This window comes from Manduca sexta, chromosome 7 (assembly GCF_014839805.1).
Source record: "Manduca sexta isolate Smith_Timp_Sample1 chromosome 7, JHU_Msex_v1.0, whole genome shotgun sequence".
NCBI lineage: Eukaryota > Metazoa > Arthropoda > Insecta > Lepidoptera > Sphingidae > Manduca > Manduca sexta.
This window is the reverse complement of record NC_051121.1, coordinates 11,751,575-11,823,663: the sequence shown is the minus strand read 5'-3', so window position 1 is coordinate 11,823,663 and position 72,089 is coordinate 11,751,575. Positions and strand designations below refer to the sequence as shown.

Sequence of the window (72,089 nt, the reverse complement as noted above, 5' to 3'; positions counted from 1 at the left end):
ATCATTAAGGGTGAAACGTGCGTGGGTACTACAGTTATATACAGCAGGCCATGTTTGATTTTAAAATAGACTTCTCGTGATGTCTATCGTGATTGTCATTGCCTATTTCTATAGCTAAACAGTGATGCGATTTGTTAAATAGTATCCATAATTACTATATCACTCTATAGGAATTTTGAGAGTGTGTGATGTCTAGGCCATGGTACAAAGGCCTGGATCCCTCTCAGTAGTAGAGGCCCGTGCCCGACAGTGGGACAGTATATAATACAGGGCTGATATTATTTATATGACATTTCTAAATGACGAAGGCATAGTGCATGCATTTAAAATTCCGAGACTTGTTGCTGCATAAAGGAAATCTTTACCATAAAGCGAGTAAAGCTAGTGTCGTCAACAGTTGCATATAAAAGGCCATTAGTTGCGGTGTACTCACGCAAATAATATGAACACTCACTCCATAACGATCCCTGTATAGCCCTGGAGCTTGTGGTTGGATGTATTTTATATCCGCCCGGATAGCGACCGTACACCTAATTTTTAAATAGTAGGTGATGCTAGTGTCGTATAGATAGTGCTGTGAATCCCTACAATGCGTTAGGGATCTTTGTGACAGGAAAAGCTTTTCATGCGGGCAAAGTCGCGTGCAACACCTAACAAAAAATAATAAGAGGCCATTAATTGCTTGGTACTCACACAAATAACATGAACACTCACTCCATAACGATCCCTGTATAGCCCTGGAGCTTGTGGTTGGATGTATTTTATATCCGCCCGGATAGCGACCGTACACCTAATTTTTAAATAGTAGGTGATGCTAGTGTCGTATAGATAGTGCTGTGAATCCCTACAATGCGTTAGGGATCTTTGTGACAGGAAAAGCTTTTCATGCGGGCAAAGTCGCGTGCAACACCTAACAAAAAATAATAAGAGGCCATTAATTGCTTGGTACTCACACAAATAACATGAACACTCACTCCATAACGATCTCTGTATAGCCCTGGAGCTTGTGGTTGGATGTATTTTATATCCGCGCCGATAGCGACCGAACACAAGGTGTTAAAACCCGCCATAGTGGCCCAAGTAAGTGTGTCGCGTTCCGGGATCAGTCAGTGTATATCCGGTTCCAACAGGCCGGCATAATTATGTCGACTGCTAGACATTCGACATTCTATTAAACCCCACTCCACTTACTATCAGATACGGTGGGGTCACTTTGACGTGTCCGCATTAAAAAATAAATATTTTTGGAAATTAATACCTAAGAAACATAAGTAATCTATAATATAGTCAACTCTAATTATAGTCACGAATTAAAGAAATGGTACTAATAATTAAATTCACACTATTTGAAGGCACAAACAGTGTAACGTCCATAAAATTAACCACTAGAAAGAGATAAAGCGACTGTGCGGTCATTACGTATTTATAGAACCGGCCTGTCTTAGTTCTAACCGCCATTTTCAATAATCGATCCTTATAGCTTTTTTCGTTCTAACTCAGAAATGGACCAATCAGAACAAAGTTTTATTTACATGATTACAAATGAGTTTAGATTGGTTCATTCTCGGAATGGGATTGAAGATTGGGATTGCGATCGTTTATTGAAAACGGCTGTTAGTCTACGGCCGCACGATCTCTCACGTTTTCTGTTCATATTCATTAGTGTAGCGACTCTGAAAATATACAATTTTATTACACATGTGGCGAGGTTTATCGATATTCCCCAAATTATAGGCCGTAGATAAGGAAAGTCGCCGCGAACAAAATTCTCAATAATTTAAAAGTTAAATAAAGCGTAAGTGGTTGTTAAGTTTATTTTCCTTTTTGTTAATATACCTGCAAGTGACTTTTAGCAGAGGTCTCAGTCTTATTACTAGTTTTTACTCGTCCGGCTCCACCCGTTAGGTTTCCAGGATAAAACTACCGCTATATATTTTACCGGGACACAAAGTAGCCTATATCTTCCGGGGCTCAAACTATCTTCATACCGAATTTTGAAACCCGTTCTGTAGTTTTTGGGTTTGTTACGTTCAGACAGACGCTGCGGGGGACTTTGTCTTATGTATAGTTTGTGAAGACAGCATATACAGTAAATGGTTTATTCATTTTATACACACTTAATTAATAATGATAGTTGATTAATTAAAAAGAGATGAGATTTGTTAAACCCTTAGCTACTTCACAGTACAATAATAGAAATATTTTACGAATACCTGTTCTTTGTAGGTCCTAAAATAGCTTTTAGAAAACATTGTATTATTTCACGATCTGAACAACTTGTTATTTAAAGACCTTTATACATTTACAATAGATTTTGACCCGTAAACGAGATCTATAACAATAACAAAGTATGTAAAGTAACTAAAAATAAATTTCTAAGATACCCTTTGTTTATTTTTAAGAGATATATTTTTCTATAGCAAAATTAGATCTATTGCAGTACGTATAGTCCACAATGGGAATAATACAGTCAATTAATAGAACACAAAGTCAATGCTTCCCAGGATTTCCTCCATTACTTATATTAACTAACTAATCCCAAAACCAAATATAGTCCACTGCCAGAAAAATGTTCATTCCTATGTGGGCAAATATGGTTTTAAACATTTTCATAATTATTATTACATTCCCTATATTTAAACAGGAGCATATAAAGCTAATTAAAAACGTTGTACCAACATTTGCACGGTACGTGTATTTGATCTTTCCAATCCGTATTTCGTTCGTCAAATAACGTATGAATACGTATATCAATACAATGAAAGGGACTAAGACGTGAGGTAAAATAATGGACGTGTAATAACGTATGTGTAATAGGATAACAAGACAGTTTTTGTTATAGTTCTGTAATAAGACATTTTTGTTACGACCTTACACTGTACAAGAAAATATTAAATGTTATACAATAGTAGCTTCTGATAGTTACACAAATGGTTTGAGAGTATGGATATATTCATGTAACTTTTAAGTTTTCACATGCTTTCTTCAACTTTAAAAATGCTAGTCAAATCACACTTCGCTAAATGTTTTCAGTTTTAAAGAATGATTATATTAGTAAATTACCGGGTAAATAGCAAAGGCAGTCATGGCTATTTATCTAGAGAGAAACTCTTTCCGAATTTAGTATAAAAAATCAGTGACAATAAATTTCACTATAGACGACGTGGCTATCAAACTATAATATGCAACACAAGCTGTGCAGCGGCCGGACGTCAAACGCATCAATTCGTATGAAGAGTGATAACTTACGGCATCGGATCTCCGGTGACGGACGTGTGATGGCGTTCATATAAAATGCATACATATATTTCCTGACAGCATACTGCGTTGTTGCAAAAATTATGTTGCTTAATCTTTATTAGTGATGTATCTTTAGAATTAGTAATCTTTAGAAATTATTAGACCAAAATGAGAGTTTTAATTTCTTTTTTCAAGCAGAATTTATCTAGATTATTTGACAGTTAAAAAGCGACGATAGCCTAGTTGGGTGTGGAACGGACTGCCGAGACGAATGTCTGCAGGTTCAAATCAAGGGCACACACCTCTGACTTTTCTAAAAAATCATGTGTGTATTCTTTGTGAATTTATCGTTCGCTTTAACGGTGAAGGAAAACATCGTGAGGAAACCTGCACATCTGAGAAGTTCTCTATAGGAATTTCGAAGGTGTGTGAAGTCTACCAATCCGCACTAGGCCAGCGTGGTGGACTAAGGCCTAATCCCTCTCTGTAGTAGAGGAGGCCCGTGCTCAGCAGTGGGCAAGTATATAATACAGGGCTGATATTATTATTATTATTTGACAGTTGACTGGAACTTACCGAAACATTCTGTAAGGCTATTAAAATTTTGGACTAAAAAAACTCTATTATAATCGCGCCAAAGATTCATACATAAGACGTTTTATCAGGTCTCAAAATGTCGGGTAAGAACTACTACAATGTACCAGTCCAGTCCTATTGTAATTGTTTGTTTCATTAATTTTATGGAGTTGATGGTTTACATTTTATTTAGCAATTAATTTTCTTCCCCTGCCTGTGTAGTCTGTTTTAAGACCCATAATGCTCAGCGATGTAGAAGTTACTGCTTTGGGGTTCATTTTCAATCCAAGGAGACGCGTGTCTACGCGTGACCTATGATAGTGATTCATTGCTCTGTAATTATGAAGAGGAATGTATTCTTCTTTATCATATAGGGCATTTTTAAGCCATTGGTTGAACTATATCGAAATCATTTATAATGAAGGATTCTAAAAATGTTTAGCTGATTTTGATAAATAAAACACATTACACCTTTATCCTTGTAGGAGGTAGGCAGCAGTGCTACCAGGACATCTACTTTTTGCCACGTTTGTTTCGTCCCATGATATGATTAGAGCGAGCCTATCGCTATATGAGGCACAGACTCCGGGCTGATACTGAGTGAAAAGCCAATATCACCTTGCTTGATTGGGAATCGAACCCGGCATCTTAGAACGTTAATCCTACCGCGCACGCAATACAGCTACGCCACTGAGGCAGTCTTGTTTTTGTTAAAATTAATTAAATGTAACTAACAAATCAATTGAGTTTTTAAAACTTCGCACAAAAATATAACTTCATTTCAATATAAAATAACAATATAAACCTAAAATATATCACATCGATTTTCAACACATATAAAGTGAAGTAAATTTTGCTTCGAGCATTTAAAAGAACTTTTAAATTATACGCCGCTGGCGTGGCGTGGTGTTCGCCACGTTTTCCAGTCTATGAATAACCTAGTAACTCCTCTAATTAGATATTTAACAACTTTCATAAAGAAAAAAAACACACTTTACTAACACATTATATCTTCCCTTTCTGATGGTAGGATTTTTGTGCCCGCTCGTATAGTGACCACCGTACACAAGGTATGAAACCTCCATAGTAGTCACGCAAGTCCCGTTTTGGCTTTAGCCGATGTCTTACTTTCGAACAGGCCGGCATAATTGGGACAATATCTGATCACCATTACACTTACACATGGTGCGGTGCAGTGCAGTAGAAAGTACTTCCAATTTGAATAGTTTCAAATATTAAATTCTTATTATAGCAACTTCATTTTCATGCAAGAGTTATAACAAGGAATTACAAGTTACACATTTCTGATAACGGCCAACCAAGGAAGGGTTTTAAGGTTTCATAAAATTAAAATAAAGTTGAAATAAGAACCCTTAAAAAGACATATCCGTTATGTCCCTCTCGCCCTTCAATTTAATACCGTTTAGCATCGTGTGAAGTCGTATAAAGTAATGACAGCTGGTCCAAGAACCTCTTTATACATTAAATAATTCACGAACTTGTATAACAGTACGACAACTTTGCTGAGGTCTCGGGTTCGATCCCTGGCTGGGAAAGTGTGTGATATGGCGATAGGCTCGGACACTATCACATCATAGAACGGAATACATACAGTAAAAAATAATAAATGGCGTGAGTGCGTGTGTAAATCACGATACATGCATAAGAATTATAATTAAAGATCCATAATTATTATTACTTTAATATTTTTCATACAAATAAATAAGATCTTCTGCTTTATACTAAGTGTTAAATGTGCGCACAAACAATGGCAACAGTTTCATATTAAAAAACCTGCGCACGGGCATTACTGACATCACAGTATTTTCATGGTAATGCACTACCACCCACTCAGAAACTAAGTAACAATACTATAATGTTTGTATGACTGTGTTTTTATACAGAGACAGCGGTAGTCAACCCAGACTTGCAAACGATAATCGTAATAATTTTGATATTTATTTAAACTTTGCATCTCATTTGATAACATATAATTAGTTTTATTAATTATTATTACTGTGTATATAGCCTCACAATTATATCATTCTCCGTGTTTCCCAAAACATCCATAAACTATAGGTTATCTACAAAGGTCGACAAATTGCTTGTAATATTCCAGTCTTCCGGCTCATTATTATTACATGTTGATTAAACGCCCCGAAACAATTCTTATGCACTCGGTCTCCACAAATGCACGCCCATGCACGGAGGGAAATTTGACGGGGCCCTAGGCACACAGTTAAGTGGTATACCTCATGATTGCCAATTCACATTAAGGCCTACAAGGGATCGCTTTCTTGGCCTTCTCCTTTCCTTCCATCCTAAGAGGATTCTCTATCCTTTCTCCACACTTCCTTCCCAGCTATTCCCTCCCAACTTTCTTCCAGAGTCCTGCTGTCGCTAAGCCAGGGGATTCCAGTATCTCATTGGCAGGATTACCCCGGTGCTGACCGCGGGTTCCGATACAAAAAAAAGTTAATTCAAAACGCTATTTCTGTATACTCCAGGACGTCAAAAATTGCGAAAATACAGGATAAGAATATTCGGCTAAATCTGCTTTGTTCTATTTTTGTACCGTGGATCAAGCGCGACGTTTTTAAGGTAATTTAATTGTATAATTCATGAGGAACATTATTTTTGCTCGATGAATATTCTTTATTATCCGTGACGAACTTTCCTTGAAGCATTTGCACGTTTATTTTGAGGGATCATTGACCTCGCAACAGCTGTTTACTAAGCCAAGTAACGAGTGTAGAGAAGCATGTAAAAATGTACATATTTTAGCTGTCTTACAATACTTATTCTGAGGGATAAGTTTTGAGAATAAATTTAAAGTATGGCCTTCTTTGTGATGACATATATTTAACTGGAAATATAAACCACTTAGAAGATTAGTTTACACAAATTACTAAACCTTCGTAGCTCTAAACGTGATGAGTCCACTGTAAAACAAGAGTTTTCAAATCTCTACCCCGAAAATGTATCGTCCGCAAATTTGGATGTTGATTCTGAATTTTGATTTGATGTAGTAAATAAAAAGACCGCTGAACGCATTCTGATAAAATTAAACATGGAAATAGACCATATCTTTGATGAATATTTACGCTTCTTCTTTCCTGAAACAGTGGGATTTTCCCTGGCATTTTGTTAGTCAAAGTATTTCACGAGCCATGATGAAACCTCGTTACTAAGACTAAGTCCTGTCAGCTTATATCTTGTCACCAGATATTCCTGTATATCAAATCCAGCTGTTTGTAGCCTACAAATAGGTCACCGACTCCATTATAATGTTCGGCCTTGTAGAAAATCCAGTTTTTGGGAAAACACACGTGAATGCCAAACACTATGCTAATTTATTGTGACAGTATATTAATATGTTAATTTTACTACTAGTAGCCATATTCGTGCTTTATTTATAATTTGAGTAGTATTTGTTAGTGGGATTAAGAAATACTTTTTATCTGTGTTGTATACAGGCGATATTTACGCCATTCAAAAATGTTAGATAAATCTATCGGACATAAACTATATTTTCCTTCGAAGTACTTCAAACTATCCTGGGCCTATACAAAATTAGTCTTTAAATTCAAGGAAAAAGGTCTAACATCTAATTACATTACGTCTATGTAGCAACGAATGTAAATTGTCATCCCAAAAATCTAGTTTATTTTGGGACATCAAGGGCTCCGCGGGCTCGGTGCAAAAATTAAATTAATAACCACATTTTTACGTATAGCTCTCTAACCCTTTGTTCGCTGTGACCTCTTTTGGACGTTTCCACGGGCTCATATTTATAATTGTCAATAGTTTCATTACACAAATTTCTGAACTTTACGGTAATTACGATTTCCGACTACTGGGAATTTTTAATGATTATTGAATATGTCCAATGGGTCGATCTGGAACCTTTGGGAGTGGCCCATGTTCAGCTCTGAACATAGTAGATGATGAAGTGATGTGTTGCGTTGTATTAATATTGATTTCAATAGAATTGATCCGAAGTAAATAAGTGTTATTTTTATGACGCTGAGGATTTTTGGTTACAACATAGAAATGCAATTTATAGTAAAAGGAAATCGAATACAAATAGATTAATTTTGTTTACGCATTAGGCAAATTCAAAAAACAAACATACCTCACGCCATAATCCTTCAGGGGGTAGGCACAGGTGCAACTAGGACACCCACTTTTCGCCGTTTCATGGGATAGGACATGAGAATATCGCCATATCGCCATATATTCCAGACACTGGGCTGATAGTGAGTAGAAAAACTTATACCACATTTTATAATATCAAACTTATAGTATTCCTTAAGAAATTTAGTCTATTACTTCACCGGAGAATGAGAGATGAAAAAAAGGATAGCTACAATTATTATATTATCAAAAGACCCTTAAAAAAAATGTAGAATAGCAAAAAAAAAACTCACAAAACTCTAGTTTAATTAATAAGAAATCCATCTAGTAAAAAATAATTCGCCAATATTTACATTGTTTGTATTGTATTATAAGGTGTTTATTTAGGGCATTGTTTAGGGGCCCATTGTCCCATTGTTGGACTTCAGGTGAAGGCACGTTGTGTTAAGGCGTGGGCGTGCTTACGGGCCGATACACAAAACCACAAGAGTAGCTGAAATATTGTTTCCTAGAAGCTGTGGTCGATATTTCCAGAATAAAACAATCATAAGAAAGAATACATAAAGCGAATGTAAATTGCCAAGATAGATGCCACACAGTTTTAATTGAGTCGTGGTGTTACTGTTTATTGGTACTCGTGTTGCCTACCACTAGGCGAGCGGGATACTCGTCCCGTCATTCATTTTCACAATCCAATCGACTTTTGGAAACAAAAAATGGATCGGAACGGTCCAGTAGTTAGAGAACTACGATATCAATTTCTTATGTTTAAGCGAATGTTAGACTTTAAATGATCAGTCCCCCCGTGACCATGAAGGCTGTAAAGCCTTCGAAACGTCGAGAGAAAACTGAAATATAAAAAACCGCAATAAATCCGAAAAATAGTTTAACTACGATATCACTGAAAGTCACAGTCAATACAAAGACACGGCTGTTTTATAACACCCTTCTTCTTGCATCAGGGCTTATTTTTTTCTAGAATCGTTTAAATATGTAATTCTAAATATAGTATATGTTCAAGGCCGCGGTGTATTTTGTCTAAACTTTTTATCAGTAGTAAATCGATCTCATTATCTTGAAGGTCAATATCGCCCACTGACAGTTCTGTAGACAACTGTTTTTGTATTACCATAACTAACACTTGCGGCCTTGGCGATATATTAGCAGCGTTCGTAAATCATATTGTAGAAACGCTAGCAAGTTTAAAAATAATGCTTTCAGTGTACTATTGTCGCAGTTTCGTCGTCCAAAACTTGTTTGAGTAAGGATTTTTATCGAGAAGACGTATTTTTAATGTTATCCCAATAGTTTTTGTATTTAAGGTTGACTCAATCAAGTTATATTCGACATAATAATATAACTACTCTTCTGCCTCCTTTACTACTGAGAAGGATTAAGCCTTAGTCCAATACGCTGGCCTAAATATTCAGCGTAATTGTACAAAAAAAACAATGTTGTCATCTTTTACCCCATCTAAATCTATACTAATAAAAGAGGAACAGTTAATGGGTTTGTAGTAGGTAACATGTGGAACTACAGAATACATTTTGAAAATCTCTCACTAATAAGTACCTTTTCACGCGGGTAGAGCCCCGGGTAAAAGCTAGTCTATCACAAAATAATACGATTTTTTTTATTTATAAAACATTATTTAAATTTCCAATATTCACACAACACACTAAATTAGAATAAAAAGTAATACCATTACATATATCTTGAATCGTCTTCCAAAACTCTCAGAAAGTAAAGAAGACCAGCTCAAACTCGCTAGATTTATCCCGGACTTGGATGAAACTATGCCTCAGGAGTCGACCTCGTTGGGCAAATTTACACGTGATCCGCTCACAAATACCCTGGCAACATCCACGTGGGAGCGTGAATTTAGTGGTTTGACGTGGGACATGGGCCCCGCAATCAGTCGGAGAAAAATCACAAGTGCAAAATAGCCGCTTAATAAAGAATTTAATAGCGCATTTAAACATTTCAAATTGATATAAATTGATTGATTGATAAAGATTATTATCCTTGCTTAACTTCTTAATTACATACATGTAAATAAACTACAATCTTTGACGTTGTTTTTTGTAAGCCAAGTCGACGACCCATCGGAAGGCGAGGCATTATGATCGATCAAGAACACCTGTAATGAGGCATTGACCGGTTGATACCTGTTTCGTATAATCCTTTTAATCTATTTGCTTGTAGCTTTGCGAAAGGTAACAATTAATATAGAAATTTACATGAACAATTTATTTATTCATTTAGGGGGTCAACCCACAAAGTAGTACACTGAATCCTGTCCTGCACTTAGACATTCAACTTGGAGTCTATGTTAGAGTAACTAAGTTGAGATAGTTGCGAGCCGGTATCTTCAGGGCAACACTTTCAGTGTATGGTCAGAAGTGAGCTGAAGTGAAGTCAGTGGAACTTGGGCTTGAATACCAATGTAACTTGTATGTTATGTTAGGTGAACTTGTTGGGTTGACTGTTATTATACTGTTTACTAATTGTGTGGATTGTTTTGTTTGAAAAACTTAATTATCGTACATGTTAATTAATTACACATTTGATTGGCATTATCAAAACATTGTTAAACAATTTGTAAACATGACCTTACATATATTGGGATTTCAATATAAAAGCTAGCTGGTTGATATGATTTTGCATATGCAAGGGTCATTTAATTTCACATATTATAACACAAAGTCTCCTTTTCAGTCTGTCAGTATGCGATTGATTTTCTCCAAATCTACTCAATGGATTTTTATGAAATTTGCTATAGAGATAGTTTAAGACCCTGGAAAGGTTTATAGGCTAATTTCTATCCCGGAAAACTCCTTCACGCGGACGAAGCCACGAGCAAAGGCTAGTCTAGAATATACACATAAAGACTATCGTTTGTTGGTGAGACGACGAAACGTGAGTAGCCTAGTTGGGTGTGGAACGGACTGCCGAGACGGATGTCCGCAGGTTCAAATCCCAAGGGCACACACCTCTGACTTTTCTAAAAAAACATTGTGTGTATTCTTTGTGAATTTATCGTTCGCGTTAACGGTGAAGGAAAACATCGTGAGGAAACCTGCACATCCGAGAAGTTCTCTATAGGAATTTCGAAGATGTGTGAAGTCTACCAATCCGCACTAGGCCAGCGTGGTGGACTAAGGCCTAATCCCTCTCGGTAGTAGAGGAGGCCCGTGCTCAGCAGTGGGCAAGTATATAATACAGGGCTGATATTATTATTATTATTATTGTTGGTGAGACAGACGTTATAGCCAATGCACATATACGCCTTTATTTCCCGAAGGGATAGGCACAGTCGCAACTGATGCACTCACCTTCCCTCATGTCTATTTTGTACCATGATGGGGGCGAGCCTGTCGCCATATCGGGTACAAATTCCAGACTCCAGGCGCATACTGAGCAGAAAACATATCACTGCCCGAGCCGAGGATCGAACCCGAAACCTCAGCTCTGTAGTCGTACCATAACACAACAACGCCACCGAGGCAGTCAATACAATTCCTTGAAAAAATTGACAGCACTGAAGTAAGAAGACCTTTCAACATTAGTACATCAAGGAGACTACATCCACAAAATATAACTAAGTTTAACCAGTCAAAAAATACTCTCGATTGAACCATTTTACTGAACGAATTAATTGTGCTTGAAAGAACAATAACTTGCGAAATTAGACTACAGATAAGGAGAGCTAGTTCTCGTATAAGAGAACCGTACGACGCGTGGAAATATCTGAAGTTCCAAAAGGTGTTACGAAGAGCTGTGTTGTAGTACTGACTGCTCACTTACTAAAGTCGGAATTGTTACTTTCGTAGATAATCATATTATTACAGAAAATTAAGATTAAAGGTTTATTTGGATACTGGGAATAATAAGATTTTAATGTAATTAATGTATAAATTATGCGATACCTTTGCGAAGAAAACACATTAGAAATTCAATTATGATAATCATATTTTATTTCAATGAATTCTAATAGAAAATTAAAGTGAAATAACTTAATATTTCCGACTTCGTATAAAAATGCTAGCGGACTATTTACTAGGTATATTAAATCATCAGCAGCGTATCAAGTTTTTTTAAATAGACAAGTGATTTATCTAATAGTATCACGGCTCTCCCTGACTATAAACAATTGTAACAAAATTAAAACTATCCAATTATAAAGTATTGCTGGGTTCAAATGCTATAGGATACGTTTTTATTCTGAATCAGACTTTAAATACAGGAGTGGAGATTCAAGCAAGACAGGTAGCAGTAATAAGAACCAGTAAAATTGATAAAGGAGTACGAGCAAGTATCACGCCTTTATCCCAGAAGATTTAGGCAGAGGAGCCAGCAGGGCACCTACTTGTCGCCATGTTTCGTTATATGTCATGATAGGGGCGAACCGTGTTGTCATTTCACCACAAATTCTAGCATCCAGGGTGATACTACGGAAAAAGCCAATATAATTTTCCTGAACCAGGATCTTAGAGCGGTATCGTATGTAATACAACTACGCCATCAAAGCACCGTCAAAATTAAAAAATCATTAAAATTTCCTCCTTACGGCAAATGAACCCCAACTTTTAAGACGCCTATACAATTTCATCCCTCTCAATACGAAGCAGTCAAGTTCGGCAGAGTGTGTCGAGTATCACGGTATCATATCAGCACTCAGTCACGGAGGCTGGAGAGCCCTCAGATATGAATGAGATAGGAAGATAAGGGCCTCTTAATAAGAAACCCACTTAGATAGGTCGTGCCCCTAATAAAAAAAAATTAGGGCCAGATGAGTTGAGTTATTTGTTTTTAAATAGGTTATTTTTTATACGATGCTGCTAAATTAGCCAGAGAGCAGTCGTCAGCTTGTGGGTGCCCTCCTTTGGCTATTTTATTATTTTAAGCACTGTTGAAATAAGCACACACCACGAATTATGTTTGGGCCAGTGTTGATGTCGCATTTGTTTCTTAATGAGAATTAGGTACCATCAAGATCACCATTCATAAACATCCGAAAGTCTGAGGGTTTATGAACTTTGGATATCATTTAACACGGCGACTCATTCGGTTGCCGACATATTTAAAAGAAAAAACTTCCGTGATAAAAAGCCACGCCATTCCTTTTTAAACAAAATCGTAGAATGTTCACATAATACAGATTATGTATTTGGTTTACGCCCAAGTTGTTGCATCATTCATAACTCTTATAACCAGTTTTAGATCCTTAACAGTTGTTTATGTGTTTGATAGTCTTATTTGATCGATTGCCGACAAATCTCGTTTCTGAACAGTTCTTTATGCCGCTTGTCTCCCTTATATCATTGAATCTATAGAATTTGCTGGTGGTAGGAAATATTTTATATCCAGATAGCGACCACTGTACACGACGTGTTAAACCCACCATAGTGGTCCACGTAAGTGTGTCGCGTTACGGGAACAGTCTGTGTATATCCGGTTCCAACAAGCCGGCATAATTGTGTCGTCTGTCGTGGGGTAATCATGTCTCGTTAGTCGACATTCTATTGGACCCCACTTCACTTACCATCAGTTGTAATGGGGACACTTTCCGTGGACATATAAAAAAAAATATAAATAGGACCATCAGGTTATCAGATACACGCCAGAAAATGATGTAAAGTGCCTCACCCAAAACTTATAAAGCAGGCTCTACTGCTTACATATTACTATCTGCCTAACGCCCTTCATTGTGTGGGCCTCCATTAGTAAACACAAACCAATTTCAAGTAGTCCTCATCAATCCCTACTTGTATTTGACAGGAAGACATTCCACGATGTATTCCCTATTCTCTCTTCACTCATCATTATTATTAAAATAGACGGATTCAAATTTTATAAAACTCATTCCGGCGCCCTACAATTAAATATCAATTACGGTTATGCTAACATTATACAAAACCCAGAAGGCTTTAGAGATTATCCCGGCTGCAATTTGATACCCTTTGGTTTATACTCCTTTGTAATGATACTCTTGGATTCAGAGTAATTATTGTAGGTACAAGAAAATTCTTAGCACAGTGACCAATTCCTAAAGTGATTGTTCAATACCATCTCGCATAGTTTAATCTAAGTCTCTCATTACCAATGAGGCTTTAAGGAGTCTACGCTCCAGTTCGGTTCTATCTTTCTTCTTTCTAAATATCGTCTGCATACTGCAATTGTCATTAAACATTTGCGAATAAATTAGGATTTATGAACATAAGTGTAATAAGTTAAATTATTTATAATAAAATTATCATAACTTTGAAACATTTATGAATAATGCACCCGTTATCTGACATAATCGTTGCCACGAAGGAAGCCAGGCTCCAAAAGCAGTCACAAAAACTATCCATACAGGTTTTGAGTCTTTGTATGCAAATACACTAAGTTAGTAACAGCTTGCCGACACAAATCAGGTTTCAAATTTATGACTTCCATCTTTTTTCTATATCCTTTTACAGCTCAATGAGTCTTCAAAAATGGTTGTTGAATATGATGGCTAATTCAAATCAAAAACCGATTAACTTGTCAATCTAAATCCTACTAATATTATAAATGCGAATGTTTGTGAGGATGTATGTATGTATGTTTGTTCCTATTTCATGAAAAAACTACTGAACGGATTTAGATGAAACTTTACAGTAATATGGGTTATACATCAGAATAATACATAGGCTACAATGTATAATGATTTTGTGTAATTTGGTCATAATATAACGATACGTATTAAGTAAGTCGAAAAAAAAAAAGTATCTCGGTAAACTCCTTCACGCGGGCGAAGCCGCGAGCAAAAGCTAGTAATTAATAAATACGATATGCCAATAGTGAGAATGGAGCGGAAGATAGAAATACTAAGAGGAATAGGAAGCAATAAATAAATAACCACGTCCAAAATGTTAATCTACCGATTATAATTCGCAGATTACAACTGCGGCCGCACCACATTAATTGGAAGGTTTCTTTGATTAGTGGTCTCTCTCAGATGACAAGACAATCCGAGCGAACCATAAATTAAATGTGAAAATGGCGCCAAGTTTTTTCTCGTTTTCGTTCAGCAGAAATTGAACGGCAAAAGGAAAGTGTTCTAACATGGTTACTTAGATTGAATTGTCGAGTAGGATCTTTTAAAAGTGGCGACGGCGCCGCTCCCAGCCGGCATTCCGATTGGCCTAGATTGCTGCGAGATAAATTGTCACTGTACTTTAATGGTTTCTTTAACGTGTTCCTTTTATTCTTTCGTGTTCGATCAGAATTAGTTAATTGATCATTCTTATCGAACTAAGGCTTTAGAGGAACTTTATTAGCCTGAATCTAGCTCTATTTTGGTTTTCAAAATGAATGGCGAGTCCTCTAAGTAATATTTCTTGGAAACGCAGCTGGTAACGATCGATGGTAACCAGCCGATAAATCGATAAGTCAACGGTCAATCGATGATCGGTGACGAATCGATTAATTGACCATTCCAGAAAATTGTTTTTATGCAGAATTGTCAATCAGTGATATAACTGATTACGTAATAGGAAATGGCTTAACATAAACAGTTGAAAGAATTTATGCATCTTTGAATTTATTACGACTTTTAACCAAAAAGTTAAAGAACTCGGCAACAGAAAGTTGGAATTTATTCCAAGTAAAAAGGGAATGGAAATTTCAAATGGATATTATTCTTTCGGTGGAATATGCATACAGCAAACGTCTTGAATTATCTATACATATGTACTATTTGTTTAACTATAGTTATTAGGCATTGTGAGGTTTCTAATGTTTTACGACGGCAGTGCACCACGATGATTTAATAGCGAAAGTAGTGGATTATTTTGCAGTGGGTAAATACCCTTACTAAGGCCTGGTTAGCCTCTATTGACAATAATATTCCATGATACATGATTAATAATTGTAAAGTGCCAATATTAAAATCTCTTTAGCGTTAGATTGCAGCTAAATTGTCACAATTTCAATTTATTGTAATCTTCAACATTTAGATACCATTAACTTAATTGTTGATTCTCTTTTCCAAGTGTTTTATCGCTTTCAGATGACATGACCTTTAAATGTGAACACCAAACATACAGTTAACAATGAAACACGCACTAAATGTGCACGAAATGCCGTAAAATTGTTTTTTTCCCAAAATACCATTAGAGTGAGCAGTAATGGACATTACAAAGTACACATCCAGTGAGGGGAACATGTTATTTTAAGAAAACGAGTCAGAAACCCTCTCTCTCCCTTATAGGATGTAGTTAACGATTTTAACACCGTATTTTTATTTTTTTAAGACTATAGAAGTGATTTGCTGATGTTTTATGTTTTAAAAGTGCTTTGTCAGAGGGGTTGCTCACCCTACGAATTAATAACGAGTATATAGGGTAGTGAGAAATGTACTTAATCTTAATTGGGAAATAGGAGTGGTTTGAATTGTTATACATAGTCCGAGGGGTGTTGTGTCTTATTTCGGGACCTCAATTTCTTCACTACATAGTATAAAACAAAGTCGCTTTCTCTGTCCCTATGTCCCTTTGTATGCTTAAATCTTTAAAACTACGCAACGGATTTTGATGCGGTTTTTTTAATAGATAGAGTGATTCAAGAGGAAGGTTTATATGTATAATAACATCCATTAAATATTAGTGAAATACTGTTATTTTGTTATGTTATACCCGTGCGAAGCCAGAGCGGGCCGCTATGTTTTTATATACAACGTTCACAGTTTTTCTGTAGTGTATTTAGTATCAGCATTGCACCCGTGCGAAGCCGGCGCGGGTCGCTAGTTAAATATAAATTAAGAGCTGATGGGCGTATTGATTTGTTCTCCTTTTTTAATTTAAAAAATATAAAGACCGAATAGTATTTAATATAAACGCTAATTAGTGTTCATAGACAAAATCCAAATATAATGTGGGTTAACAAAGTATATGTATGAAAGGAAGTATCCAGAACGACAAAACCTGGCAGTAATTATAAAGACAATCAACATTAGTGTAGTTGGAGATATGTCCCATTCGTTTAATAAAGTTTGGCGTGTGAAATATACTTCGCCATTTTCTTCGTGCGAAATGTTCCACTTCCGTGGAAACTAACGACTTTTCCAATAGCCCGTTCGTTTGCCAAAAATGTCCGCTCGATTATTGATTTATAAAAAGATAAGAAAATGTTGATAACTTTGATATCAGTACTTCACACTTTAGTTATCGTATTCTACAAGTCTTTAAACTGTATTACATACCAGGTTAATTTATGTAATAAAAAATTTAGATCACATAACATTATTTATTAGAATACTAGCTGACCCGACAGACGTTGTCCCGTCTTAACTATGAATTTGCAGCGCGCATTCTGTCAATCGCTGACAGTTATTTCAAACAATTGACAGTTATATAAAATTTATATTTTCGTTAAGTTTCCTTTAATTTTCTAATTTTCCGCGCAACTTTTTAATTTTTTTCTTTCATAAGAACCTTCTCCTGGAAATAAAAAACACAAAAAAAATTAGTGAAATCGGTCCAGCCGTTTACGCGTGATCGCGTGACCAAGGGAAATAGGGATTCATTTTTATATATATAGATAACTTTGTAATCTACGTTTCTGGAACCACATAAATACATATGTATTATGAATACAAGGTGCGTATATATTCATTACTCATGTATTTTGTCATTTAGATTACACGGAACTCTCATAAGGGTTTTGATTAACAAAAGCCCCTTCCATCTCGCCTCGATAATCTTGGGTCAAAGATTAATCAATGATTAACCCACTAAATCTAGACTAAGAGCTCACAAGGATAAAAGGACAAAAGTATCAAACTCTGATTAATACTATATACATTTCCATTGATATCGTCAATGGAATGCCCAAACAGTCGAAGTAGCTTATCAATGTACATATTTAAAGAGAAATTAGGTGCGGTTATCACTGAGTGTACTTATTAGATAAATAGCGGACGGAACTGTACAGAATAAATCATGGCATGATAACGAGTAAGGACAGGGCACGTCGCGACCCGCGTTCACTTTCTTAACCAATTCTTCAATTTACTTTCTTACCAATACGATTTATAATCGTTTAGTCTACGTAAGTGTTGCATTCGGGGATCAGCTTGTGTATCCGACTTTAAACAGGCCGGCATAACTGTATCAACTGGCAAGGAGTAATCTGATTAGCCGATACTCTATCTGGTCCCTACTCTACTTACTGACTTTGTATTGGGATCACTTTGCAGTGCCTGTTTAAAAAATGTTTGTTACGGTCTTTAAGTTTAATTATATTCTAAAACAAGATGTTGACGCAATCACATCAGGACTTATGTTTGGGGAAACCATACCTGCACTAGTCATACCTCCGCTTCCCACCGGGAAGAGGCGTCACATCTCTAAATTACACGCACCATTAGAGGGTAAACAAAATATATTTGCACTAGTAATGGACATTAATCGCTGGGAATTCCCTCCATGACGGTTACCATGGCGACCGCATTGACCCTCCTCTCTCCTCCCTGATCCATAGTTAAGGGGACTTACGCCCGAATACTCAAACGCCACTTAAATATTTAAGATGGCCTCACGGATTTAAGCATTCGTTATCTTTGAAATTGGTATACTGAAACGTCACTTATTTCCTAACCTTAAATTTAAGGCGACGAAGGTTTAAGGTCCGCTTATTGATTCAAACGGTATTCACAAACCCTGCTTAAAGTTTGACAGCTATTTAAGGCCGCCTTATATGGCTGTTAATTGAGATTAATTTGAGAGTGCTTGCGACTACTCTCAAATCTTTACGCGAAAATATTTATTGTTGTGTTAGTTGTTATTATATTCTCTTTCGATTTAATAAAATGTCTTTTCTTCACTATCATCACTGTCTGAAGAAAAATATAGGGTCAATCGAAGAAATCGAGAGAAATTAGACACTTTCGAAGAGTATTTATGTTCATTAATTCAGGAATTGTCCTAAATTATGCTTTTTAATTCAGGAATTGTCATTTCAGCAATGTTCATTCATCATATTGATTTAAACTGGATATTGATCCAGCCTAGCCGGTCATAACAAGAAATACCAGATATTTATTGCCCTTCGTTTCTTTACCACAGGCACCTATCAAAGGGTCATCTGGGTACATCATGGTGTACTCATATTATGGCACTAGTTGTGCCTGTGCTTATATCATGGAACTAGTTGTGCCTCTGCCTACCCCTTCTAGGATGATTAGCTTTATTATGTGTGTATGTAACAGTTTTAAGGGAAATAAATTTTATTGAAAGTCAACATGTCTGAATGAAGAAATAATTATTAGAGAAGCAAACAGAAACTTTATTGTAATTATTATATTATTTAATTGTTATTCTTATATATCAGAGATATAAACATTACATTACAGACATTTTGCTACACATAGTACATATATATAGATATGAGTACAATATGGTACATCATATTGTACTCATATCATGGAACTAGTTGTGCCTGCGCTCATATCATGGAACTAGTTGTGCCTCTGCCTACCCCTTCTAGGATGATTAGCTTTATTATGTGTGTATGTAACAATTTTAAGGGAATTTAATTTTATTGAAAGTCTGAACATGTCTGAATGAAGAAATATTTATTAGAGAAGCAAGAAGAAACTATATTGTAATTATTATATTTTTAATTGTAATTCTTATATATCAGACATATAAAATTTTATTACAGACATTTTGCTACACATAGTACATATATATAGAAGATGCTTGCAGAAGTCTATTTCTTGAATAAATTATTGATTGATTGATTGATTATATAAATCATACAAGAGAACCCACGGCCTCTCACTTCACAGCCGGCTACTCGCCCTCAGCTCACTGCTTGTGTTCCTCACGAGAGCTGCCAATAAAACAAATATATTTTTAAAAATTATTTAACAAAAAAAAAACATTATCAGCCACATGATATCCATTGCTGAACAAAGGCCTCCCGCAAAAATTTCCAGATTGAATGTCGGAAGCAGTCCGCATCGAGCAATGCCCTTTTTTCTTAATTCGATGGGCCTCCAAATAAATCCAATACTTACTTTTTCACTATATCCAGCAGTTCTTGTTTTTCTATTTAGGTATCATTTCAACCAATTTTTTGGGTTTTGTTATTTGCAGACTGCATTGATTATATAATTACAAAATAGAAACTTCTGTGGTAAGACACGAAATAAGAATTATGTTGTTAACAAACAGAAAATAATCACTACGATTTACTTAATTGTTGACGAAAATTTGACAGATACAGAAGTTTTTTTCTAAAGTGACTATGTCAATACTGATCATGCTGCCAAATGGCAAGTATAAATAAGTTGGAATGTATTTACTACATCAATGTTGAGAATTTAATAATTAAAATCATTTTTAATTAAACTGCGTATTACGTTATTTGATTTTTTTATGTTTCATAAATTATGCTGCGTGAAACGACACATAAATATCATTTTATTAAAATTATGTAAACGAAAACAAACTTTTTATAATCTATAGCAAATTAACTGCTCCTCAACTGAGTTTTCCGTAAAATCTTTTAATGTACGTTTGAGAATGCCATTTAAATTAAGTAGCCTGTTAAATTTAAGTAGGCCTCAGACAAGTTGGTTGGTTGAGTAGCGTTTCAGTATTCGGGCGTTAGTGAATGGCAGTGAAGTAAAATGTGTGTTACCGTCTGTTGAGTTGACCATTATTATTCGCCCTAAAGGTCCTTTCCTTTTAAATCTACGGTGAATTTTTATGAGGTTATAAAATAATCTGGAGTTTGGGCTATCAATGTACAAAATTTCATCTAAATCCGTTCAGAAATTTCTGTGTTTACTTCTAGTATTCAAGTATTATAACTTATAAGCTTAATGTAAACACCATAGCATCCAAACTTCTAGCATCAAAACTGTCGCATTGAAAGGGTGAATAAAGAATAAGTGAAATGAATATCTAATGATATTATACATAACATTTATAGGTTACGATTTCGCGTGTTTGACGATGAATATTGTCCATGGCGGTTACAATGTTAAACCAAAATACTTTTAGTTTTCGTATGTCGCTCACGTACGCGTCGCTGGACGAATTTTAACGAGCGTCTTATTTTGGGATAGCAACACTATTACTATATACGGCATGACATAAGTGGTTACAAGATGTAACTGACTGTTATTTTCCTCAAACTACACTAGGCAGTAACAGGTTCTTAAAACTTATTTGTTACAAAAACCAGCAAAAGTTCGTATAATGATCTTTTCAACTATATAAGAGAAGAATATCAGAAGGAATATGGACACACTGCTGACTGAAGGCTGAAATAAAGAGATTGGGGAAAGAAGATATTTAAAAACTACAAAATTTCAGTTTCTATAGGAAACTCCATTGCAAGATGCTACTTACGTTGCCTTTTGACCGACTCGAGGACGATACTCAATTCATCGTATTTTTTTATTGATGTTTGTTCAGCGATACACTTTTCCTTTAAGGTCCGAATCAAAAGATTAGCTTTGGAATGGCCCCATTCAAATTTTATTGATATAGGACCTTGGACTTTCTTTGTACAGCCATGACAATGTTACCCAATTGAACCTGATGATAAGTGGAGTAGGATCCAATAAAAAGTGGACTAACGAGAGATGATTAATCCTCCGCAGTCGACATAGTTATGCCGACCTGTTGGAATCGGATATACACAGGCTGATTCCGGAACGCGACACTTACGTGGACCACTATGGCGGGTTTTAACACCTTCTCTACGGTGGTTGATATCCGGGCGGATATAAAATACATCCTACCACCAGCAGACTTGAAAGATAAAAGGGGGAACTACACAAAATCAAATACATACATACATAACATCACGCATTTATCTCCGAAGGGGTATGCAGAGGCGCAACTAGGGCACCCACTTTTCGCCAAGTATGTTCCGTCCCATGATGTGATAGGGGGCGAGCCTATCGCCATATCGGGCACAAATTCCAGACTCCGGGCTGATACTGAGCAGAAAAACCCAAATATCACTTTGCCCGACCCGGGATTCGAACCCCAGGACCTCAGAGCGCTATTGTACCGGACATGCAATACAACTACGCCACCGAGGCAGTCAAATTAAATAGGATTATAATTTTTTTTTTCTGTTGAGTTCATCTGTAAGACAGTGGCGTTACCCCGGTCGAGCCGGCCAAATCATAATGTACACAGAAACATATTACACGATCCAGCACATAAAATAAATATGTGATTGAAATAATTTTGTTATTATAAGTCTACAACCTTTACCCAATTTACTAGAATTCGATATACCATTATTATAAGTTACTTTCAATTTGCTAAGTATAATTTACGTAATTCATACCTGGTTGAAGTAAATTGAGGTGGATTTAGGATAAATTTCAAGAAAATTTTCACGAACAATAAACCGTTATGTATAATGGCAGACGGTATTTTAGATACAATTTTAACAAAGTATTCGTACGCTGTTTACCCAAAGAGGTAGGTAGAAGGGAAACTATTTTTAACACACGGCAAAGTGACTCCACTACACCTGGTGATGCAGATAGAGCATCAATTGACGATACTGCATGATTAATATCTATTTCCTTTAACAGTGGTAATTATGCCGGCTAGATATACCTATTTCTATTGATTATTTGTGTTCGTTTACAGATCAACAGCCTCTATTCTGGCCCATAAATACATCACGAGCGTTTATGTCAATTTATGGACGAAATCTCGATAGGTATAAAGACACAGACGCGGCCCAAATTTTATTGAGGTCGCCGGCCACTCCGAACCGAGATATGGTTTAATGGGAATCAGATATGACACTTACACTTCCTCGTAATATTTAAACTTTCGCCTGTGATTTGGATTTTACTTCCAGCATATAATGAAAGTTTGAAGGTTTATTAGAAGACACTTTAGAAAACTTTCCTTTAGTTGGGTTCAAATAAAGGCCTTCATTTCTCTTCCATTTGCACTTAGCACATAACTTTGGAAGCATGGTGCAGACTTTGATTTAAACTAAAGTTACTATCAGCTTCTTAATGTCAAATCACTGAGGAATATTTGTGCAAACCTTATTCCCAAATAAGACACTAGTAACAAACATAAAACCTAGTTTAGTACTTAATATAAACTCTTAACAATACCCTAAATACCTAACGGAATTCCAGAACTTCTTTTTAAATAAATACACTTGAGGTTCTGGAGAAATTGTCAATTGAATCGTTCCGTGTATCTTATATTCATAATAGATTACGTCACAATGTATTTCATCTTATACAATTTTATTATACCAATTGACCAGTATAGCGAGACCTCTTTTCGAATAGACTCCACATTTCCAAGAGGTTCAAGTGTATTGGAGTATTAAAAATTCATAAAAGACAGTCTCTATACACGACGGAATGTATTCGTATTATTGTTGCAAATTCGATATCGATAAATGTCCGTATTATGTATTACTCTAAAAGGGTTAGTTTGGACTATACAGGATCTGTTTCACATTGAGTTATTAAATTAAATCTTTTCTACTTCAGTTAACATTGTGGCAAAAATCATTCATGAAATTGAAATATGTTTGCCAAAAATGACGATTTTAGTTTTATTTTATTTATGACTGAAAGTTTGATGCTGCCGCTCTGAGAAATTTCACAATATTCAAAGTAGTGGCCTTAGGACATCTAAAATTATAATTATTAATATCAATTTTCTTCCGAAACACTTTTTTTATTTTACATCTATGGTTACAATTACTTATGGTAAAGTATTGTTTTCAAGAGGACAAGTATACGATTTCATTTATCAACGCAAAGTTCAAATATACTGAACTGTTTGTATGAACAGTAAATATTCCTAGCTTTTACAGTACACGACAATTTAACACAAACAAGATATAAATACGCATTTAAATATTCTTGACTGTTGTGTAAAATAATATTCAATCCAGCTGTTCAATTTCAATGAGCATTTCATCAACTAGTAGAAGACATTTCAGAGAATACTATAAGCTACATTTTACCCCGAAAACCAACTTTAAAACGATCGAAGTCGCAAGCAAAACTAGTATCACCGCTCCTACCTTGAATGGTCTTATTTCCAATCTCCAAGAATCTCCAGTAGACAATTGAGTTCTACAGACCTCGAAACATTTTATTACCTACATGTATTTTTCAGAGGTCTGATTGGAAAAATTCCGTTTTCAATAACTATCTACCCTCCGTAGAACTACCCTCTTTAATTTTTCCCCGCGGCTCGCATGAAGTGAGACCACAAAACGAAATTACCCCTTCACTTTGCCTTTGGGCATAGAGTGGCTTAGTATTAGTCGATTCTAATATCCTGTATTAGATAGGATCAGAAAATCGCATTAGACGATGTGTGTACATGTACATTTTCTTAAGGCAATATATTTAGACTTTTAACCGTAATATGATATAGTCAGTAGTATAAGGATTATTCTTATGTTTTGGAGTAATTATGATATTTGTTTGTCACCAGTATGACGTGTCTACGTACGCGCGCAAGTGTATTTATTACCTTTATGATTCCGAAAAAATAATATTTTTTATATTTATTCATACTTTATATACACCTGTTTCATTTCATCTTTACAAAAGCCAAAGGTAGACTGGTAGATAATACGTGAAGTCTGTCTATGTTTGTATATTAAATTAATAAATATTTGTCTCGGTAGCGTTGGTTCATTATGGTACGACTTCGATGCTGAGGGTCCCGGGTTCGATATCCGGGGCGGATAGTTATATTGGTTTTTTCTAGTCAGTATCAATCTGAAGTCTGGAATTTGTGCCCGATATGGTGATAGGCTCACACCCTATTATGGAGTAGAATACTCACGGCGGATAGTGCGTGCGCTTGTTGCGTCTCTGCCTACCCCTAAGGACCAAAAGGCGTGAGTGTGAGTGTAAATAAATATCTATTTCGTGAGAATTATTCTGAATCAAAAATTGCGCATCAAACGTTTAAAACGGAGAATCGAATGGCCTCTGCCAGCCAGCATCTGCTATGTCACCCGAGCTGGTCAGTTAAAAAAGCCATCCATCTAACCCGCATCGGGTTAGCTTAGTGGATTATGGTTCAAATAATCCACTCTCGCTCGCAGTAACCGAGTTAAACGATAATTAGTGACTGAACGGCATGTCCAATGAACGGGGATAGTGTCCAGGATTCGGGAATAAAAGTGCTTGTTACATAATATAATAATGCTAATAATATATGCGTTTACTTGTGGTATATCTCTCATATGTGAGTGTCCGCCTGGGTGGGTACCATAGCAATATCTATTTCGGCCGCCAAGACACTGTTGTGTTCCGGTTTGAAAGACATTTAGCTAGTGTAACTACTGGACATAATAAGACTTAACATCTCATGTCTCAAGATGGCGAGCGCAGTGGAATACCAAACAATACTTTGTGATTCAAGGCGTGGGATGGTGTTTCTACCGTCCGACGAACGCCAAGCCCGTCTCTTCATTCAAAGCAAAAAAAAATCTTCTTATAGATTAAGAATAACATGTCAGTTACTAAGAAAAGTCAAAACATCATAACATTTACTTGGAAACAGTGTTTAATGTTTAGGCAAAGAATATAAAAACGCGAAATACAAAGGAAAACAAGAAATACGAAAATTTAAGATTAAAAGTAATTCTATATTATTAGTTACAATATAGATATTATTGGTCTCAGTTTATTTTCATGTCGTAGAGTGATGCAACTATCGCCATATTTCAGACAAATTGGTATACAATACCTGTTTTAAATTTAACTCGCATTCCATCACTTAATAAAGAAAGGCGCTAAATTAATTATTCCCAAGGTTATTAAATGAGTTTCGTAAGCAAAATAATCTCGTATAAGGATTCCCCGTGAAATGAATAAGATATATTACATGAATAATGTATGAGGGGGACTTCTCACGTGCATAGAGAAAACAAATGTTTGCAAATTAGATATTACGTGAAGGTGGTAAATTGGAACTTGATATCTCAAAATGCGGGCCGCTAGATGTATAAACTGCCATTTGATATACTTTTTATCTGTAGTCAATAACCATCTTTATTTAGACAACTATTAATGCTATTTTAGAGAAAAGTTCATTCGCCCGTAGCGACATCTGCTAACTTAATATTTATTTACTTTCATTCCCAAACCATGGGCGAGGTCTCTTCGACATATACATGTGTTAGATAATATAGTTTTTGTAAGCGAATATTCCGGTATCATGAAAAGAAAAAACCTTAGTTTTTTTAGTTCGTGTACGTACAGCAATTCTGAGGAAAACATATTGCCTTTCTTTCGGAGACTAAAATGTCCTTGTCTCAGAATTCTTACAAACTAGGGCAGATCCTGTTAAAGTAGGACGCCTTAGAAACTCTAATAGGTACCTAGATATCCCATTAAAAGTATTACAAAATGCAGATGTTTGAAATGTTTTTATTTATCACTTTTAATGTTTTTATGTTTAATAAAATGTATGGACAATAAGACATCTTTAGACAGACGGGGTATCTTTCAACCCTTCATAGGGGTGAAATATTTAATAAAATATCGACGTATAAGGGGCATTTCAATGGAGATTTCGTATTATACTCGAAGGGTGTTTATTTGTTCGCTCCTCTGTATTTAAACGTAAGTACTGAAGCGATTTTAATTGGATTTCGACGGGGTTTATTTTATAATTTGATGTATTTTTACACACACTAATTACGACTCGTAATCGTAATTTACGAGTATAAATTATAGACTAAAGACGAATCCCTCGCCATTGTAGTTTATATGAACATAATTTCTTGTCCTGTAAATTTTCTTTAAAACAACACAGGCGCTTGCCATGCAAGTTTTTTATTTTCCAGGTCAAGCTATACTACAATAATAACAGTTGACGAAGTTGATAAAGCGACTGTCAGTTCTATAGTGTAGTGTTTCGAAGCAAAGAGTAGACATCAGCGGGACGCCGTAAAATTCTATGGAGCAAGAGTAATGTACAGCTGACGTCTATCTTTATGACCGACTTGAAGTTAGCGATGAGTTTGACAGCTATTGTTTTAAGATTAAAGGGATACAAGGAGCGTAAACCACGGATAAGGTAACTACAGATTGGTCAAATTAGGAATTATACCTTTAAATATTGTGAAGTACATTTCGGTGCGTTATGGTGTCCTATTAAGTTGAAGAGATTATTTTTAAACGTGCTAATCTCGAACAACTCCGATTCTGATATCTCACTAATAGGAAGCAACATTATCTTTAACTGTTAAAGGCAATTTTTATCCTGGAAACAGATTTAAACGCGGTCAAAGCAGCTAATAATACCTAGTATTAAATATAAGCTTCGACAAGGCTTGCGATTCCCGTAAACGGATACAATTGAGATTAGTAATCCTGGAAATAATCGCCGTATTATCCAATAAAACTCTCTTTCCGTGCTTATAACTAGCTAAGGTTCAAATAATTTTTTTTTGGTTCAGTATGTGCAGTCACCCACATAAGTACTTGTAGTAAGTTCTTACTAACCTTTTTTCGTCACAAGAATAAAACGGATATACGTTACTTCATATAAAGAAAAATAAAACATTTAAATTAAACATGTTTATGCGATTTGAAGTCTTGATTAAGAAATACTTCTGTATATATCTTAATTTTGTTAACATTATCATACTTTTTAGAATGTGCTTTCAATTTGTAATCCTGTTTATGATTTATTTGATTTTGGTCGCGGGTCCGTTCCCGTTGTAGTGCTTACTCTGAATAAAAATGCAACGCAACCGTTGGGTCGGCCCTTCATTATAGTCGGGTAAGGGGAAGTGGAATTATTTACTATGTACGCAGTGCTACTTAGTAAAAAGTATTATCTGTATTTATAAAATTGTATAAATCTGCATAGATTTCAGCTCCAGCGACCTTTTTTTAGGTGCCAAAACTACTATTTTTCTTTGTAAACAGTGCTGTAAGTTTGCTAGTATTTACTATTTGTATTTAAACATGAAAAAATGTATAAATATACATAAATGTATATATTGCACTGTATGTTACAACTTTAAAACGTATTTCCCAAAGTGCATTAGGCCAGTGTTTTGAGAAGGCTGGTGCAATACGGACCGTCTAATATTACCAAAGGAATATTTGATGGTAGCTTTTAAATTTCATCTCTACGGTGCCCGTGCATTCTCTTTGTGCAGTGTTACGGAATTTCGCATCTAAATATTTTTGTTCCAAAATTTAGCTTGCGAAGACGAGGCAAACTTTGCTGCAGTCTGCAAACAACGTTACGTCATTGTAGCCAGAATGATTTCTAGGCGTCATTAGATAAGTCTCATGAAGAGCATAATAGTTTAGAGGAGCAAGTTCACGCAGCAATACATTAAGAACTTTCTGATTTTACACTAAAATACTTCAATTATACTTCACACACGTCTCGTCACAACTCCATCGTTTGCTTTGCAGAAGATAGCCATGGTTTTAACGGTAAAATCGCTTTAGGAAGTGACGCTTTTCGGCTTCCTTCCTAATCATAATGTCAGTTTATTTTGTACAAGGATCACACGAGGTAAAAATCTCAAGTGGTTTGTTCAAGTTATGTCTAGAAAGAAATATTTATTCGTACAATATACTCAAACACAAACATTTAACAAGGAACAAAAAAAAATATGGCAACGTGCATCCCATGATGCCGAAGATTCCAGTTCAACACAAAATGCCAAACAAGGTGTTCCTAGCGCTGGTTTTCAACTGGACCTTTCACCTACTGGATAGTGACTCATGGATTGCATTAGAAGAATAAATATAGAGGAAGAAGCAAATATATACTACAAGTGAATAAATCGATGGTTGAAACGGCTAATTGACTTTGCAAAACAAGTTTTATACATATTCCAAATCAGCACATATTCCTGTCTATTTAATCTAGTTAAAAAAAAATCACGTCGAATTGATAATCTCCTCCTTTTATTTAAATAGGTTAAAAAAAATCCAAAAAAATATGTTGCTCAAGTCAATTAGCTCCTCAACTGTCGAAATATTACCACCTATAAGAGCAATGGTAAGAAGCAATATGCCCTGATATATTAATGGTTTAATTAAATACAGCTCTAAGTAGTCGGCTAGGCTTTGTACCCTTATCTAGCGAACTTTCGAGAGCAGGTGTAGTTAATGCGTTTAATTGTCCAATTGATACCAATATTGGTGGTTAGTCGGCCCTAATTGGACTCTTTGGGAGGCGTACATCAAAACCTATATTAATACAGTGCTTGGGTCTAATTGAAAATAAATTAAATTCTAATATGTTTGGTTGTGATTTATTCTGGTTATAGCTAGTGAATGTAGTCGTGAGAATACGGGTTCAATTACCGAATATAAAGGTGATTTATATTTTTTTTATTATAGTTCTTCAATTCGAAACCCGCCATTTGTATTAATTGTACCTTTATTATTGCGAAGTCTACATTAGCATGACACGACACTGAGGTGCAGTGTCTTCCCTATAGGTATAATGTCAACTAGAGCTGCTGCGTCAACCGTTCGAAAGACATACGCCGATACGTGTTACTGGATGTCTTCGTCACAATCACTGGCGAGTCAACAAGACACAATAATATAGACTAGAAAAACGGATTTTTACCGAACCTTTACCGCCAAACTACTCGACGAACCGGCTTTTTAAGTACTACTGATCGTCCAGTGGTCGAAATTAATATTTAAGATATTTGTAAGATATATCTATCTATCCTATTATATAAATCTGAAGAATTTGTTTGTTTAATCACGCTAATCTGAGGAATTACTGGTTCGATTTAAAAAATCCTTTGTGTTTGGATAGTACATTTATCGAGGAGGGCTATAGGTTAAATAACATCATGATATGACCAATAGGAGCGGAGCACCAATAAAAATGTTGCAAAAATGGGGAAAATTTATTCCTTTCGAGAGCTTCCGTTTCATGCGATGCGTAAACGATTAAAGTTACGCAACAATCATGTATGAAGGAATTGTACCCCTTAGAAAGTACCAAAAAATATATTATAAATAAAGTGCTCCGCCGCATCTGTCTGCCTGTCTGAACAGGATAAACTCAAAATATACTCAACGGATTTCGATGAAATTTAATGTGGAGATAGTTTGAGACTCTGGGAAGGACGTAAGCTACTTTCTATTTCGGAAACACTAACGCAGGCGAAGCCGCAAACAAAAACTAGATACACATAAATTATATTTTTCTGCACACCTCTCAGTATAAACTTTATTTATGCTAAATATCATACTCCGTGTGCATAATGTGCTTAAAAAGGGATACAAAGTATTTTCTTCACGTATTAATATAATATTATAGATATTAAGAACATAATAATAATTTACTTATCACTTTATCAAGTAATTAATTTAAAACATTACACATTTAGATATGAAAAATCTAGCTACAAATTAGATATACAGAAAATTGATTTTAATGAATGAATTTATTTGCTTCTATTATTAAAAGTATTACTAATGTTGTTGAAATCTGATAAAATGCTAATTATCTTCAGTCTGATTTTCGTAATGCGATATTAAATATTTCAATTTTAATAACACAGCCTTTGTCTAGATTTCGAGCTAACTGAGCCTCGCGGCTAAGTCAACCCTGAATATAGATTAAATACTTAAATAAAATATGTACCGTCTAGAATTATTGCGAGTCCAAATAGAAAGAGCTCAATTTGAAATTAAATCGTGTCTAACTGTACACAATAATGAGAATGTGCGGTCAACACTCCATATTATAATAATAGTAAATTACTTTTCAACTTACAAATAGAACCAAACGAATGTTCAAACTTTCAAACACTTACCTTTTTCTACAGCTCCCAAGAATATTTCCTTTGCATTCTCCGGAAAAAAATATAACCAACGTTCACAATGAACTTTCGATACACATTATTTTATGACCAATACATACACACAGCGACACAAACAATTTCTTGTTCCCCGAGATGAATCACCGAAGAATGCACTCGGATAAGCACTAAAACAATCACAAAAAATCACTCACTCACTATAAAACAACACGTTTTCGATAAAAAGTCGAATTTCGAACTGCCAACACGAGACTTTTCGTTAATTTTCGATTTAAAGATAAAAGTTTTCGAAGATAAAACGCACGAGACGCGAGAACACGACGTAGTGCCCCGAGAATGACTGCTCGCCTGACACACAAGTATAACCTAACAAAATTGAAAGAAGCCCACGCGGCTATACGCACGAAACAAACTGTTGCTCTCCTTAATTTTGCCAGGTTGTAGGCGCCGATTACTATAAACAAAAGTCAAAAAACTTTGCTGTAACGTTACAATTCACTGTTACTACGTTTGTTTGGGGTTTGGTTGTTAAATTACATGGCTGTGCGTGTTTAAAACTTCGTCTGGAACGTCAATAAACGTTTTGTTTAAGTTAAAAGTCACGGATTTTAACAAGAACACGCTACCTACTTGCGAGAAATGTACATGCCTGAAGCTAGTTGCAAATCTTCCACTTTGCAATTGCATTGAAAGCGTGACTAACTTCACTCGCCTTGATAGAGAGGGGACACTACCTGCGAGCCGCGTTGGTTGTTTTTTTCGGCGAAGTTCTTTTGTACAATAATGAACTTAAAACGTTTGTGGATGAATTCGAAATGCTTGGAGTTACTTAGAAAGTCAATTCTTCTTTCTCTTGTATTTTTTTTTAATTAACTTCCAGCTGTTCGTTATGTACATACAAAAGTGAATCTTGACTTACCTGTGTAAGCAGTTTATGTTGTGTATGGAACTGTTTTTGAAAATAACTAAATGTCGTGTAATAATAATTTTAATAACTTACGTTTATCATCGAGACGACAAGATTATACTTTTATTTTAAATGTAAATGCTGTTATTTCTGCTTTCATAACGTAATGGAATATCCAGTTTTAGTTGTATAATAAATGGAGGCAATTTGTTGTCTTGTGAAAAACATTGTAAAGACGCGAAAGAAAGAAGCTTTATATCAATCTCATGTTTTATAAGTAAACTTAAGACGCTTGAATGAATGAAATCGGTTGAAAACAACAACTTGCGCTGTTATAACTGATCATATTATGTGGAAAGTGATTACACCCGCAGACGACTATCTGACTTTACACTAGTTTTATAGTTTTATGTACCTACATTTTGTGAGCGTATGAATTTTACAGGACCATTTACTTAGAGTGCTGTTGTGTATACTGCAAGCGTGTCGCTGTTTTTGTATGACTTTGTTTAGAGAAGTGAAATTTACCTCTACACCTACTATTTGACTTTCTAAATAATAATTTTCTTATGAATAATAAATCATTCATTGTTTATGTAAAGATAGGTTTTCCTTAAATTATTGTATTTTCGCGGGAACGTATCATTAAGTCTCCAAATGATTCTATAGTTACTAAGCTAGCCATTGTTGGTTCTCTGAAGATATAATAAGTAAATAGTTGTACTTGCGTCATTGCGGCGACGCAATGAATAACGTCAAGTTTATAATAAATAACACAATATTTACTTAACTAACGCAATTTATTATAGCACATTTTTTTTATAACAACTTAATGCCGATTGATACTACTAGTTATATCTCTCGAAGAGAGTAGATACATATAGCTTTCCGCAAAAATTCATTTCAATAGCCACATATTCGCGAACAGCTCATAATATTAAAATTAAATCCCACAAATGGTCGTGTAGATTCATATGAAATTTAAAATGGCAGCGAGGTTATCTCAATTATTAAAATGGAATCCTAGTGGGTTCCAGGGTAATCTATTACCTGGCGTTTTATCGCCTGCGCTGCAATTGTTTTCAATGAATGTCTTACTCACAGGCGAAATTGAATCATCTTAAATTACTTCCTTGGCTGCTGCTGATCTCATTTGCATTTTGAATCGTATTTGCATTCAATGTAAGGATTATGTTGATGATTGTCATCTCAGGAGGGAGTGACGCGATGGTTATATCAAGAGCTCATAAAGTCACTCGTGATAAATAGGCATAACGCAATTAAATTTCTTGATCAAAATATTAAAATCGAAAATCCCTGCATTTTATCTCAAGTCTTGATGCCTACACTTCATGTGTAGCCCGCATTACTGTGATAGGCTTATTATGACAAACAGTCATTGACTTTACGACCGGAATAGTCTACTCGGAGAAGATAATTGATATATTATTATAACAAGCAGTCGACATTAATCTGTGGATAATTAAAATTAAGTAGGGCACGTGCCTACTCTTTAAATGGAAGCTCTGAATTTTGGATTATTATAAGTGAAGGTTAAGTTATTTGATTAAACGGAATGATCACATTGGTGTAGTAGCTGCTAAGGTGGCCAGCAAATAAAAAGGTTCAAAGTTCAATTCTAGGTTGGATATTCATCTTTTTAAAGAAATATACGTTGCCTGGGATTAGAACCTATTTTCGTATGGTAGTTGGCTAGTTTATTGTTCTTAAATTACTAGTAATATAGTTTGTGTTTAAATTTATATGAACATTCGGATGCAGTTAAACCCATCATTTATTTAAAAAGGAGATTCAGAAACATTAGTTTGCATACATTAATTTTTATTTTATCAGACGTAATTCCGTTATCGATATCGATAAGATAATTAAATCAATAACCGCGCATCACTATAACGACGCCATTATATCTGGAAGTTCTTATCAAAAGTAAGCAATAAAATATAATTAGTATTTATGAACATAATACATGTCTCCAGTACTTCTTCGCGTGGAAAATGTTACCTCTCCCAACCTTATTTTATTCTTTTGTTAGTATTATTAATTGTTTATTAAGTAAATATTTACTTATATACCTAGAAGTTATATTATGAATGTGGTAATATCATAGATGCTATACTTTATAGTTTGCACTACCAAAACGAAAACTATTGAAGATGTCACAAGTTATTACTTTGTTGTTGTATTACAGCGACATCTAGGGACAGTCAATTGAACTGCACATTTTTTTGAAAAAATTAAAAGTAAATAAATTATAACTATATAGTAAAGCAAGGTTTCGAAAGTATATTGTTCATTGATCCAACAAGACATTATCTCGCCATTAAATACTTAAAAACTACAGAATTCACCACAGATTAAATTAATAATTAATTTACAAGTGGATGTTTAACGCAAAACATTGTTGTCGCACGGGCAGCATTTACATAAGCTATGAATAATTATCGCGCACGAGACGACATTACATTTCGCACTGATAGTTCAAAATTGTCAAGTTAAACACTGGACCTTTATATAATGCTGTGGATTTGAAGAATAAGAAAACTAATTAGATATTCCCTTTTATAGAATCTGCGTGTGGTAGGACATCCGCCTGGATAGCGACCACCGTGCAAAAGGTAAAACCATAGATGCTTAAGTAAGTGTTGCGTGTTCCGGGATCAACCTGCCTATATCCGGTTTGAAAGAGGCCGGCATAATAATGACGATTGGCGAGGGATAATCATCTCTCGTTATTCGACAATATATCTGAATTCCACAGTGTTTACTATCAGCTGGGTTATTTTGCTTGGTGAGTACAAAAAACCTTATTTAAAGGAGACTGCCTTGGTGGCGTAATTGTATTGTGGTACGACTTTCGTGAGGTTTTAGGTTCTATCCGCGGGTCCTTATACGGTTATTAGTACATCTTTTTCGAAAAAGTTTAAATAACTTAAAAAAACAGAAAAATGTGGTGATTTTAAATACATTTACTTATGAAAGTTAGTGTCGTAAAGAACTTGCTAAGTCAATTAGCATTTCAACAGTTGATATGTATACATAACAGTACTCATAGTGTATACGAAAAACTGCCCAAAAGGTAGTAATCCTTTGGAAGAATCTACAAAACATTCCCAAAATTTTGTATTAATAGTCACAATTACTGCCAAATATCATAAAGGTATACATTATATTCTCAGAAGTAAGATTATAACAAAAGAAACCTTAATTAACCGGCCATTATAAAGGCCGAGTCAAGGTAACGCAAGTACCAGCTGTAATAGTAAATGAAATCTGTTTATGAAGGAGGACATAACACGTGACATTTAATTAAATTCAGCCTCGAAATCGTTTTGTGATATTGAATTTTTGCCTTTAATTAAATTTAGTTTAACGCCATCTATCACTAGCATGACAAGTTATTAGTAAGTCAAAAGAAAAAACGGTTATTATTCTACGGAAAAAAGAAAAAGAATTCAAATAGGTCAATAAATGTAATGATTATCAAATTTATAATATAAATAACTTAAACAAGATTAGCTAATCTAAAAGATAAACAAGTTATTAAATACCTAACTCTATTATATAATCCAGAAGGTATTACAGTCGGGAAAATATCTATTAATTTACCATCGAAATAAACTTATTTATTTAATGTTGTAAAACGATAATTGATTCTAAGTTTAATATGAAAATTACTCAGTTATTAAACATAAATTTAAATTTTAAACAAAATATTTAAAGCGTGAACAATTCTTCGAATCCAAAAGTAATTACTCCAATTATACAAAGCTTGAACAAAGACAAAGATAATTCGTAAAGGCAGAATTTTGATGGAACAAAAATTTGCGCCTGACTGATTTATTATAGCAATACGACTAGTAGCGTTACGTTAAGTGATTTTGGGAAGGAGTTTTTGAAATATATAACCTTTGTAAAACGGCATTTTGGAAGCTCTCACTTTTTATTTTTCATATTTTCTTAACTTTTCAATTAGAAGCACCAACAGAAAGGTATTTTCCTGGCAAACATTTTAGTTTTGAGTTCCGACGTCAGATAGATAAAATAATATTTTTTACAATTCATATAAATAACTTGGTAAGTACTCAGAAGGCAGAACTAATAATTGAGTATAAAAGTTACTATTTAGGCATATATTGATATCGAGAATAGTACGTGTCCATTTAATACTAATGGTCTAATATCAAACCTAGTTAGTAAAAGCTATTCGCTCGATGAGAGAATTTCATTAAAATGGGCACCGAAATCATCTCACTAACATGCAGTTAATTATAAATAATTGTTATTACAATAGTTACTTTGAAGTCGTAAAACTATGGTCATCGCAAGAGTAGCTGATGCTCAACATGTTTGGTGTTGTCAGTGTATTGTGACTTATGACTGTGATTGTAACGGATGATGCAGTAGGTCGTTATTCCAGATGCCCTGATACATGTCGAGCAACATGTTTCACGTTTTTTCCTGTTTGCTTGTTGAGTGTCTATACTATTAGTATTACTATTAGGATAATTAATTCAACCATTAGGGGCAAAATAATCGCAGTGTGGATATTATTCTTCATTAAGTTTAAGGGGTGGTTGTTACTGGTCATAAGTGGAATTCTCTGATCTGTTGTTACTTGGTGTAAGTTTTAGCCCAAACTAGCTATTGCCTGCGGTTCCGTCCGCGTGAAAAAGTTTTTCTGGGATAAAAAGTGGCCTATGGCACTCAGGTCTAATGTAGTTTCCTATTAATGGAAAAAAATCTAAACCGGTTTAATAATTCCTGAGATAAGCGCGTTAAACAAACAACCTTTCAGCTTTATATATTCAAATAGGTTATATACCGTATAGCCTACCTCGATAAATAGGCTATACAACACTAAAAGATTTTTTATATTCAAACTAGAAGTTTCTGAGATTAGTGCGTTTAAATAAACAAACTCTTCAGCTTTATATAATAGTAAAGAAAAGTCCTCATAATGGAGTAGGTAAAAGAAAATTTAATATATTGATTCGGATCATTTTAGCATGAGATCAATTGTTGGTAAGAAATGGAGATATTTCCGACCTCTAACGAGTCACTATGAATGTATTTTTGTGTCACAATAAAGGTTTGATAAGGGTGACGCTAAGACCCATAATACAAAACGTACGTACACCTTCGTCAACACGTTTTTATATATTCGACATGATATTACACGACCACACAAGTACTTTGGCTTTTTTAATATAATGGAAAGCTTACGAGTTAGTTGCATGTCTATTGGTGAGTGTATAAGTTTAAGCACTAAGTATCAATTTTAGGATTGTACATTTTATCATTTTGTGAAGATGTTTGATTTTTCATAATAACAATAATTATACGGTATTTACAAATATATCTACACAATAAGTTATTTTCGAAGTGTTATTCTAACTGATTCTCATTTTTTATTAGCTTCCCATAATAGAACTGCTCCTGATAATAAATTTATTGCAATAAAACGGACGCAAAACTAATGCTAAGCGAAAACTGTCAGGCGCTACGAACGTATTCCATTAACTAGTCGGAAATGATCACGGAGGAGTCAATATTATTCCTTTATTACTGACGACAAGAGTAATTGTAAAAAACAACCAGTAAAAGTAATCCTGCAGGTAAAGTTTTTATTCTTTATATATATACTCCATAAAATAATTTCAACTCATTTCTAAGTGTAAGACTTTTTATATTAGAGGCGACTTTTGAATTGATTTAAGCAGCATAGTAAGCATCAGTGTACGACAGATTTCGCTTACAGTAAAAGAATTACTTGCTCGTTTGTTTGCTATAAAAAATAAGTAAAATTGGATCAAAAGCTAACATCACGCGCTGTTCCCAGGCGGTCACCCATCCAAGATACTGACCCCGCGGCCGACGTTGCTTGACTTCTGTGAATCGGACGAGAACCGGTGTTTTCAACGTGGTATGGACGTTGACGTATAATGTGCCATACAAGCTGTTCTTTACCACTAATATGACGTCACAACTCACAAACATTACCAAAAACAAAATCAAAAAGCCAACATCACGCGGTGTCCCAGGCGGTCACCCATCCAAGTACTGACCGCGCCCGACGTTGCTTGACTTCAGTGATCGGACGAGAGCCGGTGATTTCAACGTAGTATGGACGTTGGCAACTACTTGTCATAGGGATTGTTCTTTAGGATTCGCACATAATGTACATTAATTTGTACGTCATTACTTGTCCATTATTATAATAGACTAGCTGTTTTATCATGTGTACAAATTACAAAAGTAGACGAACTCAACCATACCATATTAGTAGCTACACTACGCTTTTGTAATAGGCAATAAAAATATTATTATGTATACTGTTTCTTAAAAATTCTTACGGAATTACATAGTCTTTTAAAAATTATACGAAGCGCGAAAATTTTAAATTACATATTGTAATTTTTATTATCTGTCATTTTTTTTTGGAAATTAGAATACGACTACACATGATAAAACAGTCTATAATAATAGACAAGTGATGACGTACAAATGAATGTAGTACATTATGTGTGAAGTCCTAAAGAACAGTCTGTATGTCAATGGAGTTGCCAACGTCCATACCACGTTGAAAACACCGGTTCTCGTCCGATCACCGAAGTCAAGCAACGTCGGGCGCGGTCAGTACTTGGATGGGTGACCGCCTGGGAACACCGCGTGATGTTGGCTTTTTGTTTATGTTAGTGTTTGTGAGTTATGACGTCGTATCAGTGGTACAGAACAGTTTGTATGAAAAGTCGGTCGCTAATGGCACACTTCAAACAGAAATGAAACCAACAAAGTATTTTATTAATTTATTTAGCTTAACATTATATTCCTTACATTCATTATCACAGACTAGTTAACACAACGCTTAGAAAGATTACTTTCTTTTCTTTCCCTTTGTCTTTTTATTGGCATAATATAAGGCATAGTTTGTAGCAGTTTCCTACGTAATAGGACTGTTTATATCTAGGATCTGTCAAACACATTACTTTTAAATAGATAAATAAGATAGCGACATTGAAACCCTTAAAAAATAATTGCCCATGAGGTAGCTCTCTTAAGCGTTATTACTTAGCAAGAAAAGAAATGATATGTTCAGTAATTACTTTCTCTATTTCATTAGCATCCAGAATAATTATCCCAACATAAAAATATACAAGAAACCTTCAAAAAAAGCACAAAGAAAATGCATTCGGACATTCATCATTGCAAGAAAAAATAAAAATAAACGCTTTGAAACAAAACAGTTTGTGAATGTCAAATTATTTGTAAGAAGCAATAGCTCTCGTAAATAAATCATAGTTTGTGTGACAATATTTGTTGATTTAGTAAACAAAGGCTTTTAACTTTAACCTCAAATAAAGACAATTTGTTTAGGGTACAAACATTGATCATCTTAATTTGCTTTAACCTCAAGAATATTCTTAGTGAAGAGTTTAAACACATATGCAATATATATAAATGAATACTTTAAAAGATGTGTCACACGGTATGCTCTTCAGAAACAGAGATGCGTTAAGTAGAGATAGTAAGTAGATAATTACGCGATACATATGACACCGGCAAAAATATATTAAACAGATTCCATTTGAAACAAGTACATTTCGATGTTCAGAGTAACAATGCTCGCAGAAGGCATGTCGATTGTTCATATAAAACTAACACATGATATATGAAATCAAAATATGGTGACTAATTATCTTTTGACGGGTAAAATGCAATTTGTTTTATTTGGTTGGATACAAGAACGTCGATATAGCAATAGGCGTTCTCTATCACGTAGGACAGAATACACACGGTGGATAGTGTGTGTATCAGTTGCGCCTCTGCCTAATCCTTCGAGGATAAAAGACGCGAGTGTGATTAACGTAAACTGGGTAAAACGATAAGACAGGAAGCTGAGCTAGCAATATCACTTGTCCGAACCACACACTGTCATAAATGTAGAAAATACGATTGCAGCTATTTAGAAGGCCTGAAATTTATATTTGGTAACCGTTAAAATTTAATCGATCTATCTTTCCTGTGTCTAGAAGGCTGTGTAGTCGCTGATTGCATCAACATGGAATATTGAGCGGTTTTAATTTTGATTCATGAGATCTATAAATAATTTAACTTTCTGATTTGATCAACATGCCTTCCTTGCGAGATCGTTTTGAAATTTGACTATAACTCTGTTTTAATGTTGCATGTCTGATAGTAATCCCGCTCAGGGAGTATGAAGTCTTTACTGTTCTGGTGGAACTTGTGGAAGTCGCAGTAGGGTGAGGACTCGCAGCCGATGATGCGCAGCATTTGTGCCGATGATTCACCGGCTTGAGGTAGATATACAGGCTGAAAAAACGGTTAATTATTTTCTCTTGAAATCATTTTGATTTATCATTACTTAATGGCAACAGCTACAGAATTAGTCTGGCTGTAGCTGGTTTATGAAAGATGGGTCTCTTACCATCAGATGACCTCGTGGTAGTATACTTATATTTTATATCCGCCCGGATCGCGACCATTATGCAAGGTGTAGAAATCCACCACATTGATCCACGTAAGTGTGTCGTGTCCCGGGATCAGCCTGTGTATATCCGGTTCAAACAGGTCGGCATAATCGTGTCGACTGAACTCCACTGACAGCTACTCACCACAACACTATAGCTGCCGGTACTCCTGGACCGGTAAAGCTCCAAGGAAAACACTGCACCGTACTCCGGTATGCTGTGGTCACACTTCACTTGAGCCACTTCCATCAGCGCGCCGATGTTGAAGTCGTGGGCAGAGAATATGCGCAGCCGCTGGGGCACGGGCTTGTTCGATATGATGTCTTTGGACATGCTGATGAACTTGTGTAGAAGGACTCCTAGTGAAAGAGTTTAATGTTTCTTCAAAGTTTTGTATAATAAAATGCGATGCAAGTATGCATCAACCAACCGCGATGTTGTTTGTAGACATACAGTCTTACTTATATACTTGTTTTAGCGTTAAGAGATGGTTAAGAATTGCTTAAATAGCTGTCAAAAACATCATCAGTTCTAGTTTAAACCTTATTAAGAGGCAAGATGGAGGGTTTTGACTTACAGCTAATCGAAAAAACTGTGTTTTAACTAAGCATGGCTTGGCTAAATTTTTATAGATAATACTGATAATTGTAATATTTAAACAATGGGATTGGGTTTTGTCAAAAATTTTATTAACCGTACAAAAGGTAGATAGATATTAGGTCATTCTACCCAGATTGAGCTAGTCTGTTAGTGCTGTATTTAAAATTGGCTCAAGTCGGGTCTCCTTTATAAATGAATGCTTCCATTTCCACAAACATAGGCATATGACCCAACGCGATAGCGTCAGTTCATCAATCTGGCCAATTACGACCAAAACCATTATCAAGAGTGCATGATTACAGAGAAAGTCGGGTCTATTACAGAAATATTGTTGTAAATATTATTCATTTAAAGGTAAATACTTTATCTTATATTTCTTTTGGATGTTTGATACTTTATGAAACTTACCTCCACCTATTTTTTTCATTTCATCGTCTCTGAAATACATCCTGTAGGCCAACCTTGCCGCTTCACTTAATCTTGCGAGTAGTGGCTTGGACCATTCTGGAATGTCTAAACCTAGACCAATCTGTGAAAATAGACAATTATCTACATTAATATAAAGGGGAACAGTTTGTGATTTTGTTTCTAGGTTTGCAGGGGCTAATCTTGAACTATTAAACCGGTTTTGAAAATTATTTTACTAATAGCAACATTATTTTTGAGTTTTATAGGTTACTTTCTCTGGCGGAAAAATATAAAATGGGACTTAAATCCCGGAAACAATAGTAGAAAAAGCTAATTAATTATAATTGTGTTATCAACCCCCACAACAAAAATTAATAACTGAGGAAAAAACAGATCTATTACATTGAAATAAAAATGTTTTCTGATTTATAGCCGTTATTTTGAAGTCTTCGAAAGGTCTGCAGAGTTTTTGAAATGTCGGTAAAATATATATATAAGTAACCGCGATAAAATTCGTAAATAATTGTTACTTCAATGTCTAAAATTCACGTAAACGTAAGAAGTAATTATGCAGATGTATTACATTCCAGACTAAAAACTCTTATCGTTGTTGCAATGCTTGATCTAATACGACTCTTTGTAGAAATATTGCACGTTTCAAAGCAACAGACCCTATGCGAAATTGCTGACTTAATTTAAAAACTCGGTAAGATTATTTGTGTTAACAAACATTACCGGTAGTTCTAAGTAAGCTAAAAGTTAAAATATTAAACATTGCATAACTACCTGCGCTAATTAACGAAACGCTGCAACGGAGTTTTTATTAAAACAAACAAATACGCTTAAACTGCAAAGAAAATGTTTGTGCATACACTTTTATATTCCGTAATGTTGGCAACATTAAATTACAGGAAAACGTGCAAATGCTTTATATTAAACATTGTCGTTTGATGAAAAGGAAGGCACCGAACCGTAATGTTTAGTGCCTAATGGATGCTGGGTTTTAGGTGATTTATAAACCACATTTACGTTCTAACAATTTTTTTATGTGGACACCGTAAATTGACCTCACTGTACTTGATGGTAAGTGAAGTAGGGTCGACTGACGAAAGATGATAACTCCTTGACAATCGACACAATTATGCCGGTGTGTTGGAACCGAATATACTCGAGCCTATCCCTGGAAACGACACACTTACGTGGGCCACTATGGCGGGTTTTTATCTGGTGTGCGGTGGTCGCTATCCGGGTGGATATAAAATATATCCTACCAGCGAACTATTCTGAACTTTTAATATTACTGAATGCCGAGACTAACTTGTCTGATTAATTAGTGGTAGACGGTCCCTGAATTTAAATTATAATTCACTGCATTGAGGCCATCAAGACACATTAGACGTTGTAGATAATCCTCAGTTAATAATAGCAGTTGTTTTTAGAAACTAAACACAGTGTATACTGGTCGACTGCAGAATTAGATAGTGTGGTGGAACCTAAATGAATTCTCGTATACAAGAGACGTACTTTTTAGTAAATTTAGTAACAAGAAAGGAAAGGCCTTGGAGCATCTAAAGCGAAGGTGAGCCAGTGAATAAAAACATTACACAACCGCACTGACACATTCAAAAGTTACAGTTGAACTTTTAAAAATAATAAACTTAATCCGAAAACATAGCGTTATTGTTTTTATTGACGAAATTGTTGTAACCAATTTCTTCAGGTAATTGAAGGATTTTTTGTTTGTTTTGATCAGATGAAACGTAGAAAATCGATTTTGAGATATTCTCATTACTTTAAGGCCCCGCACAAACGGTAAATTCTATTAAATTAAAGGAAACAAAAATAGCGAACTGTCAATGTGTTTCTTATTGAAAGAAAAGAAAGAAAGATTTATGGCTGGCACAATTTTAAAAAGACACGTTACTACATCAAACAAACAAAATTAAACAACGAAAATTACTATATTATTAATAAATAAATAAACTAAAATTATATAGAGTCCAGCAAAGGTAAATTAAATTATAATTAGAGATGGCTATATTATTTAACAAATTGGTGTATACTTTCATTATTACCACAGCGGTAATGTGTAGTGTTTTCACAGTACAGAGACTGAGGGGGGGGGGTCCGCTATTTGATACTTAATTCATCCCCCTTACTTTCAGTGTTACCTCAACTAACTGCTTAATTACTTATCTATTGAAAAGTCGATACCTTTAGGGTATCGTAAAGTTGGCAACAAACAGATACTGTGATATTCGGTTATAATCACGTGCCTTCAGGCATTATTCCTTTGGCTATCTTTTATCAAAACATCAAACAAACTTACCGAGCTCCTGAACAAGTCAAAGAGCATCTGATAGTAGAGAGGATTATCTGTGAAATTCTTCCCAGTCTTCAATACGAGGAAGGGAACCAGGTCCTCGTATGCAGCGAACTCCTCGCGCAAAGCCTGCTCCTGCGCCTGCGTCATGAGCTCCTTAAATCGGTGGCAGTTGGAGTAGTAACGAAGCTGAAATAGAAAAAAATATCGTAGAGACCTAATTATGATTTTTTGATAGAGTAGAGCACTGATATTTCTAAAGAGACTTCATATTATAATGGTAAATATTCCCTATGTATTGTAATTTATATTGCTACAAAAATTATGGGTTAATTGTTAATGATTGAGTAAAAGAGTATTTTGTTGTTGTAATAAAAATTGCCATAACTAAACTTAAAATGTTGGTTATTTTAAGTCACTTTCTACTGCGTTTTAACCTCTATAAGAAGTACTATACTTAAGTTACAAATAAAAAAACCCATCTAAATGCTCAGTTAAGTATGCAAGATTTCACGCAGGGTCACTAGTTATAGCTGAGCGTCATCACTCACCCATTATTTTATTGATTACATACCATCAAGCGAAACTGATTGAGTTATAACCCTTCTAACCATATTTGAGATAATGGACGAAGCGACTGACACTAAATATCATCGGCGCATGCTTGAATAATCAACTAACGACATTGATCAGCACCCAATTAGCGTGCTCTCTGAGCCATGGAAGGTCGCTGCTGATAATTTACGACTTACTCATCCAAAACCACAGGAAAGGTATTGAAAACTCAAAGATATTCTGAAAGGGTTTACTGAACCTGCATTCATCGCCCGGCATTTCGTTTATGCTTTAACTTTAGGATACTAAAAGGAAGGTCGTATGGAAGTTCGTTTGGGTCATTATCATCGTGTAAAGCAAATAACGTCTATGTGTGATGATCAAGTGGTATTTATTTATTTATTACCGAACTCCTAAACAAGTCAAAGAGCATCTGGTAGTAGAAACAAAAAAAAAAATTGTATTTCTTGGAGATGTGATGGTTTATGTCTATCTAAGCTGGTAATTGTGACCGTTTACACATCGAATTTCTGTAGTATCTTTTTCGGCGAAAAAGTGGTTTATCTCTACCGCCCAGCTCTCATGGGGAGGGAAAGGACGGTTATGTGAGCTTCGCTGGTCTTATGACCCGGAGATGAGCCAGACAGAGAGACCTGATCTCATAAAATGCCTAGCCAATACTCAAATACCTAAAATCGTAGCTTTTTACACCCTCAACTATATGGAAAAATAGGTCTTTCTTTTTTCATAAAGTCAATCGTGAATGAGACTTTATTGGTATTATTGCACTGGATGAATTTTATTATCTGTAAGGTTACCTTCATTCCAATGTTAAAATAAAATACACTATCTATTGTCGTAATGTATCGATGATATTATCTATGTTTTTGTAAGAAGTGCAACTTCGTTTTCATCGAAGTAAAGATAAAAAAATAGTATTTTTTGTATTTTACTGAACATTACTTGTCCCGTAAGAATGGGGTTCAATTTTATACAGTAATAGGGGTATTTAATACTTCAAAGGATATTGGTGCAATTTCATAAAATTCATCTGAAGTCTAGATTCTAGACAGACCGTTACAGGTCATTCAACTGCTGATGCTTAAGGTTGTATGGCTGTAAAAACTATATTGCTTCGATATTTGGCGAGTGGGCGAGTGAAGTACCCAATATTGGACATATGTATCTATATCGATACAGATATTTTTGGTAGTGGTATCAATTCATGAAGGAAGTTTATCTATCGCCAGTCGACATTATTGTGCCGGTCTCTCAACTGATCCCGGAACGCGACACTTACGTGGGACACTATAAATTATGACCTGCAATATCTATAATTAAAATAAACATAAATTATTTCATTGAATATTACATATGTTTGTAATTGATAACGTTATCGAAGACTTAAGTTCAAGTTCAGAATCACGCATCTTATCTCAAGTTAAGGTTAAGAAACACTATCTTTGATTACGTAATTTTGTAATTAGTAATGTAATTGTTAGTTGTAATTATAATAGAAATGGCTTTGTTTTGATCGTGAGTGCTTCATCCATTGTTCTTTTGCATCGAAATCATGATCTTAAATATGTTGCAGGAAGGATTTAGTACGATTGTTACGAATGGCTTGCTTAATATCATTCCATTATGGGTGAGCTGTAAGTTTAGCCCTAAGTGTGCTGTAAGAACAGCGATTCGAGCCCAGGACATTCAGATCGACAGCCTATTTACTACGAGTAAACAAAGAATTCGATTTTAAGCAAATATTAAAGCAAACATTTTTTTCCATAGCACTTCTTTTGAGCAAGTGCAAAGAGATCCCATTTCCGCATCCGTTTTAGCTATATTAATGCGTTTATTCCTGTTTTACAAGAGCTGAGGATTCCCGGGAATCCCGGGTAATGTGGTTTATTTAGCACAAGCTTTAATCAGGATAAAGTAACAACTGTTAATCCAGTAAAATATCGAGACTGCTGTTAAATGAATTGAATAATGGTGAGGATTTGGGTTGCAGTTTCAGCGCTGGCCTGATTAATACAACCGTTACGTCAAGACCTAATGTTAAAAATGTAACACAACAATATGCGTCAATAATCGTAGCTTCAGAAAATCAAAGAATCCGTTTTCAACCTTACCATAAAGATAATAAATGTTAAAATGCTTACATAATCTTCAGATAAAGGCACTGATGAGTAAGGAACCGGTTGCCACACCTTCCCAACGCCATCATCCCACTGCTGCTCCGCCTTCGGGGGGTAGACAGCGGCCATCGCCACCTGGATGGTCATCTTGGTGCGCTCCTTATCAGTACTTCTAAGTGAGATCTCGTTCTGGTAGTAAATGTCTGAGATCAGGTTGTTCCCCTGACTGCCGTATCTTTGGCGAATGTATTTACCGATTTGGTAGGCTCTGCGTTTGCCGACCTGTAAAAAAAATTGCGTTGAATGAAAAATATTTGCTGCCCTAGTCTTTAACCATGTTTTATTTAATTTATTAAAGCATATTTATACGGGTGTACATTACATTTCCAGATTTGGAAGCATGTTGGTTTGAAGCTTAAGTAAGATGGTAGATGGTAATAATTCATTTTAATCTTTGCTTAGTCCCTTTTTTGTGTCGACTGTAGAGGGATAATCATCTCTCGTCAGTATCTATAATCCGTCGGCCTGCACTCCTCTTACCATTAGATGCAGTGGACGCACTTTGCCGCGTAGGTACGTATAAAAATAAACTTGCTAGTCTATAACATTGTGAATGTATCTAATCCATGATCTCATGGTCCATAATCAGTGTTCCACACTATAATCTAGAGATATATCTCTTTATTAGCATTTGCTCGCGTCTCTGCCCGTGTGTCAATTTTTTCTGAGAAAAAGTACTGCTGTATATTTGTCCGGAATAAAAATTTGTCTATAGATAGCACTTAGGAGTAATGTAGCTTCTTATTTGTGAAATTCAAAATCGGTCTAGTAATTCCTATAATTAAGGCGTTTAAATTAACAAACTTTTTAATTATATATAAATATAGATTACGAAGCTATAGTCCTAGAATATGCTACGCCGAAGCAAATACTTGTAAACCATAAAACAATTTTTCCAAAATCAAGTTCCTAATTTCTAATTCTTTGTTTTCTGAAATTGAACTCGTAAGTCATAACTCCTAAGTTTAAATGTTACGTGAACACCTGAAATACAATATTTTACTGCAATACCACAATTACCTAACGTTCCTACCTACAATCCTTTTTAAACATTGGAACCAGTATTACAATTCCAGACAAGTTCTACGTTTTAATTCAGTTTTAGTTTTCAAACTTTTTCGAATATCAAATTATTCAAGATTTTTACATTTTAATGACAACTGTCTCTGATGAAGCGAGAAGTAAAAAAAAGATTGCAGTCTTGATTTCCGTTGAAATTTTTTAATGTCCAGCAAAATTTTAGTCATTTTTGCGTATTTTCATAATACACACAAAGCTGTTACTCATTCAAATTCTCTCAAATCTCGTATTCACAATCTGGCTGCATACAAACGTCAAATGCAGCGAATATTATTAAATTTAAACCTCGTAACATTCAGCTACAGACCGTAACTCGATACTTAACCGCGGTTATGTTGTTTCATTAAAATACAGCGAATACTCCGTCCAATCTTGGCAGAAAGCGTCTGAATTTCTGACATTTATGACGATTATTCCTATTGTAATAATTTTAATTGTTATCGTTTTGTATTTTGTTAATTTTAAAGATTCGAAATAAAACTATATTTCAGATGGTATTGCGGTTTTTTATGTTATAGTTTAATCCCGATGTTTTGAAGATTTTGCAACTATCATGGTCACGGAGCGGAGTGTTTGTCGTCCGAAAAGTCGAAGTTATAATAACTATTTACAATTATACAATTTGTGTAATTATGTAATGTAGGTATAAAAATCGCGATAATAACCGAAAAACCACTTAAATTTCGATGTCTAACATTCGCGTCAACATAAAAAATCTTTCGTTTATTTATTTAATAAAATTAAGACACAAAACAGATTACAATCAAAATTAAAGCAAATTATAAAATATACAATCATAAAAACTAGATTCTATTCCTAAACATTGCGCCCTTATACTAGTTAATTACTTAAAGTGCATTATACCTACATATATTATATTCATTGTAAAGCTGTTTGATTAAAGTAGACGTAATAACTACTACTAACTACTACTACTGGGTAAATTTAGACTTTTGTCACGGAAATACACCATGTCTTGGACTAACAAATAGATTACTTCATCCAGGTAAACTACACAGAAGCATTCTTATGCCGGGAAGCTCATTGACGCGGGCGAAATTGCTAGCAACACTTTTATTATAAAAATGGCGAACAATTGAGGAAAGAGTTGCTACGTTGATAACTAGATGGCGCTGTCTCGAATCCCTTGCAAACAAAGAAGTATTATTGTAATTAATTAATAATTATTACACGCAATGCTTCGTTTCATGTTAGATGTTAGAAATATTTTATGAATGGAATCTAATAAACGCCTCGTTCTCGTAATACCTGCGGTAAGTCTGCGTTATATAAAGACTATTAATAGCGAGTTCCATACCTTCTAGAATGTCATTAATATTATTAAAAAGTTGATCGAGATTTATATTTTTTCTCACGGCAATATGTTGCGAAGAATACTAACTTAATATATTAACACGCTTTTCGTCTTATCCGGGGCAGGCAGAGGTACAAAACACCACATTTAGCCAGTTCTGTTAGGTTGTATTTATTGATAGGCTAGTTGTCTTACCTCATCATTTCAAACTCTGAGCTAATACTGAGTAGAAAAACCCAATATCGCCCGATCCGGGATTCAAACCCGACACCTCAGCGCGGTAATCGTACAGCATATAAAACTTTGCCACAGAATACTTATGTTTTAATTTCCTTTCATAAATATACACTCTGAATACTTGTTAGTGGTTTTATAAAATTTCATTTACACGGAGCAATTTTTTCGATGCGAGAATTGTACGCTATTATTGCTATCAATAATCGTCGAGGAATATCGCATCATACTGTTCAGATGCAGACGAGAGCTAAAAACTGGCTCCTTAAAAATCGCTCAAGCAACTTTATCGTCCACTATGACTGTTTACACGATTTAATTTGCCTCGAATATGTGAGTATCATACAATAACTCGTATAAAATTGTTGCTTAGGCGAGGAAATGTTTGATTGTCAACACGGGCGATAATTGCCTCTATTACGCAACTAAGAATCTCACGTGCGAGGCAAGAAAATTGCTTCATTTAAATGAGGCTGAAATGATACAGGTATTATTGTAATTGCTGAAGTGCGAATTCTCTTTGTTTAGTTCAACAATGAAAACTAGTGTTTTGCAGTGATTTATACTATTTTTGTGGTAGCACTTCATTGTAAATTAGTTTCTACAACCATTATTCTAAGGTTGATAAAACTATAACTATAAAAAGCGGTTTAACGACATGTATTTATATTATAAAACAAAGTCCCCTTTTCTGTCTGTCTGTATGTTATCGATTTTCTCAAAATCTACTGAACGGATTTTTATTTCGGAAAACTGTTTACGCCACCGAAGCCGCGAGCAAGAACTAGTTAATAGGTAATATACATTCTATAAGGTCAAACATTATTCATGAAACGTTTAGTTGCTTTACGTAGGAATCGAATTCTGTATTTTGCTCTCGCGAGGTTAATGAGGTAATCTTTGTAAACAGGAAAATAGGTATTTGTGTTAAAATTTGGCGATGTCCCAAAAAAACTTTCGGAAGGTGGATTACCAATTAGTAAGAATTGCCTTTTTTTAAATAATTTGTGTTAAATATATTTTGGAAATAAAATGACTAAGGGTCAGTTTCAAGTTGATGATATCCACTAGTAATCGTATAAGAGAATTAAAGCTGAATGTACTCTTTTGTTTACCATTTATTTGGGAGTTTTGTATTTGATCACTTTATATTCGACTACTTCATGAAATAGGCTGTGATGAAGGAAAAAGAACTGCCTTAATACTTATTGGCTAAGAACATAATAGAAATATACAGAATGATTTAGTTTCTCAAATAATTATGCAAACATAATTTGATAGTATGTAGATCTTCTGTAAGTAAGTTTGTCTAATTTGGTACTATCATTGTATATTTCTACTGCCAAGCAGCAGTTTCTAAACTGTTTTTATTTAAACCCTTTTTGGGTTTACATTTACAGCAATTACACCATATCTAGACATTAACAGCGTCCTGAATATAGTATAAAACACACATTGCGTTAAAGAAATTACATTTATCTATTCATTGTTTTAAATACGTTGTTTCAACACCAAGATAAAATATATTTACTAGTCTTTATGATTTTAATTACGAAACATGAATTTACTTACGCACATCACGCTTATCTCCGAATGGGTAAGCAGAGGTGCAATTAGGGCAACTGTTTTTTGAGAAGTGTGTTCTGTCCCATATGATACCCTATTTCTATACCGGGCACAAATTGCAGATTCCGGACTGATACTGTCCTTTTGCCTGACCCAGGATTCAAACTTGAGACCTCAGAGGGGTCGTACTGCGAATTCAATACAACTAATCCACCTAGACATTTACTCATACTGTGTATTAAATATTAGGCATTTTATGGGGCTAATTTTACATAATAATGTTCTTTTTGCCTTGAGAACTATTTACTTTTTGTAGTGGTCGTTAGTTTCAAATGAAAATTAGTTGTTAAATATAATCATTGTGTCGACACAGAGTTCTTTCAAGGTTATTCAAATGTTCGACAAGGAAACATTCAACCACAAGTGTTTTTTTTATTACAAATGTAATATATTTAAATACAAATAACAAATTTACTAATTTAATAAATGGAACATTTTGTGAAGTCGTTTGGATATTTATCTATCTATACTAATATAAAGAAAAGTTTGTAGGTTTGTAGGGTCTAACCTATGGAACCGCTGAACCGATTTTGAAAATTCTTTCACTAATAGGTAGCCACTTATCCTCTGGGTGCCATAGGCTCTTTATCCTGGGAAAATATTTATAACGGATTTTTTTTCAATTGATGAGAAGCGACGGCTAAAGCTATATTGGATATATTATTTATTCCGATAGTTTTCCACGTGGGACCTGCGACCAAAACGTAGTAAAACTATTGTAGGCAGTTTCAAACGGGCCGGCATAATTGTGTCGACCAACGAGGGATAAACATCTCACGTCAGTCAACACTCTGTACCCGACTCCAATGATTTGGGTGTTGTAAGGTCATATTGCCGTGTCATAAAAAAACACAAAAAAACTTACATTGGTAAGACCTTCGGGACCCTCGATATAGGTCAGATTCTTGATGAGCTCCTGCTCATCAGATAGTGACAACTCTTCTTCATCTGGAGCTCTTTCTCCATGCCTGTGTATCTGTAAATTAAATGAATGCACTATTGTCGTAGTAATAAGGTACTTTTTTGGGTATCATTGCGTACGGGAGACTGTTTTTTTTTTAAATTAATATACATATACTGTTGTATAGTGAATAATCGCGTGTCTAGATAATAGCATTTTTAGTGTAATATAAGGAACTAAGGTTATAGCATGACGTAGTCGACTTGTTGCAGAGAATTAAACTATAAAACTTACAGTTGATGAAGTTAGTTGCATCTTGCGTTTACTAATGTATGCCTTATAACTTTTACGATAGATTTTAAAATTGTATTCAGAAAGTATAGTTAACTTATATTAATATTGAAATATAATATTTTTATTCACAGTTGTATTCAATTAAGCAATTAAAACTATGTTGTACGATAGTAAATATTTTGGATCATACTACATTGTTTTCTTATAATTGGGACCTTGGGCAAACTTCTATTGGAAAGAAGCCATCAATAACCAGGGAACCCGAACAGTCCTCTCCTAAACAAATTATAAAAATAAAATATACTATTGAAATTACTTACAATTAAAGCAAACTTTAACTCTTGATCCGAAATGACTTCATTAGTCAGCGGGTTGCCGTCTGACTTGCTTGATAAAACTAACAGAGACAGCAAAAACAGGTACTGCAACATATTCTGAAACAAAAGATATGATACTTTAGAGTTCTCTCCAGAAAGTAGAATTTTCTTTGCTTAAGTTAATATGCACTATGAGACTTAAAATTTAACATCTCAAGTTGACGAGCGCAGTGAAGTGCGCAACACTTCGTAATTCAATATTCTGAATGATGAGCTGCTGTTTGTGGGTAGCATGCTTATCATTAGAGGAGCTAATTGTTATTGCTATACACAAGTCTTTTAGCTTCGAAGAGGAAGGCAGACGGATAATCAGTGGACAATTTGTGCTTATTATTCATTTATACAAAAAAGTATGTCATATTCTCTTAAAACTAAATTATTTGGAATGCATTATGCTTAAAATTATACGGACGCATGATATACATTCGATAAAAAATAGAATAATTAATTTACATTTTTAGTTATTATTATATAACTAATGTTATTAATGTTGCTTATCTTGACATTTATAACGTGATTGGAAATACTAAAATAGAGTGAATGTTTATGCATATTTTGAGGTCATAATTTAGTGTAAAAAGTATTTTTTTACACTGAAAGACGCTAAGTGCAGTCTCTTGCGTGATGGCAAGCCTTTTAACTGCCCAATGTAAATATAGCTTGCCTTTTCCATTTTGAATTGGTCTTTATGATCATCACGAAGAAGTGTCGAAAACTGCATTAGTTTTATCTCTGCCTATCTTTAAGGACAAAGTTTCGGCGAATTAGAACCCAAAATGGTTATTAATACATAATGTTAAGGACACTTTAAGGCATATTTCGGTAACAAAGTTACTGCGATGCACACCAGTGGCGAAGGGTGAAATTTTTCAAAAGGTAACCCGGTGTGAAATATTTGGCGTCAGTTAAGATATCGGGAGCAATTTATGGGAAAACAAAAACTAAGACAACGCATTAGTCTTGCTTCGAAATCGTCTAACTTTGACATACCTACTAAATTACCTATTATGCGTAAATAATTGAAAAATTTATAAAATCGAACAATAAATGTAGATAATTCTCCTTCCATTAATCACAAACATAAGTACTTACCTATTAATTTGTTATAAAAGCAACAAAGTAAGTATTAAAATTATAACCACACTACCACCAAATAAATATCTGTTATTTTTTTTCAAAATAAAACTTTAAATGTAATTACCCCATATAGAAATAGGTATCACGATCGTCAAACAGACCAACAGTTTAAAGATACTTTCATGATAAACGTATATAATTATCAATTAAAATAATAAAGAAAGGTTATACGTTAACTTTTGCTTCTATCGTTTTAAATTCAGTAAAATATAATAAGTAAGTGCTTATTTTCTTCTAACACACATTTTGTGTCTAAAATCAAAAACTTTCAGATCTACTTTTAATATTTAACCATCTAAATACTAATATGTGAAATTACAGACTAATAATATACTTACGTAAAGGTAGACATTAAACTGATCACAGGTAGTTAATTCCATTATAATACACATTTACTTGTAGTTTCTAAATAAACAAAGCGCTGGTTACTTAATATCACAAAACTATCAAAAATAAAATGAACATGACAATTTACAAACACCGCAACTTAGTAGCATAATAAATTATGACGTTTAATGGACGTAAAAGTGACAACTATACAAAGTCGGTTAACATGAAGCCGAAAATGCTCGGGTTACCTTTGCCCATATCTTCCGCGCGATTCCGACAAACACTGGCATAGAAAGTCATACAAAGTGCTGCCATCTATATTAAAAACATACTACGACATTAAGCCGCTTGACAGCGGGTTACCTTGTGCCAGTGGCGTCACAATTTCACTTTGGTAACGGAATTTCTGGGGAACTAAATACTAAGTGCGCCATCTAACGTTATTTAAAATAGGTAATCGATATCGATTAAATTAACAAACAATGGGCTATTCGCCGATAGATGTCATTATTAAGTGATCATTAATTAATAAGTTAAGCTATTATAATTATTGTCCACTGTCTGGTATGTTGTAAATTTATATTTGCCTATTAAATATTTTGTTTAGTATTACCGAAAACCTAAAAGGGAAGCCGGTGGGAATCGGCTTGTATGGACGCTTCGCCACTGATGCACACCCTTATTGAACGACGGTAAAAACAAACAAAGTTCCTGGTAGTCTTACTCCCAGATAATATTATAGTATTTATAATTACACGGAGCACGTGCGGTTAGCATGAAGATAAGAAATCGCCCCGCTTCTTAATCTCAAAATGAACTTTGCGCAATCGTATCAGTTGGCAAAAAAGCGCTCAAACACGTGGCGCAAACGCATGACAGATTAAAGTTTATTTATGTAAATATTGCTATATAATTAGATTGGAGTGCGCGGTTAAGATAAAATCCGGATTTATCCGGTTATCAGGCGAATTAATGCGTGTTACTCGTAGTTTATCTATTTACTGGTCTAGTAGTAATGGAAGCGTGGAGTTATTACTTCAAGTACTAGGTCAGGAAGGTGAAAGTATATCTTTTTTATAAAAGATTTTCCATAATATTTATTATTTATACGATGTATAAATAGGTGTGTCCTAGTAGTAATTTGAAAGCAATTGCTGGTGGTAGGATATATTTTATATCCGTCTGGATAGCGACAGTACACAAGGTGTTAAAACCCGCCATAGTAGCCCATGTAATTGTGTCGCGTTCCAGTAACAGCCTGTGTATATCCGGTTCCAACAGGCCGGCATAATTGTGTTGACTGTCGTGGGGTAATCATCTCTCGTCAGTCGACATTCTATTGGATCCCACTCCACTTACCATCAGGTACAGTGGGGTCACTTTGTCGTGGAAGTATAAGAAAAACTTGTTTCCCTAAAGACGTAGCCTAAAAGTCTTTATACTCATTTATATAATGAATCTAATTTATCATCTGAAGGTCTGTAATAGTACACTGTATAGACAGAGACAGTGCGGTAACTCAAGCTGATGTTATGACAACGCGGTGTAGAGTTCGACGCAGTTGTGTCACTGTATCGCTCGTTACGCGATATGGTTAGAGGCTGGCAACATTTGATTAAAATCAAATGCGAATGTTTGTGAAGATATCATATTTGACTGGCTTTTGCTAGTGGCTCCGCTCGCTTTTTTCAGGATATATATTTACTAGGCATAAAAAGTTTATAGTAGCCAGGAGTTAGTAGTTAAATATTGGTAAAACAAAAACAAAATCTTTTTAGTAGTTCATGTGGCGTGGGGTTCTCTTTGGGAAAATGTTACCTATCGCTACTGTTAGTTGGTACTAATAGTATAGTATTACGAGGTGTCTGTCTATTCGTCCTTTAAAGGGATCTCTTTTGATATAGTATGATATTTGTATCAGTCCGGATGACGACCACCGTACATAAGGTTTGAAACCCGCTAACCCAGATTTAGTAGTCCACGGGTCTTGCGTTCCAAGATCAGCCTGTGTATATCCAGCTTCGAACGTTCCAGCATAACTGTGTCGACTGGTGAGTGATAACCATCGCTCGTCAGTTGAAATTATATCTGGTATACTTCCATATTTTTAATTATGTCTGGTATACTTCTTACAGGTGTATTTGGGTCACCTTGCTGTGCCATTCGGTGTGCCATGTGTGCTATGCGGCAGTGTGACGGTAATTATTTGATCAAAATTAAAGTTAGATAATAATATTTATCTCTACATTACCATAATATTCTGTAAACACTGGTGAGTTAAAAACAAAATGTTAATTGTCAAGTTTGATCAAATGTAATGTAAAATGAAATATCTTTCCTTGATGGCTATTTTTCGTAGTTATTTTTGTATTAGTAGACGTCGCTAGTCGTAATCGCAGTGAAAGGAGGATGTGTCTATTTTGAACAATGTCGGAATCTATTGAAACCAGACTAGAGGTCACTTGTTCGACATTTAGCTTTTATTAATATTTTAGGTCAGATATTGTATTGGAATGCATCTTTTGTTGAGACATTTTTGTTTAACCGGTGAAGAAAAATTTAATAGCACACACACATTACGCTTTTATCCCCGAAGGTGTAGGCAGAAGTGCAACTATGGCACTCACTTTTCATCAATTGTGTTTCGCCCCATGATGTGATAGGCGAGCTTAACGCCATGGCGGGCAAAAGTTCCAGACTTTGGGCTGATACTGAGAAATAAAACCCAATATCATTTTGCTCGACTCGTGTTTCGAACCCCAGACTTCAGAGCGGTATCGTACAGGGCACGCAGTAGAACTATGCCAACGAGTCGTAGGCGAGGAGTGATATATTAATGATATAATAAAAAAAATATGTTCTCGTTTGAATTTAAGATGGGTTCACAGATACAATTAATGCCGCTGGTAGGTAACGGAGTTCAAACACCGTTATACACAGTTTTTACTATTGAAGCCTGTTTAATTATGCATATTATTAAAATCTGTCTCTATGACGCCCTCGTCATTGAGAAGTGTACTATCAATTATTTGTTGAACTACTGTTATGAACAGAGGCGGTTAGTATCAGGCGAGCGGCTTCGTCAATCTCTTTTTAACCGACTTAAAAAAAAGGAGGAGGTTATCAATTCATCATCATCATTCACTTATCTAGCGTAACTAACAATTTTAATTAGGCACCGACTCCAAAATTGGTATCCAATATATCTGTTATGTGAAATTGTTTTTTGGTTTTGAGTAGTTTATGAAGGCAGTTTAATTTTTTGTTAAAATTATTTCACAATACAGGATAATATCTATCGCTAACAATTGCTAGTAACTAATAATTATTGTCACATGTGTTGTTGACTTAAGTGAGGAGGGGTTCCTGTTCCGCGGTTAGATACCTAGCTCGCCCCCCTTCGCCTTCAATCAGTTGTATAACAGTTTTTTTATGTTTTGGCTCAAACGCGTAACGATGTGCCAAAATCGATAGAATACTCGACCCACAAACGGGTTAGGCTGTGACATGTAAATGTTGATAGCCTGAACGCTTGATAACTGTGTTTTTGCGCGCGACATTTTTTATTTGTTTAAGGGCTGATTTTGCACGACAAATATTGGAGCAATGTATTTATTTTTAACAGACTTTCACAAAGGAGGTTATCAATTCGTCTGTTTGTATGTTTCTTTTTGTATTTACACTGTTTATTCAGATAATTTTGAGACAATTAAATACGTCTGTATTTGAATATGAAGCAAACATCGCGGGCTAGCTATTATAAAATCCTCCGTTAATTTTTACTAATGTCGAAAAATTGATTTAAAGTTTTATGTTGGTCAAAATTAGAAAGGACAATAAGTCATAAATCTTTATTCATCTCTATTAATTATTGGAAATGGTCATTGTAAAACACATAGAATTATGTGACATACCTATATAGGAACTATATAGTTCAACTTGTATATGAAATATAACTTAGCACCTAGTAATACTGTGTCAGCGACATATGACTTGCGTTTAGATTTGTAGCAAATAGTTTTGACTACCATTACAGTATGTAAATAAGATACTTAAATACGATATAACTATGCGCACTCTTCACCTATTCCTTTGGAATTCCAGCGAGAATTTATAACGGCTTCACCTAAAATAACAAATATTTCAAACAAAATCACAGATACGGTAATAACGGCTCTTCGAACCTCGTAATATCTGATCAAACAAGTTTTTTTTTGCAATCATTTGATCATCAAAACAATCTATAATAATTCCTATAATTCATTGTTAATTGTTATAAAATTGTAGAATTATTACTATGATTAATTGTTAACTGATAAAAACTTAGGATCGTGGCTTGACTGGTTTTTTGATTGAAATATTAGATAAGAGTTTACAATTAATAGATGAGTATGTTTTCCGCTTGTAAATATGGCTACTGTAAAAACACAAGACTTAATGAATCACTGCATATTTGTACGCCAATATTGGGCTGATTATAAAGTACTAGCTTTTGCTCGCTTCGCCCGTGTGAAGGAATTTTCCGGGATATTTTTTTCGGACTTACTCGGTATGTATCGTTATATTATGACCAAATTACTTAAAATCATTATAAATTGTAGCCTATGTGTTATTCCGACGTATAAAAAATATCACTGTAAAGTTTCATCCTAATCCGTTCAGTAGCTTTTTCGTGAAAGAGGAACAAGTAATAAATAAAATAAAATTAATAGTTAGTAATGAACAAAGTCCCTACATACCGACACCTACTCTTAGAACTGAAAAAGAACCAGCTTGGAAAAAGAGATTGAAAAGAAAAATTAATATGTTTAGAAAAGAGTTAGGGCAGTTAATAGAAATAGATAGAGGAGTAAATTCACACAGGATGTTAAAAATAAAAGATAAATTATATAGGAAATACAAAGTACAAAACGAAAATGATCATGCCAATACAGCCGAAATTCTGAAGCAAAAAATTAAGGCACTCGCGGGTAGAATTAAGAGATATGAAGAAATAAATGCCAAGAAAGACCAAAATAAGTTATTTAATGAAAACCAACACAAATTTTACAAAAGTTTAGAGAACAATAGTTACAGAGTAAGCCAAATACCAAGTAAAGATAGTATAGAGCAGTATTGGACAGATATTTTGTCTAATCCGAAGCAGTACAATAAAGATGCTAGATGGATAGAAGAGATAGACGATTTATCACAGAGAGTCGAAACAACAGAAACAGATGAGATAACAGTAGATGAAGTCAAATTAGCTATTAGGAAACTACATAATTGGAAAACACCAGGAATAGATAAGTTACAAAATTACTATTTAAAATATTTTTCTAATTCACATAAATATCTTGCAACAATATTCACAAAAATAGTCCAAGGGAAACAGAATCTAGAAGAATGGTTCACTACAGGTCAGGTAATACTGATACCTAAAAATAATGAAACAGCAAACCCAAAGAATTGGAGACCCATAGCATGTTTACCTAGCATGTACAAACTATTAACTTCCGTTTTAGGTAATATATTACACAACCACTGCAGCAACAATGACATTATGGCAATAGAGCAACGAGGTTGTCGACGTGGGAGCCAAGGGATGCAAAGATCATCTCATGGTCAATAAAGCAATATTAGAGGATGCACATCAGATGCAAAAGAACCTGAGCATGGCATGGATAGATTATCAAAAGCCTTTGACAGTATCTCGCACGAATGGCTTCTCAAGATCCTTGATATATACCGATGCCCACTAATTATCAAAAGTTTTTGCAATTGACCATGCCCTCATGGAAAATCATTATGACAGCCCGAGGCTACCATGAATCAATAATAACTGAACCGATTCACATTAGACGCGGTATTTTTCAAGGCGATTCTCTCTCACCGATCTTGTTCTGTCTAGCAATTAATCCTTTGTCGTATATATTAAATAAATACAAACTTAAAGGGTATAAGCTTAAAGAAAGTTTCCGGATTAACCACTTATTGTATATGGATGATTTAAAGGTTTATGCCAACAATAGACACAATTTAAAAACTTTACTTGATAGTGTAGAAGTGTTTACAAACGATATAGGAATGAGTTTTGGATTGGACAAGTGTAATATTATTCATATTATCTCAGGTCGCATTAGCAGTACAGTCGGAGAAGGTCACGTACTTTTAAGCGGAGAGACTTTCAATCAACTAGCAGTAAATAATACATATAAGTATTTAGGGGTTCACGAATCAGGCAAGATAGATCATAATATAATTAGGGAACAAACTAATAAAGAATACTTCAAAAGAGTCAAAAAAATACTTAACACTCATCTTAAATCACGAAATATTGTAAAAGCCATAAATATTTACGCTATGCCGGTTCTGCTTTACTCATTCGGTGTCATAAATTACAAAAACAGCGATTTAAAAAAAATTGACATAAAAACAAGAAAGTTACTCTCAATTAGCAAGGCACATCATCAGAAAGCAGATATAGAAAGATTATACTTACCAATAACACAAGCAGGAAGAGGGTTAATAAATATAGAAAATATGTACAAAGCACAAATTGTCAAATATAAGCAATACCTAAGAGAAGAACAGGATCATTTGATAAAAGTAATAGTACAACATGATGTAAATAAAGAAAAATATTCAATAATAAAAGAAGCAAAGATAATAGAGACAGAATTACAGCTAGATCATAATAAACATACAGATAAGGAAATCAAAGAAGCTATCATTAAAAAAGCAAAATCGGCAATGGCGTAAGAAACCACTACACGGACAGTTTCCCAAGGAAGTACTTGACCAAGCTAATATAGATAAAGACCAATCATTCAAATGGATAAAAAAGCAACAAGTAGCTCCCTCAATAGAATCCTCTATATTTGCCATACAAGATCAGGCAGTTACGACGCGGCAACACCAACGTGACATCCTCAAGTTACCAATAGATGGTAAATGTCGTCTATGTGCTACTAAAGACGAAACAACGCAGCATATCATCTCTGGGTGTGAAAAACTAGCAGGGAATTATTACATATATAGGCACAATAATCTTGTACAATACATCTATTGGTGTCTTGCTCGAAAACATAATATAGAGGTTAACAAATTATGGTGGAAAGAAAACTTAACACAACCGAAAGTAGTAGAAAATGAAACAGTTAAAATAATGTGGAAATTCCAATTCAGACCGATGTCACTGTAATACATAATAGACCAGATTTAATATATGTAGATAAAGTTAACAATTTCACCTACCTCATAGATGTCACGGTACCTTCAGATTATAATATAGGAGCAAAGGAAATAGAAAAACTTAATAAATACCACCTACTCAAAACTGAGATTAGGCGTTTATGGAACACGGAAACACAAGTCATCCCTATAGTAATAGGTTCAACTGGTATGGTGACAAAAAGTTTATCCAGATATATTAACACATTAAATTCCGGCATAGATATCAACATCCTCCAAAAACAAGCAGCAATCCATACGTCCGTTATATTAGGCAGAGTGTTAGGAGACACGTTTTACGTACACGGGGAACAACAGGGAGACTGAATCACCTCTTCCCTGAAGGTATCAGGGCGGGTGGTCAATAAACCCGAGCAAAAAAGCTCGAGTCAGAAAAAAAAGAAAAGTAGGTTTAGTAGGTCTAAGCATATAATTATTATTTTAATAATGTAGCTATCTATCACGTGAATAAATCATTGATTGATTGATTGACTGCGTGGTATTGCACTTTACTTGTCACCCTGCGTTATGTAGGTATTTGGTATAATATTTACTAATTATACTGTCTAAGACATACTCCAAACCAGATTGTAACACAATGCGTGCACAAACTATTCGAATCCGAAATCTTTATAAATACAGTTGCCACTTGTACGTAAGAACATCATTTGAAAATTGCTCGGCCGGCTTCATTGATAATTATTTTTTTTGTATATGTATCAAAGAATAATTTAGTTAAATCTACCGGAAAAGTTGGCATTTTGGGTGATATTTTTGTATGTAAATATTTTCTTCTAAATAACCTAATCGATTCCCATGATTTTTTTGTGAGAGTTTAGTTAGTTCTTGCTTGAATCATTTGGATCCGATAGGTGGAGCTGTTGTTGAGACTTAAACCATAAAATGCAGTTTACATAAAATGCGCTCTATAGAGGACGATCTGTGGCAGGAAAACGCTTGCCAGGGTCACTGGTAAATAATAATTAATAAAAGTCAGATAAGGAATTAAAATTCAACGGCTTATGCGTGATGTCCTAACGAACATCAAAATAAACTTTCACTAATATTAGAAGGAAGTAGAATATTCAAATTACATATTTATAAATTCATATATATCAAATAGACACCATTTTGTAAGTAAATTGCGTACAAAGTCGCTGGTATAGTTTTATTTTACTTCTAACTTATACTATAAATGTGCATGTTTGTGAAAATTTTGATGTTTCGTTATATAAGTAAACTCAGAAACAATTGAACCTATTTTGATGAAATTTGGCACACTTTTAGACCCTGTCCTGGTTAACAGATATGTTGTTAATGCCGGTAGATTGCTTGTGGGAGACATATTTTTTTTTATTATGATTTATTATAAGTTTATTGCCCGAAAGGTCTGGCAAAGGCACAACTAGTGTTACCAAATTTTTGCCGTTTTTTATTCGTCGTATGATGTGATAGAAAGTGAGCCATTATGGGCATAAATTCATGACTACTAACTGACCAGAAAAACCCGATATCACTTTATCCGACCAGGAGATCAAACCCGAGACCTCAGCATGACAATCGTATCAAAACAACTACGCCAGCGGGACAGTCCTTAGATTTATGTATGAGTTAATTTCTTTATGTATGTCATGAATTCACAAGATAAGATTGATAAGTAATCATAATGTACTTGAGGTGTGGACGGAAGCGGCAGAGCGAGGCTAAATAAAAACATATAAAGCTGGTTATTAGTTATTACTTAATAGTTTTTGCTCGCGGCTTTACCCGTGGGAAAAAGATTTTCCGGGGTAAAAAGGAGCCTTTAGTAGTCATGTGTAATTAGTTTCCTATGAGTGAAAAAAATTAAAATCGGTTTAATAGTTTCTGAGATTAGGGCTTTCAAACAAACAAAGTCTTCAGCTTTATGTATTAGTATAGATTACATTCTAAGGCTGTTTAATATTTTAAAATGTAATGTGAGATTAGTAGATGCATAGAAATCTTGTTCGGAATGAAACGGTCAGCCGAGACGAATGTCAGCTGGTTCATAACCCAAGGCATTTCGAATTTTTAATGTATTTATTCATAAATTAAATACCATACCATAAAACCATTCTACATATTAACCTCAATCAAAATATTATTTTTTACTTGTTTAAAATAAACTAAACCTTGTAAAAAATATTTTAGTGCAAAAAAGTGATTGTTGATGCAGAGAAAAAAGTTAAAAGGCGATTTGAAATTTTGAATTTGTTTAAGTTCTTTTGTGGTTAACTTTACATATGCGGGTCGCTTGCTTGATCTTAAATTAACTATTGTATCCTGAACCTTGAATTACAGAGTTTACGGCACTGCGCATGACGTATTAGATAACCTTTATAATTCCTAATTGCACTGGTTTTAATATCCTGCAAATCTGGAACACTATTGCAAGAATTGTAGTTGTTTCAAAGAAGACACAATCTGATAGAAAACCCAACTCTAATGATAACAATTTACTCGGCTTTATTCAGCCATCGGATTTAGAACCTACTGTATATGTTATTACAGTTCATTAGGCACAAATAAACAATTCACACTATTTAGTTTAATATTACAACCAATTATAAAAAAAATACTAATATATTTATCAACATTTGGCATTCGATATTTAAATATCAGAACCTTTGACCTTATCAAAGATTTCGGGAATCCAATTTTAATTCGTAGAAAAAATGCTATGAAACAGATCATTCGAAAAGTTTTAACCGAACATAACTAGACCCAGACCAAATTTAATTAAGGTTCAAAATTTACTGGCTTTCATTTGGTTTCAATAAATCAATGTGCTATTTGCAATCTAATATCTATTCTTTTAAATGGATTTTTAAAAAGCCTGCGAATCGGGCTATGACCTTTATGCACGACTAATCTGAGATGCCAGTCTTTTTAGTTTAAACATTTGGTCAGTCAGTTGTTTTCGGTAGATAGAGACAGCAGACGTTCAGATTAGATGTCTTCAAAGTGACCAATTTGATGGTCAGCAGAATGGAGTCCAGATAGTGTCGAATGACGAGACATGATTATCCCTCGCCAATCGACACAATTATGTAGGCATGTTTGACCTTGTTTATCTTTGTGCTAGTTTAAAAGTTATAAAATATTTCTATGTTAATAGGATACATTTTTAATATAATTGAAAGATATACATGTTTTACCCGCTTTAATTCACCGTAAAACATCTAGCACTTCTCAAAATTGATAAATACATAATTGTAATACAGTCTTTTAACGAGAAAAGTCGCATTGAACCCGCGTGTGCATATAACAATGGGTATCGTGTGGATTTCGGTTTAAAAACAACGTTTGTGTATTTAGGATTATAAATTTACTGATAAAAATATAACTTGTAATCGAAATAGCCTGGAGGAGGTTAGCTACCGTCGTATTAGCTGTATCAGTGACATAGGGAGCTTTAAGGGTCCCTTTTGGCCCATATCATCATTATACTAAGTGGGCGCCAAGAAGTTCGCACTGCTCTGAAGGGTTCCTAACAAATTTTGATATCGGCCCCTCTATACTACGCTACTACAGGGTTATATAGCCGTGGAGTATATGCTCCATTGAATAATATCAGCCCTGTATTATATACTGTCCCACTGTCGGGCACGGGCCTCCTATAGTACTGAGAGTCCACCACGCTGGCCTAGTGCGGATTGGTAGACTTCACCCACTCTCGAAAATTCCTATAGAGAATTTCTCAGGTATGCAGGTTTCCTCATGATATATTCTTTCACCGTTAAAGCAATCCATAATTCACAAAGAATATACACATATTTTTAGAAAAGTCACAGGTGTGTGCCCTTGGGATTTGAACCTGCGGACATTCGTCTCGGCAGTCCATTTCACAACAAACTAGGCTATCGCCGCTTATCACTCCATTGAATAAGTGTATTAAATCAGTTACATACCCACATGAAGATTTTCTTTGAAAATGATGTAGGTAATAAGGAAAACTAACAAGTACTAGGGTTTTTTGCGAATGCAGAACGCATGCAAGTAATTTCGCAATAAACTTTTATATCGGCACGAAGACACGTACTAGCATCTGCTCGCTTTGCTTGTATTGAGTTAAGGAAAATAATTGTTTTCAGTTAACCGTGATGCAAAATTATGCCTAAGTATTAATCTCTTTGTTACTTGATCATTGTTTTATTGCTTTGAATAATAAGACGATTTTGTCGTTCGCCTGATGGTAAGCGATACGACAGCCCATAAACAGTAGAAACACCATCCAACATTTTGAACTTCAAAGTATTGTTTGGTATTCCACTGCGCTCGTCATCTTGAGACATGAGATGTTAAATCTTATGTCCAGTAGTTATACTGGCTACAATGTCTTTCCAACCGGAATATAACAGTGACTACACACTGTTGCTTGGCGGCAGAAATAGACATTGCGGTGGTACTTACCCAGGCGGACTCTCACATGTGAGAGACCTCCAGTATTTGGTTTTATATGGTCAAATATATTCACACTAGAAGAATACGTAATGACAACGTTTAAGACATTTGCCTTCGTGTTACTGACCAGCCTATCGTCTCACTGTGTTCAATAAATGATCCAGATCAGTTTTTACAATCAATCTTGAAAATGGACTAAGCAAGGGTCTTGTTTTTACACCACACGTAATTTTCACAGTGCGTAAGAAACGCGTAACGCACCGCGTCGCGTTGGAGATAATATAAATTAGCATACCGAATACTATACCACGCTAATTTCATGAAGATAACGAAACTCGGTTGTGTTACGAGCTTATATTGTCAGAGAATAAGGCCATTGAATATAAGTTTTGTGATATACTTATAATTGACATCTCCAGAAAAGCATCGAAGATTTTTTACATTGAAAACGGCGGTATGTCAACCAATTTTAAAGATACAAATCTGAGGGAGATAATGGTACTTTAAAATTATCCAAAATCAATAAAAACACTCCAATTATCTCACAGTTTTATGTTGTTACTAACAGGATGTATATCTGACAGCTCAGTATTATTAACAACAATTATTCGCTTGTAATTGCTTTTAAATTGTTTTATAATAGATTGTTCGATTAAATGTTTGTTATTTGTATACGTGTGACGTCATTGTGATTTTAAAATAAATATTATATTCAGATATTATTCTGCTTATTCAATTGTTTTTGAAAATGGCTAAAGAATTACGTGTTTTTGTGTTTTTTTTTCTTACATTTTTCGTGAAGGACTACCTATGCAATTTTCAAATGTACATTTACCCAAATTTATTGGGATTGAGTCATATAACATTAAAAAATATTTTTTTGTTTCTAATAAATATTTTGTTCAGTTTATCAATAATTGATCCCAATACAATAGAGTTAATCAGACAATAGCTAGATGTTTGTTTATCCATGACTATAGTATGAGTAAGCACGTATAGTCATTGAATAAATTCTAGACAACAGTACAATTTTCGGGCGTTAAATTCTCTATAGGAAAAAAACCTGATTTTCATGTTTTGTTATACTAACACAGTAAAGATTCGTTTCTACATGATGGTAGATGATACGTCGCCAAGATAGAATATGGGATGACGAGAGACTATTCCTCGCCAGTCGAAAGAGTTATGCTTGAAACCGGATATACACGGCTGATCTCTGAACGCCGCTTACGTGAGCCACCGACGGACTTTAAACCTGCAGTTGGGAAAGATTTTTTTCAAAAGGAACCCGACACTTATGGGTTATAATATGAATGCAGTCTGCAAATTATTCTAATCATAATTAAATTCTACGTAAATTCGACATAAAGGAAAGCCGGCAGATATTGGGTTATATGTATCCTTCGTCGTTGATAGCTTGTGTACGGTGGTCGCTATCGGGACGGATACAAATATACTACCAACAATAATTTATTATGGCGGATAAATAATAATAAAATCATAAATTTTGGGCTGCGGAACCATCAATGTGCGAGTCGGACTCTCACTTACCGGTTTCTTTCAATGTGCTAAATTACAAATTCGTACGTAAACATAAATCGGTTTTTAAATGTCCTCGTTATTGTTATAATAACAATAATTTATTTAACGACTTCAGAATAACGTTGTCTTATAAATATTATCGGAATTAAAAGCACTAATTATATTTTTTGTGGCCTTACTAAAAACCACTTTAAGGGTACTTTATGTAAGGTTTTCTTTGGTTCCAAATTTTAAAATTGATCACAAAAAAATCGTTATTAGTTTAAACACTGATTAATATACTATATAAGTAATATACTTATTTATAACACATGTGTATTGAAAAAAATATATATAACAAATGTCTCTACTTATTTCATTACGTCCGTTTTAACTCGAGATATAATATTAATGATAATTATGTATTATTATTTAATAGAATTAAATAAAATATACTCACAATAATGTTCTAAGTAGCTAACTAAACTAAACTATAACGCGTTGAGTGCGGCGCCGGCGGCGGTCCGCAGAACACTGCGCACGCGCATGTACATACGCTTACCATCATTATGATGATTGTATTTTAACACGCTTTTTCATTATAAAGCGGGTGAATGAGGATGACCTGATGGTGTACATCATCAAGCGTAATAATGGGGAGAAGATTATAGGGTAGAGATTTCGTAAGCATTTGGCTCTGACGGATAGAACTCTTGTCACAATTATGCCGGCCTGTTTGCATAAGAACATACTCATGCTGATCCCGGAACACGACTCTTACGTGGGCCACTATGGCGGGTTTTAGACCTTGTGTACGGTGGTCGCTATCCGGGCGGACAATGTACTTCATACTGGCAAATCAATATTGGACCTTCACTTGTAAGGTGGATAGGTTGATGGCCCCAAGATGTCGCTGTATGTCAGCCACCTCCAATAGGCCCATGTTTTGGAGGCCTGTATTCAGCAATGGACATCTTGAGGCCAAAGATCAATTGCTATTTAGTATGTAGAAAACATGACAGGATGCTTTAATTTCATGTTTGTAATTGCACGCGATGGCCTAGTTATGATCGATGGCTTAGACGAGGTCCACAGCTTCAAAACCCAGGGTACACAACTTTGAGTTTATTAGTGTATTCTTTATCAATTATCGCTTACCTTAACAGTGCAGGAAAACATCGTGAGTAAATCTACATACCGAATTTTCAAAGAATATCGAATGTAAGCCAACCCGCACTATGCCAGCGTGATGGACTAAGGACCTTCTAGAGGAAACCCGTGTTCAACAGTGCATAGTATATAATACAGGAGGTATTATTATTATATGTCATTGAATGTCGTAAGATGTTTTATGGGCAATTATAGAGCTGTAGGCGATATTTAACGTGGTAGAGGTATCCTGTAGATCACGGCCCCCCTTCACTCCGACATAAGGCAGAGGGACCTAGAGAACTCACCAACTATTCTAACTAATGTTATAAAAATGAGTTTAAATACTCAACTGTACGTGACAAAATTCATATAGCTTGTCAGGGGTATACAAAAGGAAAGGGTATATTTCATAAAAAAAAAGAAGATAATGTTCCCGAGGGATAGAAATTAATCCACAGTCCTGCACCTCCTTTAATACTGAAATACTTATTTAGAAATTAAATTCTCTAGCAGTGTTAGAGCCTGTTGACATATTTGTCTACAGTAGAAATGAGCCGAGCTAGAACGGGGACATCATAGAAACTGATTGCTTGCTGTAGCGTGCATAGTAAAGACATATTTGGAAGCCTAAATAACGTTTTAACCTTATCAAACCCTATTCTTTTTAGACCAGCAACATACCCATTACTTTTGCAGAACGTGAAATGTTCACGGGCGTCAGATCGTGCAACATCAGCTAAACTGCAGGTGTGTTGACTTCTGCATCCAAATATGTTTATTTGTTAATGACCTTATTTTTTGTGATTCAGTATTAATAGTGTAAACATAATTGTTTCATATGATTTGTCGTTTTAAATGTTTGATTTGAAGTGTTAAGTTCCAAATATCCTTTTAGGTTCTTTATTTAAAAGCGTGATAATAGGTGAGATAAATATACCAAAAATACTTATGATTATTTATGATACGTTAATTGCATAATTAACAGCAATGTAAATTGTTTTTACTACCTTGGTGGCGTAGTTATGTTACGGTAGACCTGTAGTGCTGAGGTCCCGGGTTCGATTCCCGGGTCGGGCAAAGTCATATTGTGTTTTTTTATTCAATCCGCCCGGGGTCTGTAATTTGTACCCGACATGACGATAGACACGATCCCTATCATATCATGGGACGGAATACACGCGGCGGAAAGTGCCCTGGTTGACCAGTAGCGCCTTTGCCAACCACTTCGGGGTAAAGGTTTGGGTGTGTGTTAGTGTGTGTAAGGTATTCCACTGCTGGGCATATATTAAATACTGTAGACTCACTTCTGACTACAGTCTACTGTTTTTAATAAAAATGATAACTATACAAATGCTTAGGCTTATCCTGGTTCAATATTATGCCAAGAAAACCATTTTCTTAAAGTATAAGGAGCATGCGAAATATTTCTGATTAAAAACAGGCGTGTAATCCTGCTTGCAAGATAGTAACGCTTTGTATATGCTAGCGTTATGTATCTAGGTCGTGTTTAGTTCTATATATAATAGAAGAATTACACTCCTTTTTTACAAGCTTTTATTTAACTTGTAATGTTTTTATGTATATTTTTTGTTATTGCTTTGAATGACGAGACGTGCTTGCCGTTCGCCTAGTGGTAAGCAATACGACCGCCCATAAACATTAGAAACACCATCCAACACCTTGAATTATAAAAAATTGGTATTCCATTGTGCTCGCCATCCTGTGACACGAGATGAGTCTTATTATGTCCAGCAGTTACACTGGCTACAATGTCCAGGTAAAATCTTGCAGTTGAGTTTTTCAAGATTCAAGATTCTTTATTTGTTGAACATGAGTATACACACAAAGCATGCAAGTTGTTCAGTATTATACTTATTTAAACAAGTATATTGGATAATAATGCATGGTTAGCTAAATTTGTTCTAAATCCAATAAGGCGGACGGCCCAAGATGGTGGACTAGTTATTTTTTACGTACACCTCTATTTTACGGTGTTTAATGTTTAGGTCCCGGAATATCAACGAAATTTTCTTATTCACCTAACAATAAGGAAGACAGTCAATACATTTGACCTAAATTAAAATAACAATAATTGCGCATTGTACTATAAGTGGAAACACAATGAATCATATAATGTTAATACGAACTTGTAACCACCACGAAAACAGGGTCATTTTGTCATTGCATTTATAAATGAGACCACATACCTACTCATTTTTACCTTTGCTAGGCATTGTGCCATAAATCATTCATGAATAACGTATATTTTTATCCAAAATCCTGATTTTATTTGTCTGATTTTTTTATAATTTTGTGTAGGTGTATTTCTAATTGAAAATGTAATGTTGTCATTGCGACTAATTCTCTTGAAGTAATTCTTAGTGGTAGTAGCATCAGGACGAGTAAAATAATATAAATATTACATTTTATTGACATTTATTTTGACCGAAACTTATACTTTTTAATTTTATGTTTACGGTTAGAGTAACTTATTTTGAAGTGTTATTTTCAAGATGATAAGTATATGGTTTCATTTAGTGACGTAATATCAAAATGACCTTCTATAAGAAATATATATACTGGAGAACCTTAAATTTACGAAGTCGATCAGCCAAACCATTTCGTCTCTATGTTTTAAATTCTAACATTTAAGTTCTTAAATGTTACCTACATTTTTACACATAATGGTAGAGACAAAGAAAACGCTGTTAACTCGTTTATAGGCGACTTTTAAAACTAAAAACTAATGATTCACTACTCAGATTTTAACTGATCGGACTATCGAGGTAGCACAGGTTCGATTTCATTTATAAGGCACAGATCAATGAGGAAAACTTAAGACGTATAATATATCCAGGAATCCTTATTAATTTTAAATGTAAATTGCAGTTACTTTTATTAGGTCAGATTTATGCATCACAACTAATTTTTCTAACTAGGGGACCAAGCTGAGTTCGAAAGTTCAAATCGTAATTCCAAAATATAATAGTGCAATTTACCATCAAAATGTCTTATTTGTAAGTAATCGTTCCTCCATTACACGGGGACAATATTCGGCGCGTTTCTATGTCGTTGCTTGGTACGGATATTCACAGCCCGATTATTCTGCGTTGGAATCCTCTCACGCCTTCATTCAGCTACGAATATCGATAAAGGAAGATAAAAGAGGATCTTAAACGCATTTTGTGAGGGTTTTTTGGCTTGAACATGTCCTGGTTGCAAGTGGTCTGGCTTTGTAGTTTATAGGTTGATTTGATTTCTTCTAATATATTGTATTGTTACACACACAAACAAATTAGGCAGGAGTGTAACTGGTGCACTCACTTTCGTTGTGTGTATTTCGTCTTATGTTGTAATAGGGGGTGAGCCTATCGCCATTATTATGTTAATATCATCAGCCCTGTATTATATACCGTCCCACTGAGCACGGGCCTCCTCGACTACTGAGAGGGATTAAACCTTAGTCCACCACGCTCGTCTAGTGCGGATTAGCACACTTTACATACCCTCGAAATTGGGAATTTATGACGAATTTCTCTTCACCATTACAACAAGCGATAATTCACAAAGCATACACACATCACGTTAAAAAAGTTATATGTGCGTGTGTGTGTGTCAGGTTTTGAACCTGCGGACATTCGTTTCGGCATACCGTTCCGCACCAACTAAACTATCGCCGCTAGGCTCTACGCTAAGTAGAGTTGACTTTACAGTTTATGTTCGTATCTGAACATATATGACTGTGATTATTATAAGGAAGCCGAGATGAAAACTTTTACCTTATAGAATCTTATAGAAGATAAGCCTGTTGCTAACAAAAATTTCCCTCTATGGGAAACGGCATGACGTGTATTTTTAACGAAATCAAAACAATTATATCTAATAATATTTATGTTACATTTCGTATATTATTCTAGGCAGAATTATGTCGAGATGCCTCATTACGACTAACCTAAAACATGACTCTGTTAGTGTACAGCGTGGTTGCTAGCCGACGCAATTATGCCGGCCTGTTATGCCGAACAAACAGGCTGCATTAGCTCCACACATTCCTACCTCCACAATCTTAGTTGATGTCCATTGCGGCTGCACACATCAATGATACCTGCAAGCCTTGTATACGGCCCACTGAAGTCGAGTTTTTACTCACTGCTCTCAGAGCCGTTTCAGCTGTATTTTGCTATTCTTA

The 72,089-nt window shown here is 34.8% G+C and overlaps 1 protein-coding gene, 1 non-coding gene and 2 pseudogenes across 2 annotated transcripts; 1 reads left to right on the top strand and 3 right to left on the bottom strand.

Moving 5' to 3' along the window:
* Positions 1–37,537: 37,537 nt before the first annotated feature.
* LOC115442483 lies at positions 37,538–37,660 on the bottom strand (annotated as a pseudogene).
* An 80-nt stretch (positions 37,661–37,740) lies between these two features.
* Positions 37,741–37,858, bottom strand: LOC115442482 (annotated as a pseudogene).
* Positions 37,859–38,285: 427 nt separating this feature from the next.
* Positions 38,286–38,404, top strand: LOC115442478. The gene has a single exon (XR_003938536.1). It is a non-coding gene; the product is annotated as a 5S ribosomal RNA (ribosomal RNA).
* Positions 38,405–38,516: 112 nt separating this feature from the next.
* LOC115442441 (venom acid phosphatase Acph-1) lies at positions 38,517–67,307 on the bottom strand. Its single transcript, XM_030167470.2, has 8 exons — positions 67,209–67,307; positions 52,067–52,180; positions 51,417–51,527; positions 46,261–46,518; positions 43,550–43,732; positions 41,221–41,341; positions 40,357–40,571; positions 38,517–40,054 (listed from the first exon to the last, which is right to left on the bottom strand). Exons 2-8 carry the CDS (start codon positions 52,175–52,177, stop codon positions 39,887–39,889), a joined length of 1,167 nt encoding a protein of 388 aa, XP_030023330.2. The 5' UTR covers positions 52,178–52,180; positions 67,209–67,307; the 3' UTR covers positions 38,517–39,886.
* Between the last annotated feature and the right edge of the window lie 4,782 nt (positions 67,308–72,089).

Excerpts from the sequence above, each read along its gene's own strand:
- LOC115442441 (XM_030167470.2), bottom strand. The coding sequence starts at position 52,177 with ATGTTGCAGTACCTGTTTTTGCTGTCTCTGTTAGTTTTATCAAGCAAG. Across the intron at positions 43,733-46,260 it reads TGCCTTTATCTGAAGATTAT|CTTCGTTACTACTCCAACTG; the intron begins GTAAGCATTTTA and ends TTTCTATTTCAG. Across the intron at positions 40,055-40,356 it reads CCGGCAGCTATAGTGTTGTG|CCTGTATATCTACCTCAAGC; the intron begins GTGAGTAGCTGT and ends CCGTTTTTTCAG.